The sequence below is a fragment of the Arachis stenosperma genome, chromosome 4 (genome assembly GCF_014773155.1).
Source record: "Arachis stenosperma cultivar V10309 chromosome 4, arast.V10309.gnm1.PFL2, whole genome shotgun sequence".
Taxonomy (NCBI): Eukaryota; Viridiplantae; Streptophyta; class Magnoliopsida; order Fabales; family Fabaceae; genus Arachis; species Arachis stenosperma.
The window spans coordinates 70,591,808-70,663,896 of record NC_080380.1 but is presented as its reverse complement, the minus strand read 5'-3'; the positions used below and the strand labels follow the sequence as shown (position 1 = coordinate 70,663,896).

Genomic DNA, 72,089 nt, shown 5'->3' with positions numbered 1-72,089 from the left:
TTTTTAGTTTCAAAATTTAAAAATAAAAAGTTTTCATCTTTTTTTTGTCTTCCTAATATTGTTGGACTAAATAAAAAATTTAATTTTTAAATTTAAAAATTCATAAAAATAAAAAATTTTATCTTTTCAAATCCTAAATTATTTTCAGGAACAATTTTTTATTTTTTTAATCACCGGATAATGCTATTTTACACAAATAGAGATTAAATTAATTTAAAATTTAAACTTTTTAAATTTTTGTTTATTGGATATTTTTTAAAATCTTTATTTTTCAACATTTTGGTAAAAAGATTATTTTTTTAGTTTCAAAATTTAAAAATAAAAACTTTTCATCTTTTTCTTTGTCTCCTAATATTTCTGGACTTTATTTTATTTTTTAATTTTCAATTAAAAAATTTAATTTTTAAATTTAAAAATTCATAAAAATTAAAAATTTTGTCTTTTCAAATCCTAAATTTTTTTTCAAGAAAATTTTTTTATTTTTTAATCACCGGATAATGCTATTTTTTCACAAATAAAAATAAATTAATTACAAGAATTTAAACTTTTTAAATTTTTGTTTATGGATATTTTTTAAAATCTTTATTTTTCAACTTTTTGGTAAAAAGATTATTTTTTTAGTTTCAAAATTTAAAAATAAAAAGTTTTCATCTTTTTTGTCTTGCTAATCCTAAATTATTTTTAGGAACAATTTCTTATTTTTTTAATCATCGGATAATGCTATTTTTTCACAAATAGAGAATAAATTCATTTTAAAAATTTAAACTTTTTAAATTTTTTGTTTGTTGGATATTTTTAAAATTCTTTATTTTTATACTTTTGGGCATAAAAACTATATTTTTTTGTTTCAAAATTTAAAAATAAAAAGTTTCATCTTTTTCCTTGTCTTTTTAATATTGCTGGACTTTATTTTTTTTATTTTCAATTAAAAAATTTAATTTTCAAATTTAAAAATTTATAAAAATGAAAAATTTTGTCTTTTCAAATCCTAAATTTCTTTTTCAAGAACATTTTTTATTTTTTTAATTACCGGATAATGCTATTTTTTCACAAATAAAGAATAAATTAATTACAAGAATTTAAACTTTTTAAATATTTGTTTATTGGATATTTTTTAAAATCTTTATTTTTCAACTTTTTGTTAAAAAGATTATTTTTTTTAGTTTCAAAATTTAAAAATAAAAAGTTTTCATCTTTTTTTTGTCTTTCTAATATTGTTGGACTAAATAAAAAATTGAATTTTTAAATTAAGAAATTCATAAAAATGAAAAATTTTATCTTTTCAAATCCTAAATTATTTTTAGGAAAAATTTTTTATTTTTTTATCACCGGATAATGCTATTTTTTCACAAATAGAGAATAAATTTATTTTAAAAATTTAAACTTTTTAAATTTTTGGTTATTGGATATTTTTAAAAAACTTTATTTTTTAAATTTTTGGTAAAAAGATTATTTTTTTAGTTTCAAAATTTAAAAATAAAAAGTTTTCATCTTTTTCTTTGTCTTCCTAATATTTCTGGACTTTATTTTATTTTTTTTTTCAATTAAGAAATTTAATTTTCAAATTTTAAAATTCATAAAAATGAAAAATTTTGTCTTTTCAATTCTTAAATTTCTTTTTCAAGAACATTTTTTTATTTTTTTAATTACCGGATAATGCTATTTTTTCACAAATAAAGAATAAATTAATTACAAGAATTTAAACTTTTTAAATATTTGTTTATTGGATATTTTTTAAAATCTGTATTTTTCAAATTTTTCGTAAAAAGATTATTTTTTTTAGTTTCAAAATTTAAAAAAAAAGTTTTCATCTTTTTTTGTCTTCCTAATATTGATGGACTAAATAAAAAAATTTAACTTTTAAATTTAAAAATTCATAAAAATGAAAATTTTATCTTTTCAAATCCTAAATTATTTTTAGGAACAGTTTTTTATTTTTTTAATCACCGGATAATGCTATTTTTTCACAAATAGAGAATAAATTAATTTTAAAAATTTAAACTTTTTAAATTTTTGGTTATTGGATATTCTTAAAAATCTTTATTTTTCAATGTTTTGGTAAAAAGATTATATTTTTAGTTTCAAAATTTAAAAATAAAAAGTTTTCATCTTTTTCTTTGTCTTTCTAATATTTCTGGACTTTATTTTATTTTTTATTTTCAATTAAAAAATTTAATTTTCAAATTTAAAAATTTATAAAAATGAAAATTTTTGTCTTTTCAAATCCTAAATTTCTTTTTCAAGAACATTTTTTATTTTTTTAATTACCGGATAATGCTATTTTTTCACAAATAAAGAATAAATTAATTACAAGAATTTAAACTTTTTAAATATTTGTTTATTGGATATTTTTTAAAATCTTTATTTTTCAACTTTTTGGTAAAAAAATTATTTTTTTAGTTTCAAAATTAAAAAAAAAGTTTTCAACTTTTTTTGTCTTCCTAATATTGATGGACGAAATAAAAAAAATTTAATTTTTAAATTTAAAAATTCATAAAATTGAAAAATTTTATCTTTTCAAATCCTAAATTATTTTTAGGAACAATTTTTTATTTTTTTAATCACCGGATAATGCTATTTTTTCACAAATAGAGAATAAATTAATTTTTAAAAATTTAAACTTTTTAAATTTTTGTTTATTGGATATTTTTAAAAATCTTTATTTTTCAACTTTTTGGTAAAAAGATTATTTTTTAGTTTTAAAATTTAAAAATAAAAAGTTTTCATCTTTTTCTTTGTCTTTCTAATATTTCTGGACTTTATTTTATTTTTTTATTTTCAATTAAAAAATTTAATTTTCAAATTTAAAAATTCATAAAAATGAAAAATTTTGTCTTTTCAAATCCTAAATTTCTTTTTCAAGAATATTTTTTTATTTTTTTAATTACCGGATAATGCTATTTTTTCACAAATAAAGAATAAATTAATTACAAGAATTTAAACTTTTTAAATATTTGTTTATTGGATATTTTTTAATATCTTTATTTTTCAATTTTTTGTTAAAAAGATTATTTTTTTTAGTTTCAAAATTTAAAAATAAAAAGTTTTCATCTTTTTTTTGTCTTTCTAATATTGTTGGACTAAATAAAAAATTCAATTTTTAAATTAAAAAATTCATAAAATTAAAAAATTTTATCTTTTCAAATCCTAAATTATTTTTAGGAACAATATTTTATTTTTTTAATCACCGGATAATGCTATTTTTTCACAAATAGAGAATAAATTAATTTTAAAAATTTAAACTTTTTAAATTTCTGGTTATTGGATATTTTTTAAAATCTTTATTTTTCAAATTTTTGGTAAAAAGATTATTTTTTAGTTTCAAAATTTAAAAATAAAAACTTTTCATCTTTTTCTTTGTCTTCCTAATATTTCTGGACATTATTTTATTTTTTTTCAATTAAAAAATTTAATTTTCAAATTTAAAAATTCATAAAAATTAAAAATTTTGTCTTTTCAAATCCTAAATTTCTTTTTCAAGAAAATTTTTTAATTTTTTTAATTACCGGGTAATGCTATTTTTTCACAAATAAAGAATAAATTAATTACAAGAATTTAGACTTTTTAAATATTTGTTTATTGGATATTTTTTAAAATCTTTATTTTTCAACTTTTTGGTAAAAAGATTATTTTTTTTAGTTTCAAAATTTAAAAATAAAAAGTTTTCATCTTTTTTGTCTTGCTAATCCTAAATTATTTTTAGGAACAATTTCTTATTTTTTTAATCATCGGATAATGCTATTTTTTCACAAATAGAGAATAAATTCATTTTAAAAATTTAAACTTTTTAAATTTTTGGTTATTGGAAATTTTTAAAAATCTTTATTTTTCAACTTTTTGATAAAAAGATTATTTTTTTAGTTTCAAAATTTAAAAATAAAAAGTTTTCATCTTTTTCTTTGTCTTTCTAATATTTCTGGACTTTATTTTATTTTTTATTTTCAATTAAAAAATTTAATTTTCAAATTTAAAAATTTATAAAAATGAAAAATTTTGTCTTTTCAAATCCTAAATTTCTTTTTCAAGAACATTTTTTATTTTTTTAATTACCGGATAATGCTATTTTTTCACAAATAAAGAATAAATTAATTACAAGAATTTAAACTTTTTAAATATTTGTTTATTGGATATTTTTTAAAATCTTTATTTTTCAACTTTTTGTTAAAAAGATTATTTTTTTTAGTTTCAAAATTTAAAAATAAAAAGTTTTCATCTTTTTTTTGTCTTTCTAATATTGTTGGACTAAATAAAAAATTGAATTTTTAAATTAAGAAATTCATAAAAATGAAAAATTTTATCTTTTCAAATCCTAAATTATTTTTAGGAAAAATTTTTTATTTTTTTATCACCGGATAATGCTATTTTTTCACAAATAGAGAATAAATTTATTTTAAAAATTTAAACTTTTTAAATTTTTGGTTATTGGATATTTTTAAAAAACTTTATTTTTTAAATTTTTGGTAAAAAGATTATTTTTTTAGTTTCAAAATTTAAAAATAAAAAGTTTTCATCTTTTTCTTTGTCTTCCTAATATTTCTGGACTTTATTTTATTTTTTTTTTTCAATTAAGAAATTTAATTTTCAAATTTTAAAATTCATAAAAATGAAAAATTTTGTCTTTTCAATTCTTAAATTTCTTTTTCAAGAACATTTTTTTATTTTTTAATTACCGGATAATGCTATTTTTTCACAAATAAAGAATAAATTAATTACAAGAATTTAAACTTTTTAAATATTTGTTTATTGGATATTTTTTAAAATCTGTATTTTTCAAATTTTTCGTAAAAAGATTATTTTTTTAGTTTCAAAATTTAAAAAAAAGTTTTCATCTTTTTTTGTCTTCCTAATATTGATGGACTAAATAAAAAAATTTAACTTTTAAATTTAAAAATTCATAAAAATGAAAATTTTATCTTTTCAAATCCTAAATTATTTTTAGGAACAGTTTTTTATTTTTTAATCACCGGATAATGCTATTTTTTCACAAATACAAAATAAATTAATTTTAAAAATTTAAACTTTTTAAATTTTTGGTTATTGGATATTCTTAAAAATCTTTATTTTTCAATGTTTTGGTAAAAAGATTATTTTTTTAGTTTCAAATTTAAAAATAAAAAGTTTTCATCTTTTTCTTTGTCTTTCTAATATTTCTGGACTTTATTTTATTTTTTATTTTCAATTAAAAAATTTAATTTTCAAATTTAAAAATTTATAAAAATGAAAAATTTTGTCTTTTCAAATCCTAAATTTCTTTTTCAAGAACATTTTTTATTTTTTTAATTACCGGATAATGCTATTTTTTCACAAATAAAGAATAAATTAATTACAAGAATTTAAACTTTTAAATATTTGTTTATTGGATATTTTTTAAAATCTTTATTTTTCAACTTTTTGGTAAAAAAATTATTTTTTTAGTTTCAAAATTAAAAAAAAAGTTTTCAACTTTTTTTGTCTTCCTAATATTGATGGACGAAATAAAAAAAATTTAATTTTTAAATTTAAAAATTCATAAAATTGAAAAATTTTATCTTTTCAAATCCTAAATTATTTTTAGGAACAATTTTTTATTTTTTTAATCACCGGATAATGCTATTTTTTCACAAATAGAGAATAAATTAATTTTTAAAAATTTAAACTTTTTAAATTTTTGGTTATTGGATATTTTTAAAAATCTTTATTTTTCAACTTTTTGGTAAAAAGATTATTTTTTTAGTTTTAAAATTTAAAAATAAAAAGTTTTCATCTTTTTCTTTGTCTTCCTAATATTTCTGGACTTTATTTTATTTTTTTATTTTCAATTAAAAATTTAATTTTCAAATTTAAAAATTCATAAAAATGAAAAATTTTGTCTTTTCAAATCCTAAATTTCTTTTCAAGAATATTTTTTTTATTTTTTTAATTACCGGATAATGCTATTTTTTCACAAATAAAGAATAAATTAATTACAAGAATTTAAACTTTTTAAATATTTGTTTATTGGATATTTTTTAAAATCTTTATTTTTCAACTTTTTGGTAAAAAGATTATTTTTTTTAGTTTCAAAATTTAAAAATAAAAAGTTTTCATCTTTTTTTTGTCTTCCTAATATTGTTGGACTAAATAAAAAATTTAATTTTTAAATTAAAAAATTCATAAAAATAAAAAATTTTATCTTTTCAAATCCTAAATTATTTTTAGGAACAATATTTTATTTTTTTAATCACCGGATAATGCTATTTTTTCACAAATAGAGAATAAATTAATTTTAAAAATTTAAACTTTTTAAATTTCTGGTTATTGGATATTTTTAAAATCTTTATTTTTCAAATTTTTGGTAAAAAGATTATTTTTTATGTTTCAAAATTTAAAAATAAAAACTTTTCATCTTTTTCTTTGTCTTCCTAATATTTCTGGACATTATTTTATTTTTTTTCAATTAAAAAATTTAATTTTCAAATTTAAAAATTCATAAAAATTAAAAATTTTGTCTTTTCAAATCCTAAATTTCTTTTTCAAGAAAATTTTTTAATTTTTTTAATTACCGGGTAATGCTATTTTTTCACAAATAAAGAATAAATTAATTACAAGAATTTAGACTTTTTAAATATTTGTTTATTGGATATTTTTTAAAATCTTTATTTTTCAACTTTTTGGTAAAAAGATTATTTTTTTTAGTTTCAAAATTTAAAAATAAAAAGTTTTCATCTTTTTTGTCTTGCTAATCCTAAATTATTTTTAGGAACAATTTCTTATTTTTTTAATCATCGGATAATGCTATTTTTTCACAAATAGAGAATAAATTCATTTTAAAAATTTAAACTTTTTAAATTTTTGGTTATTGGAAATTTTTAAATTCTTTATTTTTCAACTTTTTGGTAAAAAGATTATTTTTTTAGTTTCAAAATTTAAAAATGAAAAATTTTCATCTTTTTCTTTGTCTTCCTAATATTTTTGGACTTTATTTTATTTTTTATTTTCAATTAAAACTTTAATTTTCAAATTTAAAAATTCATAAAAATAAAAAATTTTGTCTTTTCAAATCCTAAATTTCTTTTTCAAGAACATTTTTTAATATTTTTAATTACCGAATAATGCTATTTTTTCACAAATAAAGAATAAATTAATTACAAGAATTTAAAATTTTTAAATATTTGTTTATTGGATATTTTTTAATATCTTTATTTTTCAACTTTTTGGTAAAAAGATTATTTTTTTAGTTTCAAAATTTAAAAATAAAAAGTTTTCATCTTTTTTTGTCTTCCTAATATTGTTGGACTAAATAAAAAAATTTAAAATAATAAATTTTATCTTTTCAAATCCTAAATTATTTTTAGGAACAATATTTTATTTTTTTAATCACCGGATAATGCTATTTTTTCACAAATAGAGAATAAATTAATTTTAAAAATTTAAACTTTTTAAATTTCTAGTTATTGGATATTTTTAAAAATCTTTATTTTTCAACTTTTTGGTAAAAAGATTATTTTTTTAGTTTCAAAATTTAAAAATAAAAAGTTTTCATCTTTTTCTTTGTCTTCCTAATATTTCTGAACTTTATTTTATTTTTTATTTTCAATTAAAAATTTAATTTTCGAATTTAAAAATTCATAAAAATAAAAAATTTTGTCTTTTCAAATCCTAAATTTCTTTTTCAAGAATATTTTTTTATTTTTTTAATCACCGGATAATGCTATTTTTTCACAAATAAAGATTAAATTAATTTTAAGAATTTAAACTTTTTAAATTTTTGTTTATTGGATATTTTTTAAAATCTTTATTTTCAACTTTTTAGCTCAACTAGAGAATTCTTCCAATTAAAATTGCTTGACCAATCAATCCCTGTGGGATTCGACCTCACTCTATTGTGAGTTTTTACTTGACGACAATTCGGTATACTTGTCGAAGGAAATTTGTTGAGAGACAAATTCCCATGCATCAATGGCCACGTTAACCTAGTTAACGTGAACTCTAACGTGGAGAGGATGGGCGTTTAGAGCATTAGTGACAAAGGTAAGTGTCACTAACACTCTCGAAGCTTAGGCATGCCCACGTTAAGAGCCACGTTAACCTAGTTAACGTGAACTCTAACGTGGGGAAAGGGGAGCACATTGCAACGTTATTGGAAAAGGTGATTCCCAATAACGTTTGCGAAGGATCATGAGGCAACATTAGTAGTCATGTTAGTACCACTAACGTTGAAGTTAACGTGGACCATTTTGGGGTTGAAACGTTAGTGAGAAAGGTGATCGCCACTAACGTTCTCGAACCCACATTTTCACTTAGCGTTAACGCCATTAACGTCCTAACTAACGCCCATGCCTAACTCACACTTTTCTGCAAGCTGAGCCCACTGAAGAGTGTACTTGCTTCAACTCAAGATCTAAGGCCCACATCCAAGACTTGAAGAACTCACTAGAAGGTCAAGAAGAGTAGTATATATAGGAGTAGTTTTGAACTATAGAGGAGCTTGGCACTTTGGGAACTACCCTCTGTATATTTACTTTTCTGCACTTTTTAGCTAAGCATGTATTCTTTTCTGCCATTTTCCACTTCCAGAGCCATGAACAACTAAACCCCTTTCATTGGGTTAGAGAGCTCTGTTTTAATTTGATGGATCAATTATAGTTTTCATTCTTCTTCCTCTTTCTTTTCTCTTGATTTGCTAGAAAGCTTTCAATCTTAATTCAATTGGTTAGTTGTCTTGGAAAATAAACTCTCCATAATTGGATCTCCCTTCGAGCCTTGGAAAAGGGATGAGGAGATCATGCTAGAAATGCTTTCTCATGTTGGACCAAATTGGGGTCTGGGTGGATATAGTGACATGTAATCCTCCCAACACTTTGATTTGGAAATACATGTGGTATAATCAGTGACCACACTTCATCTCTTCCCATGAGAAATTAAATCAAGGAATTGGGTAATTGTTCAAGCTTAGAGAGATTGGATTGCCAAGGAATTGGGGTCCAATCACTTAAGATTGCCAAGGAGATCAATGAATGCATTGATTGAGGAAGAGATGAGAATGAACTTGATCCGGAGAATTCAACATCTCCTAAGCCCAATGAATTCCCCATTTCTGATCTTACCCATTCTCTTTATTTTCTGCCATTTATTTCCATGTTCATCTCCCCAAATCCCCATTTAAGATTCTACACTTTATTTTCTGCCATTTACTTTCTCACCATTTACTTTCCTGCAATACCAACTACCTTCTGTTTAGCTCAACTAGCATACTCTTCCAACTAAAATTGCTTGACCAATCAATCCCTGTGGGATTCGACCTCACTCTATTGTGAGTTTTTACTTGACGACAATTCGGTATACTTGCCGAAGGGAAATTTGTTGAGAGACAAGTTTTCGTGCATCAAGTTTATGGCGCCATTGCCGGGGATTGATTTTGTATCAACAATGATTAAGTTGGAAGTTCACTAGATTGAGCATTTTTCTTTTATTTGTTTATTTTATCTAGTCATTTATCTTCAGTTTCTTTAGTTTCTCCCTCACCCCTCGTTGTTTTCTTTGTTATTATCTACAATTTTGCTCACTAACCCACTAACTATTTGATAATTTACACCACTCACACTAACAATCACTCTAACAAGAATAATCTCTTCATTTTATTTCTTGCTATGTGCTCTGTTAGTTGTATGATAGGGAGAAGAAGCGAAGCTTAAACTTCCTTCGATTCAGAACCTGAGAGGACCCTCTGGAGATTAAGGAGGGAAGCAAGAGGGAAATGAGTTGTTGGTGCTGAGAAAGAGGAAGAGTACTTTGAAACAAACATGGAGGAAAACTTTCATGAAGGAGAAGCTCACAACCATGCCAGAGAAGGCCCTGTGAATCATGCTGGACAAGAAAGGAGAGTTCTAGGCTCTTACATCAATCCAAACCCAGGAAATTGTGGAAGTAGTATCCAAAAGCCCACCATACATGCCAACAACTTTGAATTAAAACCCCAGCTCATCACCCTTGTTCAGAACAATTGCTCATTCGGAGGAAGTGCCCAAGAAGACCCCAATCAACATCTAACCACCTTCCTGAGAATATGTGACACTGTGAAGTCTAATGGAGTCCATCCGGATGTCTATAGACTGCTCTTGTTCCCTTTTTCACTTAGGGACAAAGCATCTAAGTGGCTAGAATCTTTCCCGAAGGAGAGCTTAACAAATTGGGAAGATGTGGTGAACAAGTTTTTGGCAAGATTCTACCCTCCTCAAAGAATCAACAGGCTGAGGGCTGAGGTGCAAACTTTCAGGTAACAAGATGGCAAAACTCTCTATGAGGCATGGGAGAGGTTTAAGGACTTAACAAGAAGATGCCCACCGGACCTGTTCAATGAATGGGTTCAACTTCACATTTTCTATGAAGATCTTTCTTATGAGTCAAAGAAGGCTGTAGACAATTCATCAGGGGGCTCTCTAAACAAGAAGAAAACCATTGAAGAAGCCATAGATGTCATTGAGACGGTAGCTGAGAATGACTACTCCTATACTTCTGAAAGAAGCAACACTCGAGGAGTAATGGAGCTGAACCACATGGATGCATTGCTGGCTCAAAATAAGATGATCACCAAGAAACTAGCAGATCTCACCAAGAAGGTAGAAGAAAATCAAGTTGCAGTAGTCATCACTTCATCACCAACTCAAGAAGGAGTGAATATAGGAGAAGAATGTGACTGGGAACAAGCCAACTATGTTGGAAACTCACCCTGACAGATCCATGATCCATACTCCAAAACTTACAATTCTGGATGAAGAAATCACGCTAACTTTGGGTGGAGAAATCAGCAAGACCAAGGCCAAGACCAGAGACGCCACAACCATAATCCCAATAATAATGCAACTCACCAACATACCTCACAGAGATCCTATCAACCACCTAATCTCAACCCACCATCACTAACCAAAGATAGACTTTCCAAAATCGAAACTCTACTTGAAAGCATATGTAAGGAAATTCAAGATAGTAATATTTTCCGAGAGGAAGTACGATCCAATATGCAGAATCAAGATGCTGCCATCAAGAAACTTGAAACACAAATTGGCTACTTATTCAAGCAAGGCCCTGGCCACAATGTTCACAGCAACACTAATTTGACCCCAAGGGAGGGGTGTCAGGCTATCACCCTCAGAAGTAGGAATGAATTGAGGGAAACCCACAAGAAACCACCAGAGAAGAACTCGGATAAAGAAGGAAAGGGACAAGAGGAAACTCAAGTCACCACTCCTAAGCCACACCAAGAAGGAGAAGTGCTAAAACCATGTGTTTCAAAGGCCCCATACCCCCAGCAATTAAAGAAGAAGGGAGAGGACAATTAATTCTCAAGATTCTTGGAAATCTTCAAGAAACTACAAATCAACATACCCTTTGCTGAAGCAATAGAGCAAATGCCACTTTATGCCAAGTTTTTGAAGGAGTTTGGTGCACGAAATTGTGATCATCAATGGCACCATCAACATGGTACGCTCAATTGCAATCTCAACTTTTTATCACAACTTCGCACAACTAACCAGCAAGTGCACTGGGTCGTCCAAGTAATAAACCTTACGCGAGTAAGGGTCGATCCCACGGAGATTGTTGGTATGAAGCAAGCTATAGTCATCTTGTAAATCTCAGTCAGGCGGATTCAAATGGTTATGGAGGATTGATAATTAAAAGATGAATAAAACATAAAATAATTGAAGTCAATAATACAAAGAATTGAAGATTCAGAACATACTGCAGAGGAATTATACAGAAAAAGCTGGGCGTTCAAAACGCCCAGTGAAGAAGGACAGACTGGCGTTTAACGCCAGCCAGGGTACCTGGTTGGGCGTTTAACGCCCAAAAAGGGTGCATTTTGGGCGTTAAACGCCAGAATGTATACCATTCTGGGCGTTTAACGCCAGGATGGTGCTAGGGGGAAGATTTTGTTTTCAAATCAATTTTTTTTCAAGTTTTCAAAGTTTTTCCAAATCAAATCTTTTTCAAATCATATCTTTTCAATCAAATGTTTTCAAAATCAATTTCTTTCTTTTTTCAAAGATACTTACTAACAATTAATGATTTGATTGAACATCTCAAATTTGTTGCCTTTTCTGTTGAGAAAGGTTTAATGTTTGAATCATATCTTTTCTTGTTAGGCAAGTCACTAATTTTCAAAATCAAATCTTTTAAAATTGTTTTCAAAACATATCTTTTAAAATTGTTTTCAAATCATATCTTCTCAATCACATCTTTTTAAAACCATAACTTTTCAATCAAATCTTTTTAATCACATCTTTTTCAAAATAGTTTTCAATCAAATCTTTCTAATTTCTAATTTCAAAATCTTTTTCAAAAGTCACTTGATTTCTTTTCCACTTTCAATTTTCGAAAATTATCAACATCTTTTTAATTGAATTTTCGAAAATTCTCTTCCCTCCTTCTCACATCCTTCTATTTATGGAGTACCACTCCTTCTCAATGCACAATTCGAACCTTATCTAATTAAAGTTCGAATTCTTCTTCTCCTTCTTCTTTCTATTTTTCTTTTTCCTCTGACACCTCAAGGAATCTCTATACTGTGACATAGAGGATTCCATATTTTCTTGTTCTCTTCTCTTTCATATGAGCAGGAGCAGAGACAAAGGCATTCTTGTTGAAGCTGATCCTGAACCTGAAAGGACCTTGAAGAGAAAGCTAAGAGAAGCCAAAGCACAACTCTCTTTAGAGGACCTGACCGAATTCTTCAAAGAGGAAGAAGACATGGCAGCCGAAAACAACAACAATGCCAACAATGCAAGGAAGGTGCTGGGTGACTTTACTGCACCTACTCCCGACTTCTATGGGAGAAGCATCTCTATCCCTGCCATTGGAGCAAACAACTTTGAGCTTAAGCCTCAATTAGTTTCTCTAATGCAACAGAATTGCAAGTTCCATGGACTTCCAATGGAAGATCCTCATCAGTTCTTAGCTGAATTCTTGCAAATCTGTGACACAGTCAAGACTAATGGGGTAGACCCTGAGGTCTATAGACTGATGCTATTCCCTTTTGCTGTAAGAGACAGAGCTAGAATATGGTTGGACTCTCAACCTAAAGAAAGCCTGGACTCTTGGGAAAAGCTAGTCAATGCCTTCTTGGCAAAGTTCTTTCCACCACAAAGATGGAGTAAGCTTAGAGTGGAAGTCCAAACCTTCAGACAGAAGGATGGAGAATCCCTCTATGAAGCTTGGGAAAGATACAAACAACTAATCAGAAGATGTCCCTAAGACATACTTTCTGAATGGAGCATCATAGGTATCTTCTATGATGGTCTCTCTGAACTATCCAAGATGTCTTTGGATAGCTCTGCTGGAGGATCTCTTCATCTGAAGAAGACGCCTACAGAGGCTCAAGAGCTAATTGAAATGGTTGCAAATAACCAATTCATGTACACTTCTGAAAGGAATCCTGTGAATAATGGGACTAGTCAGAAGAAAGGAGTTCTTGAGATTGACACTCTGAATGCCATACTGGCTCAGAATAAGATATTGACTCAACAAGTCAATTTGATTTCTCAAAGTCTGTCTGGAATGCAAAATGCACCAAACAGTACTAAGGATGCTTCATCTGAGGAAGAAGCTTATGATCCTGAGAACCCTTCAATGGAAGAGGTGAATTACCTAGGAGAACCCTATGGAAACACCTACAATTCTTCATGGAGAAATCACCCAAATCTCTCATGGAAGAATCAAGAGAGACCTCAACAAGGTTTCAATAACAATGGTGGAAGAAACAGGTTTAACAATAGCAAGCCTTTTCCATCATCTTCTCAGCAACAGACAGAGAGTTCTAAGCAGAATACCTCTGACTTAGCAACAATGGTCTCTGATCTAATCAAAACCACTCAAAGTTTCATGAATGAAACAAGGTCCTCCATCAGAAATTTGGAAGGACAAGTGGGACAGCTGAGCAAGAAAGTTACTGAACTCCCTCCTAGTACTCTCCCAAGCAATACAGAAGAAAATCCAAAAGGAGAGTGCAAAGCCATAAACATGGCCGAATTTGTAGAGGAAAGAGAGGAAGTGGACGCCACTGAGGAAGGCCTCAATGGGCGTGCACTAACCTCCACTGAGTTCCCCAATGAGGAACCATGGGAATCTGAGGCTCAAAATGAGACCATAGAGATTCCATTGGACTTACTTCTGCCTTTCATGAGCTCTGATGAGTATTCTTCCTCTGAAGAGGATGAGTATGTCACTGAAGATCAAGTTGCTAAATATCTTGGAGCAATCATGAAGCTAAATGACAAGTTATTCGGAAATGAGACTTGGGAAGATGAATCTCCCTTGCTCACCAAAGAACTGGATGACTTGTCTAGGCAAAAATTACCTCAAAAGAGACAAGATCCTGGGAAGTTCTCAATACCTTGTACCATAGGCACCATGACCTTCAAGAAGGCCTTGTGTGACTTAGGGTCAAGTGTGAACCTCATGCCTCTCTCTGTAATGGAGAAGTTAGGGATCTTTGAGGTACAAGCTGCAAGAATCTCATTGGAGATGGCAGACAACTCAAGAAAACAAGCTCATGGACTTGTAGAGAATGTTTTGGTAAAAGTTGAAGACCATTACATCCCTACTGATTTCATAGTCCTAGAGACTGGGAAGTGCATGGATGAATCCATCATCCTTGGCAGACCCTTCCTAGCCACAGCAAAGGCTGTGATTGATGTTGATAGAGGTGAACTGATCATTCAAGTGAATGAAGAATTCTTTGTGTTTAAGGCTCAAGGATATCCCTCTGTCACCATGGAGATGAAGCTTGAAGAGCTTCCCTCAAATCAGAGACAAATAGAGCCCCCAAAGTCAAACTCTAAGTTTGGTGTTGGGAGGCCACAACCAAACTCTAAGTTTGGTGTTGAACCCCCACATTCAAACTCTAAGTTTGGTGTTGGGAGGTTCCCACATTGCTCTGATCATTTGTAAGGCTCATTGAGAGCCCTCTGTCAAGCTACTGACATTAAAGAAGCGCTTGTTGGGAGGCAACCCAATGATTATATTTTATATATTTTCTTTTGTTATTTTATGTTATTTTGTAGGTTGATGATCATGAGAAGTCACAAAATTAATTGAAAAAGCAAAAACAAAATGGAAAACAGGAAGAAAAATAGCACACCCTGGAGGAAGATGCTGCTGGCGTTCAAACGCCAGTAAGCCTAGCAGATGGGCGTTTAACGCCCAGTCTGACACCATTCTGGGCGTTTAACGCCAGAAAGGGGCACCAGACTGGCGTTAAACGCCAGAAAAGGGCTAGAACCTGGCGTTAAACGCCAGGAATGGGCACCAGCCCGGCGTTTAACGCCAGAAATGGCTCAAAACGTGAATTTTGATGCCATTTGGTGCAGGGATGACTTTTCCTTGACACCACAGGATCTGTGGACCCCACAGGACCCCACCACCACTCTCTCTCTTCTTCCCCCATTCACCAATCACCTCAATACCTCTTTGGCCGAATACACCACCATCTCCCTCTCCATCATTTCTTCTTCTTCTACTCTCTTCTTTCTTCTTTTGCTCGAGGACGAGCAAACATTTTAAGTTTGGTGTGGTAAAAGCGTTGCTTTTTCGTTTTTCCATAACCATTATGGCATCCAAGGCCGGAGAAACCTCTAAAAAGAGGAAAGGGAAGGCAAAAGCTTCCACCTCCGAGTCATGGGAGATGGACAGATTCATCTCAAGGGTGCATCAAGACCACTTCTATGAAGTTGTGGCCTTGAAGAAGGTGATCCCCGAGGTCCCCTTTTCACTCAAAAAGGGTGAATATCCGGAGATCCGCCATGAGATCCGAAGAAGAGGTTGGGAAGTACTTACCAACCCCATTCAACAAGTCAGAATCTTGATGGTTCAAGAGTTCTATGCCAATGCATGGATCACCAAGAACCATGATCAAAGTGTGAACCCGGATCCAAAGAATTATCTTACTATGGTTCGGGGGAAATACTTGGATTTTAGTCCGGAAAGTGTGAGGGTAGCGTTCAACTTGCCTATGATGCAAGGAAATGAACACCCTTACACAAGAAGGGTCAACTTTGATCAAAGGTTGGACCAAGTCCTCACAGTTATATGTGAAGAGGGCGCACAATGGAAGAGAGATTCAAGAGGCAAGCCGGTCCAATTGAGAAGGCATGACCTCAAGCCCGTGGCTAGAGGATGGTTAGAGTTCATTCAACGCTCAATCATTCCCACTAGCAACCGGTCCGAAGTTACTCTAGACCGGGCCATCATGATTCATAGCATCATGATTGGAGAAGAAGTGGAAGTTCATGAGGTTATAGCCCAAGAACTCTATAAAGTGGCGGACAAGTCTTCCACCTTAGCAAGGCTAGCCTTTCCTCATCTCATTTGTCACCTCTGTTATTCAGTTGGAATTGACATAGAAGGAGATACCCCCATTGATGAGGACAAGCCCATCACCAAGAAAAGGATGGAACACACAAGAGACCCCTCTCATCAAGAGATCCCTGAGATGCCTCAAGGGATGCACTTTCCTCCACAAGACTATTGGGAGCAAGTAAACACCTCCCTAGGAGAATTGAGTTCCAACATGGGACAACTAAGGGTGGAGCATCAAGAACACTCCATTCTCCTCCATGAAATTAGAGAAGATCAAAGAATCATGAGAGAGGAGCAACAAAGACAAGGAAGAGACATTGAGGAGCTCAAGCACTCCATAGGATCTTCAAGAGGAAGGAAGAGCCACCATCACTAAGGTGGACCCGTTCCTTGATTTCCTTGTTCTTTATTCTTCTGTTTTTCGAATTTTATGCTTATGTTTATCCATGTTTATGTCTTGTGATCATTAGTGTCTTAGTGTCTAGGCCTTAAAGTTATGAATGTCCTATGAATCCATCACCTTTCTTGAATAAAAACGTGCTTAATTGAAAAGGAAAGAATCGAATGAATTCTGAATTTTATAATAGTTTAATTATTTTGATGTGGTGGCATTACTTTTGTCTTCTGAATGTATGCTTAAACAGTGCATATGTCTTTTGAATTTGTGGTTCATGAATGTTGGCTCTTGAAAGAATGATGAAAAAGGAGACATGTTACTGAGGATCTGAAAAATCATAAAAATGATTCTTGAAGCAAGAAAAAGCAGTGAATACAAAAAAAAAAAAGAAAGAAAGCAAGCGAAAAAGAAAAAAAAAAAGAGAGAAAAAGAAAGAAAAAGAAAAGAATAAGAGTTGTGATCCAAGGCAAATAAGAGTGTGCTTAAGAACCCTGGACACCTCTAATTGGGGACTCTAGCAAAGCTGAGTCACAATCTGAAAAGGTTCACCCAATTATGTGTCTGTGGCATGTATGTATCCGGTGGTAATACTGGAAGACAGAGTGCTTTGGGTCACGGCCAAGACTCATAAAGTAGCTGTGTTCAAGAATCATCATACTTAACTAGGAGAATCAATAACACTACCCGGATTCTGAGTTCCTAAAGAAGCCAATCATTCTGAATTCCAAAGGATAAAGTGAGATGCCAAAACTATTCAGAGGCAAAAAGCTAAAAGCCCCGCTTATCTAATTAATACTGATCTTCATAGATGTTTTTGGAGTTCATTGCATATTCTCTTCTTTTTATCTTATTTGATTTTCAGTTGCTTGGGGACAAGCAACAATTTAAGTTTGGTGTTGTGATGAGCGGATAATTTATACGCTTTTTGGCATTGTTTTTAGTATGTTTTTGATATCTTTTAGTTAGTTTTTAGTATATTTCTATTAGTTTTTAGTTAAAATTCACTTTTCTGGACTTTACTATGAGTTTGTGTGTTTTTCTGTGATTTCAGGTATTTTCTGGCTGAAATTGAGGGATCTGAGCAAAAATCTGATCCAGAGACTCAAAAGAACTGCAGATGCTGTTGGATTCTGACCTCCCTGCACTCGAAGTGGATTTTCTGGAGCTACAGAAGCCCAATTGGCGCGCTCTCAACGGCGTTGGAAAGTAGACATCCTGGGCTTTCCAGCAATATATGATAGTCCATACTTTGCCCAAGATTTGATGGCCCAAACCGGCGTTCAAAGTCACCTCAAGAAATTCCAGCGTTAAACGCCGGAACTGGCACCTAATTGGGAGTTAAACGCCCAAACTGGCACTAAAGCTGGCGTTTAACTCCAAGGAGAGTCTCTACACGAAAATGCTTCATTGCTCAGCCCAAGCACACACCAAGTGGGCCCGGAAGTGGATTTTTATGTCATTTACTCATCTATGTACACCCTAGGCTACTAGTTATCTATAAGTAGGACCTTTTACTATTGTATTTGTATCGGGACTTTGGTAGCTATCTTCGTTTTATGCTATCTTAGATCATTGGGAGGCTGGCCATTCGGCCATGCCTAGACCTTGTTCTTATGTATTTTCAACGGTGGAGTTTCTACACACCATAGATTAAGGTGTGGAGCTCTGCTGTACCTCGAGTATTAATGCAATTACTATTGTTCTTCTATTCAATTCCGCTTGTTCTTTGTCCAAGATATCACTTGTTCTTCAACTTGATGAATGTGATGATTGACGCCCATCATCATTCTCACCCATGAACAAAGTGACTGACAACCACTCTTGTTCTACAAGCATCTGAGGCTTAGTGAATATCTCTTGGATTTCTGATTGCACGATGCATGGTTGATCGCCTGACAACCGAGTGCTCGCCTGACAAACGAGCCAGCCATTTCGTGAGATCAGAGTCTTCGTGGTATAGGCGAGAACTGATGGCGGCATTCAAGAGAATCCGGAAGGTCTAACCTTGTCTGTGGTATTCTGAGTAGGATTCAATGATTGAATGACTGTGACGTGCTTCAAACTCCTAGTAGGCTAGGGCGTTAGTGACAGACGCAAAAGTATCAATGGATATTATTCCGGCCTGAACGAGAACCGACAGATGATTAGCCTATGCTGTGACAGAGCATCAGGGACGTATTTTCACTGAGAGGATGGGAGGTAGCTGCTGACAACAGTGAAACCCTACATGAGCTTGCCATGGAAAGGAGTAAGAAGGATTGGATGAAGGCAGTAGGAAAGCAGAGAGACGGAAGGGAAGGCATCTTCATACGCTTGTCTGAAGCTCTTACACCAATGATATACATAAGTATCTCTATCTTTATCTTATTGCTTTATTCGTTTATCACTATACCCATTTGAGTCTGCCTGACTGAGATTTACAAGATGACCATAGCTTGCTTCATACCACCAATCTCCGTGGGATCGACCCTTACTCGCGTAAGGTTTATTACTTGGACGACCCAGTGCACTTGCTGGTTAGTTGTGCGAAGTTGTGTTTATGCCATGGTATTGAGCACCAAGTCTTTGGAGCCATTACTAGGGATTGTTTATGTTTTGAAAAGTATTGATCACAATTTCGTGCACCACCTTCCCTTCCGTCTCTCTGCTTTCCTACTGCCTTCATCCAATCCTTCTTACTCCTTTCCATGGCAAGCTCATGTAGGGTTTCACTGTTGTCAGCAGCTACCTCCCATCCTCTCAGTGAAAATACGTCCCTGATGCTCTGTCACAGCATAGGCTAATCATCTGTCGGTTCTCGTTCAGGCCGGAATAGAATCCATTGATACTTTTGCGTCTGTCACTAACGCCCTAGCCTACTAGGAGTTTGAAGTACGTCACAGTCATTCAATCATTGAATCCTACTCAGAATACCACAGACAAGGTTAGACCTTCCGGATTCTCTTGAATGCCGCCATCAGTTCTCGCCTATACCACGAAGACTCTGATCTCACGGAATGGCTGGCTCGTTTGTCAGGCGAGCACTCGGTTGTCAGGCGATCAACCATGCATCGTGCAATCAGAAATCCAAGAGATATTCACTAAGCCTCGAATGCTTGTAGAACAAGAATGGTTGTCAGTCACCTCATTCATAGGTGAGAATGATGATGAGTGTCACGGATCATCACATTCATCAAGTTGAAGAACAAGTGATATCTTGGAACAAGAACAAGCGGAATTGAATAGAAGAACAATAGTAATTGCATTAATACTCGAGGTACAGCAGAGCTCCACACCTTAATCTATGGTGTGTAGAGGCTCCACCGTTGAAAATACATAAGCATAAGATCTAGGCATGGCCGAATGGCCAGCCTCCCAATGATCTAAGAACTAGATGTCCAAAGATGAAAATACAATAGTAAAAGGTCCTATATATAGAGAACTAGTAGCCTAGGGTGTACAGAGATGAGTAAATGACATAAAAATCCACTTCCGGGCCCACTTGGTGTGTGCTTGGGCTGAGCATTGAAGCATTTTCGTGTAGAGACTCTTCTTGGAGTTAAACGCCAGCTTTTATGCCAGTTTGGGCGTTTAACTCCCAATTAGGTGCCAGTTCCGGCGTTTAACGCTGGAATTTCTTGAGGTGACTTTGAACGCCGGTTTGGGCCATCAAATCTTGGGCAAAGTATGGACTATCATATATTGCTGGAAAGCCCAGGATGTCTACTTTCCAACGCCGTTGAGAGCGCGCCAATTGGGCTTCTGTAGCTCCAGAAAATCCACTTCGAGTTCAGGGAGGTCAGAATCCAACAGCATCTGCAGTCCTTTTTAGTCTCTGAATCAGATTTTTGCTCAGGTCCCTCAATTTCAGCCAGAAAATACCTGAAATCATAGAAAAACACACAAACTCATAGTAAAGTCCAGAAAAGTGAATTTTGACTAAAAACTAATAAAAATATCAAGAAAAACTCAACTAAAACTACCAAAAACATACTAAAAACAATGCCAAAAAGCGTACAAATTATCCGCTCATCACAACACCAAACTTAAATTGTTGCTTGTCCTCAAGCAACTGAAAATCAAATAAGATAAAAAGAAGAGAATATACTATAGACTCCAAATTATCAATGAAACTAAGCTCCAAATTAGATGAGCGGGACTAGTAGCTTTTTGCCTCCGAACAATTTTGGCATCTCACTTTATCCTTTGAAATTCAGAATGATTGGCTTCTTTAGGAACTCCGAATCCAGATAGTGTTATTGATTCTCCTAGTTAAGTATGATGATTCTTGAACACAGCTACTTATTGAGTCTTGGCCGTGGCCCAAAGCACTCTGTCTTCCAGTATTACCACCGGATACATACATGCCACAGACACATAATTGGGTGAACCTTTTCAGATTGTGACTCAGCTTTGCTAAAGTCCCCAATTAGAGGTGTCCAGGGTTCTTAAGCACACTCTTATTGCCTTGGATCACAACTTTATTTCTTTCTTTTTCTTTCTTTTTCTCTTTCTCCCTTTTTTTTTCGTTTTTCTCCTTCTTTTTCTCTCTTTTTTTTTGTATTCACTGCTTTTTCTTGCTTCAAGAATCATTTTTATGATTTTTCAGATCCTCAGTAACATGTCTCCTTTTTCATCATTCTTTCAAGAGCCAACAATTTTAACATTCATGAACCACAAATTCAAAAGACATATGCACTGTTTAAGCATTCATTCAGAAAACAACAAGTATTGTCACCACATCAAACTAATTAAGCTAGTTTTAAAGATGAATTTGAAATCCTGTACCTCTTGTTCTTTTGTGATAAAAACAGTTTTCATTTAAAAAAGGTGATGGATTCATATTCATAGCTTTAAGGCATAGACACTAAGACACTAATGATCATAAGACACAAACATGGATAAACATAAAGCACTAAAATTCGAAAAACAGAAAAATAAAGAACAAGGAGATTAAAGAACGGGTCCACCTTAGTGATGGCGGCTCTTTCTTTCTCTTGAAGATCCTATGGAGTGCTTGAGCTCCTCAATGTCTCTTCCTTGTCTTTGTTGCTCCTCTCTCATGATCCTTTGATCTTCTCCAATTTCATGGAGGAGGATGGCATGTTCTTGGTGCTCCACCCTTAGTTGTCCCATGTTGGAACTTAATTTTCCTAGGAAGGTGTTAATTTGCTCCCAGTAGTCTTGTGGAGGAAAGTGCATCCCTTGAGGTATCTCAGGGATTTCTTGATGAGAGGGGTCTCTTGTTTGCTCCATCTTCTTCTTAGTGATGGGCTTGAGGTCATGCCTTCTCAGTTGAACCGGCTTTGGATGCCATAAATGGTTATGGAAAAACAAAAAGCAATGCTTTTACCACACCAAACTTAAAAGGTTTGCTCGTCCTCGAGCAAAAGAAGAAAGAAGAGTAGAAGAAGAAGAAATGGAGGAGAGGGAGATGGTTTTGTGGTTAGGCCAAAGGTGAAGAAGTAGTGGTTTGATTTTGGATGGTGAGGTAAGTGGGGTTTTATGGAGGTGAGTGGTGAAGAGAGAGATGGGATTTGATAGGTGAAGGGTTTGTGGGGATCCTGTGGGGTCCACAGATCCTTAGGTGTCAAGGAAGAGTCATCCCTGCACCAAATGGCATCAAAAATCACGTTTTGAGCCAATTCTGGCGTTAAACGCCGGGCTGGTGCCCATTCCTGGCGTTTAACGCCAGGTTCTTGCCCTTTCCTGGCGTTTAACGCCAGTCTGGTGCCCCTTTCTGGCGTTAAACGCCCAGAAAGGTGCCAGACTGGGCGTTAAACGCCCAACTGCTAGCCTCACTGGCGTTTAAACGCCAGTGAGTTCTTCCTCCAGGGTGTGCTGTTTTTCTTCCTGTTTTTCATTCTGTTTTTGCTTTTTTCATTGATTTTGTGACTTCTTATGATCATCAACCTACAAAAAAGATAAAATAACAAAAGGAAATAGTTAATTATAAAACATTGGGTTGCCTCCCAACAAGCGCTTCTTTAATGTCAGTAGCTTGACAGATGGCTCTCATGGAGCCTCACAAATGATCAGAGCAATGTTGGAACCTCCCAACACCAAACTTAGAGTTTGAATGTGGGGGTTCAACACCAAACTTAGAGTTTGGTTGTGGCCTCCCAACACCAAACTTAGAGTTTGACTGTGGGGGCTCTGTTTGACTCTGATTTGAGAGAAGCTCTTCATGCTTCCTCTCCATGGTGACAGAGGGATATCCTTGAGCCTTAAACACAAAGGATTCTTCATTCACTTGAATGATCAGTTCACCTCCATCAACATCAATCACAGCCTTCGCTGTGGCTAGGAAGGGTCTGCCAAGGATGATGGATTCATCCATGCACTTCCCAGTCTCTAGGACTATGAAATCAGTAGGGATGTAATGGTCTTCAACTTTTACCAGAACATTCTCTACAAGTCCATGAGCTTGTTTTCTTGAGTTGTCTGCCATCTCCAATGAGATTCTTGCAGCTTGTACCTCAAAGATCCCTAGCTTCTCCATTACAGAGAGAGGCATGAGGTTCACACTTGACCCTAAGTCACACAGGGCCTTCTTGAAGGTCATGGTGCCTATGGTACAAGGTATGGAAAACTTCCCAGGATCTTGTCTCTTTTGAGGTAATTTTTGCCTAGACAAGTCATCCAGTTCTTTGGTGAGCAAGGGAGGTTCATCTTCCCAAGTCTCATTTCCAAATAACTTGTCATTTAGCTTCATGATTGCTCCAAGATATTTAGCAACTTGCTCTTCAGTGACATACTCATCCTCTTCAGAGGAAGAATACTCATCAGAGCTCATGAAAGGCAGAAGTAAATCCAATGGAATCTCTATGGTCTCATTTTGAGCCTTAGATTCCCATGGTTCCTCATTGGGGAACTCAGAGGAGGTTGGTGCACGCCCATTGAGGTCTTCCTCAGTGGCGTCCACCTCCTCTCTTTCCTCTCCATATTCGGCCATGGTTATGGCTTTGCACTCTCCTTTTGGATTTTCTTCTGTATTACTTGGGAGAGTACTAGGAGGGAGTTCAGTAATTTTCTTGCTCAGCTGTCCCACTTGTCCTTCCAAATTTCTGATGGAGGACCTTGTTTCATTCATGAAACTTTGAGTGGTTTTGATTAGATCAGAAACCATTGTTGCTAAGTCAGAGGTATTCTGCTTAGAACTCTCTGTCTGTTGCTGAGAAGATGATGGAAAAGGCTTGTCATTGCTAAACCTGTTTCTTCCACCATTATTATTATTGAAACCTTGTTGAGGTCTCTCTTGTTTCTTCCATGAGAAATTTGGGTGATTTCTCCATGAAGAATTATAGGTGTTTCCATAGGGTTCTCCTAGGTAATTCACCTCTTCCATTGAAGGGTTCTCAGGATCATAAGCTTCTTCCTCAGATGAAGCATCCTTAGTACTGCTTGGTGCATTTTGCATTCCAGACAGACTTTGAGAAATCAAATTGACTTGTTGAGTCAATATCTTGTTCTGAGCCAGTATGGCATTCAGAGTATCAATCTCAAGAACTCCTTTCTTCTGATTTGTCCCATTGTTCACAGGATTCCTTTCAGAAGTGTACATGAATTGGTTATTTGCAACCATTTCAATCAGTTCCTGAGCTTCTGTAGGCGTCTTCTTCAGATGAAGAGATCCTCCAGCAGAGCTATCCAGAGTCATCTTAGATAGTTCAGAGAGACCATCATAGAAAATACCTATGATGCTCCATTCAGAAAGCATGTCTGAGGGACATTTTCTGATTAATTGTTTGTATCTTTCCCAGGCTTCATAGAGGGATTCTCCATCCTTCTGTCTGAAGGTTTGGACTTCCACTCTAAGCTTACTCAATTTTTGAGGTGGAAAGAACTTTGCCAAGAAGGCATTGACTAGCTTTTCCCAAGAGTCCAGGCTTTCTTTAGGTTGAGAATCCAACCATGTTCTAGCTCTGTCTCTTACAGCAAAAGGGAATAGCATAAGTCCGTAGACCTCAGGGTCAACCCCATTAGTCTTGACTGTGTCACAGATTTGCAAGAATTCAGCTAAGAACTGATGAGGATCTTCCAATGGAAGTCCATGGAAATTGCAATTTTGTTGCATTAGAGAAACCAATTGAGGCTTAAGCTCAAAGTTGTTTGCTCTAATGGCAGGGATAGAGATGCTTCTCCCATAGAAGTCGGGAGTAGGTGCAGTGAAGTCACCCAGCACCTTCCTTGCATTGTTGGCATTGTTGTTGTTTTCGGCTGCCATGTCTTCTTCCTCTTTGAAGAATTCGGTCAGGTCCTCTAAAGAGAGTTGTGTTTTGGCTTCTCTTAGCTTTCTCTTCAAGGTCCTTTCAGGTTCAGGGTCAGCTTCAACAAGAATGCCTTTGTCTTTGTTCCTGCTCATATGAAAGAGAAGAGAACAAGAAAATATGGAATCCTCTATGTCACAGTATAGAGATTCCTTGAGGTGTCAGAGGAAAAGAAAGGTAGAAAACAGAAGTAGAAAATTCGAACTTGTCCAAGAAGATGGAGTTCAAATTTTGCATTAAGGGATAGTGTTAGTCCATAAATAGAAGGATGTGGGAAGGAGGGAAGAGAATTTTCGAAAATTAAATTAAAAAGTTTGAAAACATTTTGAAAAACTGTTTGATAATTTTCGAAAATTCAAAGTGGAAAAGAAATCAAGTGATTTTTGAAAAAGATTTTGAAATTAGAAATTAAAAAGATTTGATTGAAAACTATTTTGAAAAAGATGTGGTTAAGAAGATATGATTGGTTTTAAAAAGATGTAATTGAAAAGATATGATTTGAAAACAATTTTAAAAGATATGAATTGAAAACAATTTGAAAGGATATGATTTTAAAAATTAATGACTTGCCTAACAAGAAAAGGTATGATTCAAACATAAAACCTTCCTTAACAGAAAAGGCAAAAAATGTTCAATCAAATCATTAATTGTTAGTAAGTATCTTTGAAAAAGGAAAGAAATTGATTTTGAAAACATTTGATTGAAAAGATATGATTTGAAAAAGGTTTGATTTTGAAAAACTTTGAAGACTTGAAAAAAAATTGATTTGAAAAACAAAATCTTCCCCCTAGCACCATCCTGGCGTTAAACGCCCAGAATGGTATACATTCTGGCGTTTAACGCCCAAAATGCTACCTCTTTGGGCGTTAAACGCCCAACCTGGTACCCTGGCTGGCGTTTAAACGCCAGTCTGTCTTCTTCACTGGGCATTTTTGAATGCCCAGCTTTTTCTATATAATTCTTCTGCAGTATGTTCTGAACCTTCAATTCTCTGTATTATTGACTTGAAAAGACACAAATTAAAAATATTTTTGGATTTTTAATAATAAGGAATAATCAAAATGCAAATAAAATCAGATAACAATGCATGCAAGACACCAAACTTAGCAGTTTGTATACTACTGACACTAACAAAATGAGAATGCATATGAGAAACAACAAAACACTCAAGTCAATAGAATTCAAAGATCAAAACAAGAAAATCATCAAGAGCAACTTGAAGATTAATTAAGACACATGCATAAAAACGAAAATGCAAGAAGAACAGAAACATGCAATTGACACCAAACTTAAAATGAGACACTAGGTTCAAACATAAAATATTTTTGGTTTTTATGATTTTGTAATTTTTTTTTAATTTTTTTTTGTGCTTTTTTCGAAAATTAAGTGAAAAGGAAAATAAAGGTATCAAAATTCTTAATGAGAATTCCAGGAATCATGCAATGTTAGTCTAAAGCTTTAGTCTAAAGGAATTAGACATGGCCGGCTAAGCTTCAGCAGGACATTGCATTCAAGAGCTAAATTGATGATGATCAATCAGCTTTGGTGATGATAAGAACATCACCTTGAAACACTAGAATTCATTCTTAAGAACTTTGAAGAAAAATAATACCTAATCTAAGCAACAAGATGAACCGTCAGTTGTCCATACACAAGAACAATCCCCGGCAACGGCGCCAAAAACTTGGTGTGCGAAATTGTGATCACTACAACTTCACACAACTAACCAGCAAGTGCACTGGGTCGTCCAAGTAATACCTTACGCGAGTAAGGGTCGATCCCACGGAGATTGTTGGTATGAAGCAAGCTATGGTCATCTTGTAAATCTCAGTCAGGCAGACTCAAATGGGTATGGTGATGAACGAATAAAACATAAAGATAAAGATAGAGATACTTATGTATATCATTGGTGTAAGAGCTTCAGACAAGTGTATGAAGATGCCTTCCCTTCCGTCTCTCTGCTTTCCTACTGCCTTCATCCAATCCTTCTTACTCCTTTCCATGGCAAGCTCATGTAGGGTTTCACTGTTGTCAGCAGCTACCTCCCATCCTCTCAGTGAAAATACGTCCCTGATGCTCTGTCACAGCATAGGCTAATCATCTGTCGGTTCTCGTTCAGGCCGGAATAGAATCCATTGATTCTTTTGCGTCTGTCACTAACGCCCTAGCCTGCTAGGAGTTTGAAGTACGTCACAGTCATTCAATCATTGAATCCTACTCAGAATACCACAGACAAGGTTAGACCTTCCGGATTCTCTTGAATGCCGCCATCAGTTCTCGCCTATACCACGAAGACTCTGATCTCACGGAATGGCTGGCTCGTTTGTCAGGCGAGCACTCGGTTGTCAGGCGATCAACCATGCATCGTGCAATCAGAAATCCAAGAGATATTCACTAAGCCTCGAATGCTTGTAGAACAAGAATGGTTGTCAGTCACCTCATTCATAGGTGAGAATGATGATGAGTGTCACGGATCATCACATTCATCAAGTTGAAGAACAAGTGATATCTTGGAACAAGAACAAGCGGAATTGAATAGAAGAACAATAGTAATTGCATTAATACTCGAGGTACAGCAGAGCTCCACACCTTAATCTATGGTGTGTAGAGGCTCCACCGTTGAAAATACATAAGCATAAGATCTAGGCATGGCCGAATGGCCAGCCTCCCAATGATCTAAGAACTAGATGTCCAAAGATGAAAATACAATAGTAAAAGGTCCTATATATAGAGAACTAGTAGCCTAGGGTGTACAGAGATGAGTAAATGACATAAAAATCCACTTCCGGGCCCACTTGGTGTGTGCTTGGGCTGAGCATTGAAGCATTTTCGTGTAGAGACTCTTCTTGGAGTTAAACGCCAGCTTTTATGCCAGTTTGGGCGTTTAACTCCCAATTAGGTGCCAGTTCCGGCGTTTAACGCTGGAATTTCTTGAGGTGACTTTGAACGCCGGTTTGGGCCATCAAATCTTGGGCAAAGTATGGACTATCATATATTGCTAGAAAGCCCAGGATGTCTACTTTCCAACGCCGTTGAGAGCGCGCCAAATGGGCTTCTGTAGCTCCAGAAAATCCACTTCGAGTGCAGGGAGGTCAGAATCCAACAGCATCTGCAGTCCTTTTTAGTCTCTGAATCAGATTTTTGCTCAGGTCCCTCAATTTCAGCCATAAAATACCTGAAATCACAGAAAAACACACAAACTCATAGTAAAGTCCAGAAAAGTGAATTTTAACTAAAAACTAATAAAAATATCAAGAAAAACTCAACTAAAACTACCAAAAACATACTAAAAACAATGCCAAAAAGCGTACAAATTATCCGCTCATCAGGGTTCAACACCAAACTTAGAAGTTGGTTGTGCCCTCCCAACACCAAACTTAGAGTTTGACCGTGGAGGCTCTGTATGACTCTGTTTAGAGGGAAGCTCTTCATGCTTCCTCTCCATGGTTACAGAGGGGTATCCTTGAGCCTTAAACACAAAGGATTCTTCATTCACTTGAATGATCAATTCTCCTCTAGTGAGATTCTTGCAGCTTGCACCTCAAAGATCCCTAGCTTCTCTATTACAGAGAGAGGCATGAGGTTTATGCTTGACCCTAGGTCACACGGAGCCTTCTCAAAGGTCATGGTGCCTATGGTACAAGGTATTGAGAACTTCCCAGGGTCCTATCTCTTTCGAGGTAATCTCTGCCTAGTCAAGTCATCCAGTTCTTTGGTGAGCAAAGGGGGTTCATCCTCCCAAGTCTCATTACCAAATAACTTGTCATTTAGCTTTATGATTGCTCCAAGGTACTTAGCAACTTGCTCTTCAGTGACATCTTCATCCTCTTTAGAGGAAGAATACTCATCAGAGCTCATGAATGGCAGAAGTAATTCCAATGGAATCTCTATGGTCTCAGTGTGAGCCTCAGATTCCCATGGTTCCTCATTAGGAAACTCATTGGAGGCCAGTGGACGTCCATTGAGGTCTTCCTCAGTGGCGATCACTGCCTCTTCCTCCTCTCCAAATTCGGCCATGTTGATGGCCTTACACTCTTCTTTTGGATTCTCTTCTGTATTGCTTGGAAGAGTAAGGAGGGAGTTCAGTAACTTTCTTACTCAGCTGACCCACTTGTGCCTCCAAGTTTCTAATGGAGGATCTTGTTTCAGTCATGAAACTTTGAGTGGTTTTGATTAGATCAGAGACCATGGTTGCTAAGTCAGAGTGGCTCTGCTTAGAATTCTCTGTCTGTTGCTGAGAAGATGATGGAAAAGGCTTGCCATTGCCAAACCTGTTTCTTCCACCATTATTGTTGTTGAAACCTTGTTGAGGTCTCTGTTGATCCTTCCATGAGAGATTTGGATGATTTCTCCATGAAGGATTATAGGTGTTTCCATAGGGTTCTCCCATGTAATTCACCTCTTCCATTGAAGGGTTCTCAGGATCATAAGCTTCTTCTTCAGATGAAGCGTCCTTAGTACTGCCTGGTGCAGCTTGCATTCCAGACAGACTTTGAGAAATCATATTGACTTGCTGAGTCAATATTTTGTTCTGAGCCACTATGGCATTCAGAGTATCAATCTCAAGAACTCCTTTCTTCTGATTCGTCCCATTGTTCACAGGATTCCTTTCAGAAGTGTACATGAATTGGTTATTTGCAACCATTTCAATGAGTTCTTGAGCTTCTGTAGGCGTCTTCTTCAGATGAAGAGATCCTCCAACAGAGCTATCCAATGACATCTTGGACAGTTCAGACAGACCATCATAGAAGATACCTATGATGCTCCATTTAGAAAGCATGTCAGAAGGACACTTTCTGATTAATTGTTTGTATCTTTCCCAAGCTTCATAGAGGGATTCACCTTCCTTCTGTCTGAAGGTTTGAACTTCCACTCTAAGCTTACTCAATTTTTGAGGTGGAAAGAACTTTGCCAAGAAGGCATTGACTAGCTTTTTCCAAGAGTTCAGGCTTTCTTTAGGTTGTGAGTCCAACCATATCCTAGCTCTGTCTCTTACAGAAAAAGGGAATAGCATAAGTCTGTAGACCTCAGGGTCAACCCCATTGGTCTTGACAGTGTCACAGATTTGTAAGAATTCAGCTAAAAACTGATGAGGATCTTCCAATGGAAGTCCATGGAACTTGCAATTCTGTTGCATTAGAGAAACTAATTGAGGCTTAAGCTCAAAGTTGTTTGCTCCAATGGCAGGGATAGAGATGCTTCTCCCATAGAAGTCGGGAGTAGGTGCAGTAAAGTCACCCAGCACCTTCCTTGCATTGTTGGCATTGTTGTTGTTTTTGGCTGACATGTCTTCTTCTTGTTTGAAGATTTCTGTTAGGTCCTCTACAGAGAGTAGTGCTTTAGCTTCTCTTAACTTTCGCTTCAAGGTCCTTTCAGGTTCAGGGTCAGCCTCAACAAGAATGCTTTTGTCTTTGCTCCTGCTCATATGAAAGAGAAGAGAACAAGAAAATATGGAATCCTCTATGTCACAGTATAGAGATTCCTTGAGGTGTCAGAGGAAAAGAAGAATAGAAGGAGGAGGTAGAAGAATTCAAACTTATCAAGAGGGATAGAGTTTGAATTGTGCATTGAGGAGGAGTGTTAGTCCATAAATAGAAGGATATGAGAAGAGGGGAAGAATTTTTGAAATTAAAGTAAAAGATTTTGAAGAAATTTTGAAAAACTGAAGAATGATTTTCGAAAATTAAAGTTGAGAAAGAAATAAAGTGATTTTTGAAAAAGATTTTGAAATTAGAAATCAAAAAGATCTGATTGAAAATTATTTTGAAAAAGATGTGATTAAGAAGATATGATTGAAAAAATATGATTGAAAAATAGTTTAAAATGATTTGATTTTTAAAATTAATGACTTAGCTAACAAGAAATTTTAAAAGATATGATTCAGACATTAAACCTTTCTCAACAGAAAAGGTAACATACTTGAAATGTTTGAATCAAATCATTAATTGTTAGCAAGTATTTTTGAAAAATGGAAAGAAATTGATTTTGAAAATATATGATTGAAAAGATATGATTTGAAAAAGATTTGATTTTGAAAAATTATGAAAACTTGAAAAAAATTTGAATTAAAAACAAAATCTTCCCTCTTGTGCCATCCTGGCGTTAAACGCCCAGAAATTTTAAACGCCAGTTTTCCTTCCTTACTGGGCGTTTTGAATGCCCAACTTTTTCTGTGTAATTCCTCTGCTGTATGTTCTGAATCTTCAATTCTCTGTATTATTGACTTGAAAAGACACAAATTAAAAATTTTTTTGAATTTTTAATGATGAGGAATAATCAAAATGAAACTAAGATCAAATAAACAATGCATGCAAGACACCAAACTTAGAAGTTTGTATACTATTGACACTAACAAATTGAGAATGCATATGAGAAACAACAAAACACTCAAGACAAGAGAATTTAAAGATCAGAACAAGGAAATCATCAAGAACAACTTGAAGATCAATGAAGAACACAATGCATGCAATTTTTTTGAAAATTAGATGAATGCAATTGACACCAAACTTAAAGTTAGACACTAGACTCAAACAAGAAACATAAAACATTTTTTGATTTTAAGATTTTATAAAATTTTTTTGTATTTTTGAAAAATTTTCGAAAAGTAAAAAGCTTAAACATAAAATAAAATTACCTAATCTAAGCAACAAGATGAACCGTCAGTTGTCCAAACTCAAACAATCCCCGGCAACGGCGCCAAAAACTTGGTGCACGAAATTGTGATCATCAATGGCGCCATCAACATGGTACGCTCAATTGCAATCTCAACTTTTTATCACAACTTCGCACAACTAACCAGCAAGTGCACTGGGTCGTCCAAGTAATAAACCTTACGCGAGTAAGGGTCGATCCCATGGAGATTGTTGGTATGAAGCAAGCTATGGTCATCTTGTAAATCTCAGTCAGGCGGATTCAAATGGTTATGGAGGATTGATAATTAAAAGATGAATAAAACATAAAATAAAGATAGAGATACTTATGTAATTCATTGGTGAGAATTTCAGATAAGCGTATGGAGATGCTTTGTCCCTTCCGTCTCTCTGCTTTCCTACTGTCTTCATCCAATCCTTCACACTCCTTTCCATGGCAAGCTGTATGTTGGGCATCACCGTTTTCAATGGCTACAGTCCCGTCCTCTCAGTGAAAATATTCAACGCGCTCTGTCACAGCACGGCTATTCATCTGTCGGTTCTCGATCATGTCGGAATAGAATCCAATAATTCTTTTGCGTCTGTCACTAACGCCCCACAATCGCGAGTTTGAAGCTCGTCACAGTCATTCAATCCCTGAATCCTACTCAGAATACCATAGACAAGGTTTAGACCTTCCGGATTCTCAAGAATGGCCGCCAATGGATTCTAGCTTATACCACGAAGATTCTGATTAAGGAATTCAAGAGATAAACATTCAAGCCTTATTTGCATGTAGAACGGAGGTGGTTGTCAGGCACGCGTTCACAAGTGAGAATGATGATGAGCGTCACATAATCATCACATTCATCATGTTCTTGGGTGCGAATGAATATCTTAGAACAAGAACAAGCTGAATTGAATAGAAGAACAATAGTAATTGCATTAATACTCGAGGTACAGCAGAGCTCCATACCTTAATCTATGGTGTGTAGAAACTCCACCGTTGAAAATACATAAGTGATAATAGTGATCATTGGCTTCGGCCCCAGAAAGGGAACCAGAAGAACCAAGATGAAAATACAATAGCAAAAGGTCTTATTTATAGAGAACTAGTAGCTTAGGGTTTACAGAAATGAATAAATGACATAAAAATCCACTTCCGGGCCCACTTGGTGTGTGCTTGGGCTGAGCATTGAAGCTTCCATGTGTAGAGACTTTTCTTGGAGTTAAACGCCAGCTTTTGTGCCAGTTTGGGCGTTTAACTTCCACTTTTGTGCCAGTTCCGGCGTTTAACGCCGGGAATTCTGAAGCTGACTTGGAATGCCTGTTTGGGCCATCAAATCTCGGGCAAAGTATGGACTATTATATGTTGCTGGAAAGTCCAGGATGTCTACTTTCCAACGCAATTAAGAGCGCGCCAATTGGGCTTCTGTAGCTCCAGAAAATCTACTTCGAATGCAGGAAGGTCAGAATCCAACAACATCTACAGTCCTTTTTCAGCCTCTGAATAGATTTTTGCTCAGGTCCCTCAATTTCAGCCAAAAAATACCTGAAATCACAGAAAAACACACAAACTCATAGTAAAGTCCAGAAAAGTGAATTTTAAATAAAAACTAATAAAAATATAATAAAAACTAACTAAAACATACTAAAAACATACTAAAAACAATGCCAAAAAGCGTATAAATTATCCGCTCATCAGAGTTGATGACCAAAAAGAGAAGCTGGAAGAACAATGAGACTGTAGTACTCACCGAAGAATGCAGCGCCATCATCCAGCACAAATTGCCCCAGAAATTGAAGAATACCGGGAGCTTCCAAATCCCTTGTATCATATGGGAAATCACAGTAGAGAGGGCTTTATGTGATCTAGGAGCTAGCATAAATCTTATGTCCTTAACAATGATGAGGAAAATGAAGATTGAGAAGGCCAAACCAATAAGAATGGCCCTGCAACTAGCAGATCGATCATTCAAGTTTCCTCACAGAATAGTGGAAGACTTGTTGGTAAAGGTGGGGGACTTCATCTTTCCAGTAGACTTCATAGTATTGGACATGGAGGAAGGAGCTAAGACCTCCATCATCTTGGGAAGGCCATTCTTAGCGACTGCTGGAGCCATCATTGATGTCCAAAAGGGTTTAGACTATATGAGGAGAAAATGATATTCAATGTGTTCAAGGCCATGAGTTACCCACAAGACTCATTGGGAGAATGTATGAGGTTGGACTCGGTGGATGCTGTGGTGCAAGAAACTCTTGAAGAAGAACTTGAGGAATTAACAGAAGAAGAGGAATTAGCATCAGGCAAAGAGGCTGCAACAGCTGAAATGCATGTTCAAGGCACATTAGAAGGGAAGGATGAAAGAAAAGAAGCACCCAAACTTGAGCTAAAGGCACTGCCACCCACTCTCAAGTATGCATACTTAGGAGAGAATAAAAGCTATCCAGTGATTATAAATTCAGCCCTCAGCCAAGAACAAGAGGAAAAGTTGCTTCAAGTTTTACAAAAGCATAAGGATGCCATTGGATGGACACTTACTGACTTGAAGGGAATTAGTTCGGCCATATGCATGCATAAGATACTATTGGAAGATGATGCCAAACCCTCCATTCAGCCCCAAAGGAGGTTGAATCCAGTTATGAAGGAAGTAGTGCAGAAAGAAGTCATGAAGCTGTGGCAGGGAGGAGTAATCTACCTAATTTCAGATAGCCCATAGGTCAGTCCAGTCCAAGTGGTCCCCAAGAAAGGAGGAATCACTGTGGTACCCAACGAAAGAAATAAGCTAATCCCTACAAGAACTATCACAGGATGGAAGATTTGTATTGATTACAGAAAGCTCAATGAAGCCACAAGAAAAGATCATTTCCCACTTCCCTTCATGGATCAGATGCTAGAAAGACTTGCAGAACATGCATATTATTGTTTTCTAGATGGTTATTCAGGATACAACCAAATAGTGGTTGATCCAAGAGACAAAGAGAAAACATCATTCACTTGCCCATATGGAGTGTTCGCCTACAGGCGTATGCCATTTGGGCTATGTAATGCACCTGCAACTTTTCAACGCTGCATGCTTTCCATCTTCTCGGATATGATAGAGAAGTTCATTGAAGTTTTCATGGATGACTTTTCAGCATTCGGAGACTCCTTTCCCAATTGCCTAAACCATCTTGCCTTGGTATTAAAAAGATGTCAAGAGACCAACTTGGTCTTGAATTGGGAAAAATGCCACTTCATGGTGACAGATGGAATAGTCCTTGGCCATAAAATTTCTAACCAAGGCATTGAGGTAGACAGAGCTAAGGTAGAGCTAATTGAAAAATTACCTCCACCAAGTGATGTCAAGACAATTAGGAGCTTTTTGGGGGCATGTTGGCTTCTATAGAAGGTTTATTAAAGATTTTTCAAAGATAGCCAAGCCCTTAAGCAATCTCCTTATGTCTGATACACCATTTATCTTCGATGAGAAGTGCATGCTTGCATTTGAGAACTTGAAAAAAAGGTTATCCTCAGCTCCTATCATCACCCCACCTGATTAGAATCTACCATTCGAACTAATGTGTGATGCATCTGATTTTGCAGTTGGGGCAGTGTTAGGACAGAGAAAAGAAAATTTGGTACATGTCATATACTATGCCAGCAAGGTCCTTAATGACACTCAACGAAACTATACCACTACCGAAAAGGAGTTGCTGGCAATAGTTTTTGCATTTGACAAATTTAGATCATACCTCATTGGCTCTAAAGTTATTGTTTTCACTGATCATACAACACTCAAATATTTATTTGCCAAACAGGAGTCAAAACTAAGACTAATCAGATGGATCTTATTGTTGCAGGAATTCAACATTGAGATTAGAGACAAAAAAGGTGTGGAGAACAAGGTAGCAGATCATCTATCCAGAATCCCTTGTGAGAAAGATGCTACACATGATACAAGTGTATTAAGTTCTTCCTAGATGAGCAATTAATGTTGGTTCACAAAGCACCCTGGTTTGCAGATATTGCCAATTTTAAAGCAGCCGGTGACCTACCCCCTGGGATCAACAAACATCAAAGAAGAAAACTCATTAATGATGCTAAATATTTCATTTGGGATGAACCCTATCTCTTCAAGAAATGCTCAGATGGAATCCTTAGGAGGTGCATTTCAGAAGAAGAAGGACGAGAGGTCCTGTGGAGTTGTCATAGTGCTAGCTCTGGAGGTCATTTTGGAGGAGAAAAAACCGTAGCAAAAGTATTCCAATGTGGGTTCTTCTGGCCCACTATCTTCAAGGATGCTAAGGAACTGGTGAGGAGCTGCAATGAGTGCCAAAGGGCTGGAAATCTGCTCAAGAAAAATGAGATGCCATAGCAATACATTCTAGAACTTGAACTGTTCGATGTATGAGGGATCGACTTCATGGGACCATTCCCAACCTCATATTCGAACAAGTATATCTTGGTGGCAGTGGACTATGTATCTAAATAGGTGGAGGCCATGGCAACCCCAACAAATGACAACAAGGTAGTCATAAACTTTCTTAGAAAAAATATCTTCACCAGATTTGGAGTCCCACGAGCCCTCATCAGTGATGGAGGAAGTCATTTCTGCAATAGACCATTGGAGACCCTACTCCTAAGATATGGGGTGAAACATAAGGTTGCCACACCTTATCATCCCCAAACAAGTGGGCAAACCGAGATATCCAATAGAGAGTTAAAAAGGATCTTGGAAAAGATTGTGGGAATATCAAGAAAGGACTGGGCGAAGAAGCTAGATGATGCTCTTTAGACATATAGGATAGCCTTCAAAACACCAATTGGCATGTCCCCATATCAACTGGTGTACGAAAAGGCCTGTCACTTACCATTAGAGCTGGAGCACAAAGCCTTTTGGGCTCTTAAGATACTAAACCTGGACAGCACCGCCGCTAGTGAAAAGAGGATCTTGCAGCTGCAAGAACTGGAAGAGTTTAGGTCTCAAGCCTATGAAAACACCAAGATCTATAAGGAAAAAGCAAAAAAAAAGACATGATCTCAACCTGGCACCAAGAAGTTTCGAAGAAGGACAACATGTGCTTCTCTACAACTCCAAACTGAGACTATTTCCTGGGAAACTCAAATCAAGATGGTTGGGGTCCTTTCTAGTTATGAAAGTCTCACCTTATGGACACATAGAAATCATGAAAGAAAGCTCAAAGAGGACATTCACTGTGAATGGGCAAAGACTCAAGCATTACTTGGGCAGCATGGGGGAAGCCCCCAAACAGAAGTATCACCTCAACTAGAGAAGCAATCATCGAGCTAGCGACGCTAAAAAAGCGCTTTGTTGGGAGGACCTGAGGTAATTCTCTTTTCATAATAGTCTCAATAAAAACTCCAAGTTGAGTTCTTGTATTGTGAGGAGCTAAGTTTGGTGTTGCACATCAAAACATTTCAAGGGTGAATGTGGAGCCCTATGTTTGGTGTTCCACCAAAAACTCCAGCTAAAGAGTGCATTGCAACCCTTCAGTGATAAAGCATTGCTCTAACAACCAGAGAACTCACTTGACAGAGGTTTAATATCTAATGCATAGTTTACCTTTTTTTTAGCTCATAGTTGTTTTCTTAATAAAAGTACATGAGGTTTTTGCATGTATTTAATTTGCTGAAGTAAGCAAGGAACTAAGTTTGGTGTTCACACACCAAATTAAGTTCAGAAATTCACAAGCATACATGCATGCTAACTATTTTCCAAGTGCTTGGGAAACAAGCAACTTCCAATAGTGTTACAGGAATTCAATCAATCTCAGGGAATAATCATACCTCATCATCCAAGGAAACATAAATGGATGCAAAATGCTAGGATGATAATGCCAAGGAAGACATCATGAGGTTGTATTGAATTGTCTCAGAGTTGCAGTACTTTAACTGAAAAATGATTGAATATTATCCTAGAAACCTGTATATTCTGCTTGTTCCTCTTTATTCACATCGAAGTATACTAGCCTAATGTCCCTTTTGCATTTTCACCTTGCTTACTTGTATGCTTGTCTTTTAAGTCAATCAAAAAGAAGATGTTATGAAAAGAACAAGAGTGGAGTTATCCTGTGAAGTAAATCCTGAATGTTTGTGGTAGGGTGATTGATTAGCTAAGTTGGTTCACCAACAAGGTAGGAAGGCAACTATTTACCCTGACTCATATGCTTGAAACACACCCTATGAGACTAACTAATTAATAAGATCCTAATAAGAAAAGAGAAAAAGCAATAAAAGTCAAAAAGGAAAGAAAAACAATAAGAAATAATGCTAGGCACCAAGAGTTTGAAGATTGAGGCATGTGTCTATGGTGTTCATGTGCAAAGGATATGCTTGGATGAATAAGCTCTTTGGGGTGCCTTATTACTTGGTAACTTGGATTAACTAATCTAGGATTATCAGCTGAAAATTCACTATCAAGAGTAACCTTTGCTACAGAACACTTAGCAACCCAAAGAGGTGTTGTACACCAAGGTCTCAAGAAAGAAAAATAACAAACCATATGCCTGTGGTGTGTATGTATGGGGGAAAGAGACTTGAGGGAGTAAGTCCTTAGCAGTCCCTTAACACCTAGCACCTTGAACCAACTGGTTCAGGAGTGTTGGCTGAAAGCTTATCTTAAAGAGTCGCCCTCTTACAGAGCACTTAGCCTAAAAAGGAATGCAATAAACCCTGGAAGGGAAGGAAGGATCAATAATTAAGAAGTCTCAAAGGATGCAATCAAGCAAGCATTCAAGGGCATGATAAAGGTCTGGAAGCCAGTGAAGGAATGAACCTAAGTTGCTATGCATGAAACCCCATAAACCAGGGATTTAACATCTATTATAATTGTTTGTTCATCTTGTTCTTTCATTCATTCTTCCTATGTTTCAGTACTTGCTTAGGGACAAGTAAGCTTTAAGTTTAGTGTTGTAATGCCAGGGCATCTAGGCCAGTTTTACTGACCTTTTCTTTACTGTTTTAGGGTAGTTTCATGCATTTTCTTAGGAAATAAGCAAGTTTTGGATGAAATTTCATTTACACCTTGATTCAAGCAACTATTGTGAATTTTACATGATTTCATAAGGATTATGCAAGGATTGAATGACAAATTGATGATGCATAATCTCATGACTTGGGCTAGAGCTTTGATACACTTTATTTGCTTGATTTCAGGACAAAGGAAGCAAGAAGAAGCCACGTTAGCTGTCACGTTAACCTAATTAACATGACCACTAACGTGGAATAGGGACAAGCTTGTAGCGTTAATGGAAAAGATGACCACCAATAATGCTTGCGAAGCCATCATAAGCCCACGTTAACTATATTAACGTGGTAGTTAACGTAGAGAAAAAGGAATCTCCAGCGTTAGTGGTAAAAGTGAACACCACTAACGCTCCAAATTGGCAATTGGCCACGTTAAGAGTCACGTTAACTTAGTTAACGTGAACTCTAATGTGGAAGGGGAAGACAATGCCAACGTTAGTGACACTCATCTTTGTCACTAACATTGGATCAAGCCAACATTGCCCACGTTAGTGGTCACGTTAAGACCACTAACGTGAAAGCTAACGTGGAGCTAAGCATGATAAACCAACATTAGTGACACTCACCTTTGTCACTAACGTTGGAGATGGCATTCACTACCACGTTAGTGGCCACATTAACCTAGTTAACGTGAACTCTAACGTGGAGAGGAGAGGAGTTTGGAGCATTAGTGACAAAGGTAAGTGTCACTAACGCTCTCGAAGCTTACGCATGCCCACGTTAAGAGCCACGTTAACCTAGTTAACGTGAACTCTAACGTGGGAAAAGGGGGTACATTGCAACATTATTGGAAAAGGTGATTCCCAATAACGTTTGCGAAAGATCATGAGGCAACGTTAGTAGTCACATTAGTGCCACTAACGTTGAAGTTAACGTGGACCATTTTGGGGTTGAAACGTCAATGAGAAAGGTGATTGCCACTAACGTTCTCGAACCCACATTTTCACTTAGTGTTAACGCCACGAACGTCCTAACTAACGCCCATGCCTAACTCACACTTTTCTGCAAGCTGAGCCCACCGAAGAGTGTACTTGCTTCAACTTAAGATCTAAGGCCCACATCCAAGACTTGAAGAACTCACTAGAAGGTCAAGAAGAGTAGTATATATAGGAGTAGTTTTGAACTATAGAGGAGCTTGGCACTTTGGGAACTACCCTCTGTATATTTACTTTTCTGCACTTTTTAGCTAAGCATGTATTCTTTTTTGCCATTTTCCATTTCCAGAGCCATGAACAACTAAACCCCTTTCATTGGGTTAGGGAGCTCTGTTGTAATTTGATGGATCAATTATAGTTTTCATTCTTCTTCCTCTTTCTTTTCTCTTGATTTGCTAGAAAGCTTTCAATCTTAATTCAATTGGTTAGTTGTCTTGGAAAAGAAACTCTCCATAATTGGATCTCCTCTGAGCCTTGGAAAAGGGATGAGGAGATCATGCTAGAAATGTTTTTTCATGTTGGACCAAATTGGGGTCTGGGCGGATATAGTGACATGTAATCCTCCCAACACTTTGATTTGGAAATACATGTGGTATAATCAGTGATCACACTTCATCTCTTTCCATGAGCAATTAAATCAAGGAATTGGGCAATTGTTCAAGCTTAGAGAGATTAGATTGCCAAGGAATTGGGGTCCAATCACTTAAGATTGCCAAGGAGATCAATGAATGCATTGATTGAGGAAGAGATGAGAATGAACTTGATCTGGAGAATTCAACATCTCCTAAGCCTAATGAATTCCCCATTTCTGATCTTACCCATTCTCTTTACTTTCTGCCATTTATTTCCATGTTCATCTCCCCAAATCCCCATTTAAGATTCTGTACTTTATTTTCTACCATTTACTTTCTCGCCATTTAATTTCATGCAATACCAACTACCTTCTGTTTAGCTCAACTAGCATACTCTTCCAACTAAAATTGCTTGACCAATCAATCCCTGTGGGATTCGACCTCACTCTATTGTGAGTTTTTACTTGACGATAATTCGGTATACTTACCGAAGGAAAATTTGTTGAGAGACAAGTTTTTTGCATCACCTTACTGGCATTTAACGCCAGCCAGACACCCTTTTCTGGCATTAAACGCCAGTCTGGCAGCCAACTCTGGCGTTTAATGCCCAGAATGCTTCCAGCTTGGTGTTAAACGCTCATTCTGCTATCCTTACCTGTTCTCCAGGGTGTGCTATTTTTTATGCTATTTTGATTCAGCTTTAATTCTGCAGCTGTTTTTGTGACTCCACATGATCATCAATCTAAAGAAAATATAAATTAACAATGGAAAATAAAATGAAAAAGTAATTAACATAGATAAATAAGATTGGGTTGCCTCCTAATAAGCACTTCTTTAATGTCAATAGCTTGACAGGAAGCTCTTACAGAGCTTCACAGGTGCTCAGAGCATGATTGTGGCCTCCCAGCATGAAACTTAGAGTTTGAATGTGGGGGCTCTGCTTGACTCTGTAGTCCTCATTCAATTGAAGGACTAACTCTCCTCTGTCCACATCAATTACAGCCCTTGCTGTGGCTAGGAAGGATCTTCCAAGGATGATAGATTCATCCTCATCCTTTCCAGTGTCTAGGATTATGAAGTCAGCAGGGATGTAAAGGCCTTCAATCTTCACTAAGACATCCTCTACAAGTCCATAAGCCTGTTTCATTGTTTTGTCTGCCATCTCTAGTGAGATTCTTGTAGCTTGTACCTCAAAGATCCTTAGTTTCTCTATTACAGAGAGTGGCATGAGATTTATACCTGACCCAGGTCACACAGAGCCCTCTCAAAGGTCATGGTGCCAATGGTACAAGGTATTAAGAACCTTCTAGGATTCGGTTTCTTCTGAGGTCATTTCTGCTGAACGAAGGCATTCAGTTCATTAATGAGCAATGGAGGTTCATCCTCCCAAGTCTCATTACCAAATAACTTGGCATACAGCTTCATGATTGCTTCTAGATATTGAGCAACTTGCTCTTCAACAATATCTTCATCCTCTTCAGAGGAAGAATACTCATCAGAGCTCATGAATGGCAATAGTAAGTTCAGTAGAATCTCTATGGTCTCTGTATGAGCCTCAGATTCCTTTGGTTCTTTATTAGGGAACTCCTTAGTGGTTAGTGGACGTCCATTGAGGTCTTTCTCACTGGAAATCACTGCCTCTTCCTCCTCTATAGGTTCGAACACTTTGGATATATTGATGGCCTTGCATTCTCTCTTTGGATTCTCTTATGTATTGCTTGAGAGAGTACTGTGAGGGATTTCAGTAACTCTTTTACTCAGCTGACCCACTTGTGTCTCCAAATTTCTGATGGAGGACCTTGTTTCAGTTATGAAAATGAGAGTGGTCTTAGATAGATCAGAGACTATGGTTGCTAAGTCGTCAGAAAGGCTCTGCTCAGAATTCTCTGTCTGTTGCTGAGAAGATGATGGAAAAGGCTTGCCATTGCCAAACCTATTTCTCCCACCATTATTATTATTGAAGCCTTGTTGAGGCATCTGTTGATCCTTCTAGGAGAAATTTAGATGATTTCTCCATGAAGGATTATAAGTGTTTCCATAGGATTCTCCCATGTAATTCACCTCTTCCATTGTAAGATTCTCAAGGTCATAAGATTCTCCTTTAGAGGAGGCTTCTTTAGTACTGCTGCCGGATGCAGCTTGCAATCCATTCAGATTCTGAGAAATCATATTGACTTGCTGGGTCAATATTTTGTTCTGAACCAATATGGCATTCAAAGTATCAATCTCAAGAAATCCTTTCTTCTGAGTCATCCCATTATTCACAGGATTTCTTTTAGAAGTGTACATGAACTGGTTATTTACAACCATCTCAATGAGTTCCTGGGCTTCTGTAGGGTTTTTCTTCAGATAAAGAGATCCACCAGCAGAGTAGTCCAATGACATCTTGGACAATTCAGACAGACTATCATAAAATATACATAAGATGCTTCATTTTGAAAGCATGTCAGAAGGACACCTTCTGATCAATTACTTGTATCTTTCCCAAGCTTCATATAGGGATTCACCTTCCTTCTGTCTAAAGGTTTGGACTTCAACTCTAAGCTTGCTCCCAAGAGTTCAAGCTTTCGCTAGGTTGTGAGTCCAACCATATCCTAGCTCTGTCTCTTACGGCAAAGGGGAAAAGCATAAGTCTATAGACCTCGGGATCAACCCCATTGGTCTTAACAGTGTCACAGATTTGCAAGAATTCAGCTAAGAACTGAGGAGGATCTTCCAATAGAAGTCCATGAAACTTTCAATTCTGCTGCATTAGAGAAACTAATTGAGGCTTAAGCTCAAAGTTGTGTGCTCCAATTGCAGGAATTGAGATGCTTCTTCCATAGAAGTTGGAAGTTGGTGCAGTAAAGTCACCAAGCATCTTTCTTGCATCTCCACCATTGTTCTCAGGTTCGGCGACCATGTCTGCCTCTTTTTCGAAATTTGCTGTAAGGTCCTCTCCGAAGTGTTGTGCTTTAGCTTCTCTTAGCTTCCTCTTTAGAGTCCTTTTAGGTTCAGGATCAGCTTCAACAAGAATGTCTTTATCCATGTTCCTGCTCATATGAAAAATAAGAGAACAAAGAGAGTAGTGGAATCCTCTATGTCACAGTATATAGATTTCTTTATTTGTCAGAGGAAAAGAAGAATAGAAGAATGAGGTAGAGAGAGAATAAGAAGAATTCAAACACAGAGAGAGGGAGATGGTTCGAATTATTAGATGAGTAAAAGAGAAATGTTAGTAAATAAATAAAATAAATAGAAAGAGATGAGAGAGAGTATTCAAATTTTAAGAAGAAGAAAAAGAAAAATATTTTTATTTTTATTTAATTAATTAAGTTAGTTTCGAAAATTTGAAAAAAGAAATACAAGAAAATTAAAAACTAAAACAGTTAGTTAATTAAAAAGATTTTTGAAAAAGTGGTTAGTGATTTTCAAAAATTAGAAGTGGAAAAGTAGTTAGGTGGTTTTGAAAAAGATAAAAAATAGTAAACTTTTTTAAAATTAAAACAAACAAGTCAAGTAGTTAGTTAAAAAATATTTGAAAATAAATTTTGAAAAGATAAGAAGTTAGAAAAATATTTTGAAATTAAAATTTTAAAAAGATATGATTGAAATTTATATTGAAAAAAATTGAAAAAGAAATGAAAAAGATTTGATTTTTAAAATTAAAGTTGATGACTTGACTAACAAGAAACTAAAAGATATAATTCTAGAATTTAAAGATTGAACCTTTCTTAACAAGAAAGTAACAAACTTGAAATTTTTGAATGAAAACATTAATTGTTAGCAAGGATTTTCGAAAATATGAAATAAAATTAAGAAAAATATTTTGAAATATTTTAAGAATGAAATTCAAAAATCATAAAAAAAATGAAAAAGAATTGATTTTGAAAAAGATTTGAAAAGATAAAGTTTTTAAATTAAAATTTTGACTTGACTAACAAGAAACAACTAAATTTTAAAAATTTTTGACCAAGTCAACTCAAAATTTCGAAAATTATGAGAGGAATAAGGAAAAGATATTTTTTGACTTTTGAATTTTTAATGAAGAGAGAGAAAAACAACAAAATGAAACAAAACATAAAAATTTAAGATCAAAACAAATAATGCATGCAAGAACACTTTGAATGTCAAGATGAACACCAAGAACACTTTGAAGATCATGATGAACATCAAGAACATATTTTTGAAAATTTTTAAGAAGAGAAAGACATGCAAGACACCAAACTTAAGAACTTTTGTACTAGGGAGACTAACAATTCGAAAATGCACCAGAAAAACAAGAAAAAGACACAAAATAAGAAAAATTAAAGATCAAACGAGGAAAATCATCAAGAAAAACTTGAAGATCAATGAGGAACACAATGCATGAATTTTTGAAAATCTAAGAAAAATTAAAAACATGTAGTTGACACCAAACTTAAAATTTGACACTAGACTCAAACAAGAAACACAAATTTTTTTTGGTTTTATGATTTTGTTAACTTTTTTTCGTATTATTTTATTTTATTTTATTTTTTTAAAAATTTTTGAAAGGAAAATAAAGATTGAAACAAGAAAGAAGGTTACCTAATCTAAGCAACAAGATGAACCGTCAGTTGTCCAAACTCAAACAATCTCCGACAACGGCGCCAAAAACTTGGTGCATGGAATTGTGATCACACTTTTCACAACTCTGGTACAACTAACCAGCAAGTGTACTGGGTCGTCCAAGTAATAAAACCTTACGGGAGTAAGGGTCGATCCCACGAAGATTGCCGGCTTGAAGCGAGCTATGGTCATCCTGTAAATCTTAGTCAGGCGGATTCAATTGGTTATGAGTTTTGATAATTGAAAGATAAATAAAACGTAAATTAAAATAAAGATACTTATGTAATTCATTGGTGGGAATTTCAGATAAGCATTTGGAGATGCTTTGTTGCTTCTGAACATCTGCTTTCCTATTGTCTTCATCCAATCATGCGTGCTCCCTTCCATGGCAAGCTGTATGTTGGTGGATCACTATTGTCAATGGCTACCATCTATCCTCTCAGTGAAAATGGTCCAGGTACGGTTTCTGTACGGCTAATCAACTGTCGGATCTCTCGTCTCGGATGAAAAATACCAGGCACAGCTACCACACAGCTAATCATCTGTCGGTTCTCACTTATGTCTGAATAGTATCTCTTTATCCTTTTGCACACTATCACTGTGCCCAACATTCATGAGTTTGAAGCTTGTCACAGTTATCACAGACAAGGTTTAGACGTTCCGAATCTCAGGAATGCTGCCAATTGGTTCTAGCCTCTACCACGAAGGTTCTAATCTTACGGATTCGAATGCTCTGTTGTCAGGAGAGGCAAGTCAAATCTGTGGATCAGAGACCCAAGAGACTATACTCTGACTGTCATCCAATGACTACTTTGAACATCGTGTAGACCGCTTGTGGTTGTCAGGCACGCAGATCTTGGCTAAGTGAGTAACGAAGATAGTGGGTGATTGTCACGGGTCACAACTTCATTCTGACTTAACTGAATTAAGTACGAGAGTATATCTTTGAAAAGAAGTAAGCATGAATTGAAAGAGAAACAATAGTACTTGCATTAATTCATGAAGAACAGTAGAGCTCCGCACCTTAATCTATGAGGTGTAGAAACTCCACCGTTGGAAAATACATAAGAGAAAAAGGTCTAGGCATGGCCGAATGGCCAGCCTCCCAAATGTGAAAAATGGCATAAACCCCAATACAATAGTAAAAAGTGCTATTTATACTAAACTAGTTACTAAGGATTACAGAAAAAATAAGTAACTAAGTGCAGATAGTGCAGAAATCCACTTTCGAGGCCCACTTGGTGTGTGCTTGGGCTGAGCATTGAGCTTTACAATTGCATAGGCCTTTTCTAGAGTTAAACACCAGCTTGGATGCCAGTTTGGGTGTTTAACTCCAGTTCTGGTGCCAATTCTGGCGTTTTACGCCAGAAAAGGGTCTCTAGCTGGCATTGAATACTAGTTTGGGCCATCAAATCCCGAGCAAAGTATGAACTATTATACATTTCTGGGAAGCCCAAGATGTTAGCTTTCTAGCCCAATTGAGAACGCGCCAGTTGGACTTTTATAGCTCCCGAAAAATGCGTTTGAGTGCAGGGAGGTTAGAATCCAACAACATCTGCAGTCCTTTCTCAGCCTCTAAATCAGATTTTTGCTCAGGTCCCTCAACTTCAGCCAGAAATACCTGAAATTACAAAAAAACACGCAAACTCATAGTAAAGTTCAAAAATGTGATTTTTTCATAAAAAATAATAAAAATATAATAAAAAATAACTAAAACATACTAAAAACTACCTAAGAACAATGCCAAAAAGCGTATAAATTATCCGCTCATCAGAAGCCAGGATCTCAACTATTGAAGCAACCTTGCAAGCTCTTAACCAAACCTCATAAACACTTGCTCAGTCCACACAAAGTCTAGCCAAAGGACAAGAGAGCCTCGTTAAAGGACAAGAACGACAATATGCCAATATGGCCAGACAAGATGCCACAATGAAAAATCTTAAAAGACAAGTGGGGCAATTGGCCAGACAACTAGCTAAACGACCAACTAATACTTTTCCAAGTGATACAATCCCTAACCCAAGGGAGGAATGTAAAGCTGTGCAGTTGAGAAGTGGCAAGATAGTTGGAGAATACATTAAGGACATCAATAAGGAGGCAACAAAGCCAAGAGAAGATGACAAAATAGACTACAAGAATGATAAAGAGACACAACCCTTTAAGAAAGGCAAGGAAGTCATGAAGTCACAACCAGAGGAAAGGAAGGGAGGAGTGAAGCCTTATGTACCCAAACTCCCCTACCCACAGAGGCTACACAAAGAAATAAGGGACCAACGGTTCCCTAAATTCCTGAAAATCTTTAGGAAACTTGAAATCAACATTCCACTGGCTGAAGCTTTGGAGCAGATGCCATTGTATGCAAAATTTCTTAAAGAGCTGATTTCCAAGAAGAGAAGCTGGCAGGAGAAAGAAACTGTGGTCTTTACCCAAGAGGGTAGTGCAATTATTCAAAAGGGACATCCACCAAAACTCAAAGATCCAGGAAGCTTCCTTATACCATGCACTATTGGAAACATGGCTATTGATAAAGCACTCTGTGACCTGGGAGCAAGTATTAATCTAATGCCTCTTGCTATGATGAAAAAATTAATGATAGAAGAGGTTAAGCCTATAAGAATGTCATTACAACTTGCTGACAGATCTCTCAAGATACCAAATGGAGTAGTGGAGAACCTATTAGTGAAAGTTGGAAAATTCATTTTCCCATCTGATTTTGTGATCCTGAACATGGATGAGGAAGGAAACAACTCAATTATTCTTGGAAGACCTTTTCTGGCTACTGCTAGGGCAATCATTGATGTTGAGAAGGGAAAAATGGTTCTCAGGGTGCATGAGGAACAAATGGTTATCAATGTTTTCAAAGCAATGCAATATCCTACTGAGAAAGAAAATTGCATGAGGATTGACATGGTAGACACTCTGGTTGAAGAAGAACTTGAAGTGGAGTAATATGAAGACCATGATGAAGAAGCTCAAGACATACAAGAGGAAGATTCAAAAGAGACATAATTACTGGAAAATTCAAATGAAGTTAAGGAGGAAGGGGCACCAAAATAAGAGTTGAAACCTCTCCATCCTCACCTCGAGTATGTGTTCCTTGATGGAGAGGATAACCTTCCAGTCATCATTAATTCATCCTTGAGAACACAAGATGAAGCCAAACTGATTGAGGTGTTGAAAACCCACAAGACAGCTTTAGGGTGGACAATTAATGACATCAAGGGTATAAGCCCTGCTATTTGCATGCACAAGATCTTGCTAGAGGAAAACTCAAGACCAGTGGTACAACCTCAAAGGAGGCTTAACCCAACCATGAAAGAAGTAGTTCAGAAGGAGGTGATGAAGTTATGGAATGCTGGAATCATTTATCCAATTTTTGACAGCTCTTGGGTGAGTCCAGTTCAAGTGGTGCCAAAGAAGGGAGGCATGATTGTCATCTTTAATGAGAAGAATGAACTCATCCCTACAAGGACAGTGACAGGGTGGAGGATGTGTATTAATTATAGAAGGCTGAATGATGCCACAAGGAAGGACCACTTCTCTCTCCCCTTCATTGATCAAATGCTAGAAAGATTGGCTAGCCATGCTTACTACTGCTTCTTGGATGGATACTCTAGATACAATCAAATAGTAGTGGATCCCAAGGACCAAGAAAATACCTCTTTCACCTGCCCATTCAGAGTCTTTGCCTACAAAAGGATGCCCTTTGGGTTGTGCAACGCCCCTACAACTTTTCAAAGGTGTATGCTCTCCATATTTTCTGACATGGTAGAAAAAATTTTAGAAGTTTTCATGGATGATTTTTCTGTCTTTGGCAATTCCTTTGATACTTGCTTGCATTATCTAACCCTTGTCATGAAAAGAAGCCAAGAAACAAATTTGGTTTTAAATTGGGAAAAGTGCCATTTCATGGTATCTGAGGGAATTGTTCTTGGGCATAAGGTTTCAAACAAGGGTATAGAAGTTGACAAAGCTAATATAGAGATTATAGAAAAGCTTCCTATACCAGTTAATGTGAAAGCAGTGAGAAGCTTCTTGGGGCATGCTGGTTTTTATAGGAGATTCATCAAAGAATTTTCAAAAATAGCTAAACCACTAAGCAACTTGTTGGTGGTTGACAATCCTTTTGTCTTGGATGATAGCTGTAAGCATGCTTTTGAAACTTTAAAAAATAAACTCACTACAGCACCAATCATCACACCCCCAAATTGGGGCCTTTTGAACTCATGTGTGATGCAAGTGATTTTGCAATTGGTGCTGTATTGGGACAAAAAAAAGGATAAGCTTCATCATGTCATATACTATGCAAGCAAGGTGTTAAATGAAGCATAGAAAAATTACACCACCACAGAAAAAGAACTCTTGGCAATTGTATATGCATTTGATAAATTTAGACAATACTTGATTGGTTCAAAAGTTATAATGTATACTGATCATGCTGCTCTTAAGTATCTCATGTCTAAACAGGATGCCAAGCGAAGGCTTATTAGGTGGGTGTTATTACTACAAGAGTTTGATATTGAAGTAAGGGGTAGGAAAGAAAGTGAGAACCAAGTTGCAGACTATTTGTCAAGACTACCACAAGGGACTAACCAAGAATCTCCACAACCAGTGAATGAGAAATTTCAAGATAAACACCTCTTGCAAGTCCAACAAGCTCTTTGGTTTGCAGATCTGGCAAACTACAAGGCAGGAAGAACTATCCCACAAGATTTCACAAGGCAGCAAGTGAAGAAGTTGCTCACTGAAGCCAAGTTATTCTTGTGGGATGAGCCATTTCTGTTTAAAAGGTGCCCAAATGGAATGATTAGGAGATATGTACCAGAGGAGAAAATGAGGAATGTTTTATGGCACTGTCACAATTCAAGCTATAGTGACCACTTTGGGGCTGAGAGGACAGCTGCAAAAGTCCTCCAAAGTGGATTTTATTGGCCATCTATCTTCAAGGATGCCAGAGAGTTTGTAAGCCAATGCAATGAATGCCAAAGGACAGGGGGCTTGACAAGAAATAATGAAATTCCTCAGAAGTACATTTTGGAGGTGGAACTATTTGACATATGGGGAATTGATTTTTTGGGGCCATTTCCCCCATCTTACTCATTCAAATATATATTGGTGGCTATTGAATATGTTTCAAAATGGGTGGAGGCTATAGCCACCACTACATGTGATGCCAATGTGGTCTTGTAATTTCTCAGAAGGAACATTTTCACCAGGTTTGGAGTACCAAAGGGGCTTATAAGTGATGGTGGGAGTCATTTCTGCAACAAACATCTGAACACCCTTCTTCATAGATATGGAGTGACCCATAAGGTACCTATACCTTATCACCCACAAACCAATGGCTAGGCTGAGCTTGCAAACAGAGAGCTAAAGAAGATTCTAGAGAAAACTGTGGGAGCTACAAGAAAAGACTGGGCAAGGAAACTAGATGATGCCCTCTGTGCATACAGAACAGCATTTAAGACTCCTATTGGAAGGTCTCCTTTCCAGTTAGTGTATGGTAAAGCTTGCCATCTCCCTGTGGAGCTTAAGCATAAAGCTTTCTGGGCTACAAAACCCCTCAATCTGGATGCTCAAGTAGCAGGGGAGAAGAGATTGTTGTAGCTCAATGAATTGGAAGAGTTTAGACTTAAAGCATAAGAGAATGCGAAGATATACAAAGAAAAAGCAAAGAAATGACATGACAAGAGGATTGCACCCAGGACATTTGAACCAGCCAAAATGTTTTTCTTTTCAATTCAAGATTGAAAATTTTCCCTGGGAAGCTTAGATCCAAGTGGACTGGTCCTTATACCATCACCAGAGTGTCTCCTCATGTAACAACCCCGATTTTTGAGTACATGAGATCTTTTCTGAAAGTACGGATTCCTCCGAAAGATCAGTAAAGGGAACACCTCTGTTATATCATCAAGCATCTCAATCCTCATTATCATTAAGTCATCCTTAAGCTAGAATCTCTTTTGGGGCAAACTTGACAACACAATCACGAGGAACCTAGTTTTTGAACCGTATCGGTTAGGAGTTTTGATTCTGTTTTTCGTAAATAGTCTCAGTTTGACGAACCAGACTTGATTCATGAGATAAGAGAGATAATAGGATAATATTATCATTATATTAGTATTAGAAGCTTCTTGAATGATATTATAAGGTTACCTGGTCTATTTTAGTTAAAAACAGAAAATCGGTTTAACTGGGTTAACAGTTTACCGGTGCAGCTTAGCACCAGCACTCTCTTATGACTTTAGCAATGCTAAGTTCTCATTATACATGTTTAATTCTCACAATAAATATGTTACTAGTGTCATTTATGCTAGTAGCTCAGAAAATAATTTTTAGAGATGTTTTTACAAGTGTTCTGATACATCTAGTTTTAGTAGTTATACACCTGAGATATTTTAATATTAATTTAATCCACCTCCAAGGCAACCAATCACAAATCACCTTACACCTCCGAGACATCCAAGGCTGTCTCATTTCATCATTTTGGCCGAAAATAACAAGAGAGAAAAGAGAGAAACTTTCATGAACACTTAATCTTCAAAACTTGATTTCTTCTGAACTAAAACTCAAATCAAAATTCTGATTTCACCAAAATGATCCTCTCTTCTTCCTCTCCATAACCATGTAACTTATCAAGGCTGAAAATAAGGTGAGATGGCTGTTTCTTTCCCCTTTCAATTCGGTTTTCAAGGAAACATGCTTAAACATGTGTTTTCTTGATGTTCTTCCTTAGGAATCATGCTTAACTTGACTTGAGGGCCAAGAAATGTTAATTTCCAGCAAGTCTATGGTGAGATATCACTTTATAAGGTGCTGAGAGAGATTTGGTCAGTTGAGGGTTTGTGGATTTAAAGTTGTTCTTGATGTGATTTAGGAGGAAAAAGTGCTTTAAGAACACTTCAAAGAGTAACTGGATTTGGAGCAGCAAATCAAGGTAGGGTTTGACGAATTTAATCTTGATTGATAGTGTTTGAGTTGTGTAATTATGATATGGTTTGGCTGTGCTTGAAATTGATTGTTTATATGAGTGATTCTTGTTGAAAATTTGGTGAAATTTTGATGAAATTTGATGAAATTCAAGCTATGAACTTGTGTTCTTGTGGCTGCTGGAAAACGAAACCCTAACCCTTAAATTGGGGCTCAATTTGTGTTAAAATCATGTAGAAAAATGGGGTTTTAGTAGCTGCTAATTTATTATGAATTATGGTAAAAATCGGTTGCTGAAAAGACTGAAAAATGGGTAAAAACAGAGAAAGAACCTGAAGAATTTACAAAGAACATGAAAAATACTTTGAGCATGGTGAAGAAAAATGAAGAATATCTTTTAGATCTTAAAAAGGGCAAGGTTGTAATTATTTTGGTGTTTGATGGGTTATTTGGTAATTTATGAAAGTTAGGGTAGTTAAATTAGAAATATTAAAAGTTATGGTTGGTAAAAAGTAAATTTTAAAGGTTAAAAGTAAAAGTAAGGTAATTTTCAAAAATTAATGATAAAATAATAAATAATAATAAAATATTAAATAATAATATTTAATTAAAAATAATATTTTAATAAAAATAATAAAATAATGCGAAAAATGCAGTTTTCTATAAAAGCTTTAGAAAGACAACTTTAAGCGCAGAATCTCATAATTACCTTCATAAAATACTTAGGGAGTGGTAAAAACATATTAGTGAGGCAAGGATAAAGGAAAGATAAAAAGTTAAATAAAAGATGAAAACTAAAGAAAAGTCTATAAAGTTTTAATGACAGAAAACAGACAGAGATTAGTAAACAAACTAGGGCAACATAGTTAGTCCTTGAGTTGTGACTAGGGTTAGGTATTATATGAAAAGTTAAACTATTTCAGTATAGACTTAATGAACCTATACTTGGGGCAGAATAACTATTCATACCGAAATTTACATAAGCTTTAAATACATACGTGTTCCGAGGGTTACCTGAAACTATAGGTCGATCTCGGACGAGATCTTTTGTGCTGGTCGGAGCCGACGTGTCCGGCAGGTGTATATTGGCCGGAGCTGGTGTGTTTGACTTGTGGAATTGAGAATGCTGCTGATCCCTTGTCACCGAAGGGTGAGGGGTACCTGCAAGGGACTCTGATGCTTAAGTTAGCAAGGGTATTAAACAGGTATTGAGTAGAATCAGAGTATGAGTTATACCTGGGTGCTCTAGTGTATTTATAATGGTGAGGAGTGACCTTCTGTGGATAAGATAAGTTAGTTATCTTATCTTATCCTTATCTTCAAGTGAGGTCATCTTATCTTCAAGGGAACCACCCTTCTCTCTATAGGCTTGGGCTGCCTTAGGATTTGGGGCGTGTTCCTCTATTTGGGCCCTTCTTTGGGCTTTCCTGGTGACTTGGCTGAGCTCTTAAGAAAGAGGTCGGGTTGTCCTAACCTGAAGAGGTCGGTCGCTTTGTCTGTCGAACATCCCGGTCGAACAGCTCGACCCAGGGTATGAACAGTGCCCCTGCTTGAGCTCGGTCTTCTTTTTTGAGGTTGAGTCCTTGACTTCGGTCCTTCTTTGATGAAGCCGAACTTAAGCATCTTCTCGATTCCTTTGTAGCAGTTTTTGAATGTAGAACGTTTCCTCTAAAAGCGCGCGCTTTTATATCAGCGCTTTGGGAACGTGCGAGGGTTTAATGCTTTCATTAATTTTAGCATTAATTGCCCCGTTTCCCTTTGGCTTTTTACTTTGATTTTGAAAACCCATAAACAGTTTTTCTCCTTTGCCCTTTTCGTAACTTCTTTTCTCCGCTCCCTTCGCTCTCTATTTTTCGTCTGCGCTTCTACTTTCTTGTGTTGCGGCGTCACTTGGCGTTTTTTCTGGAGCTTCTGTTTTCGCCTGGAGTTTTGCAGTTTCACGTTTCTCCCTACGACATTGCTCTTGTTCGCGTTCTTTCTTTTGCTTGTGAGAGGGCGTTTCCAGATTTCGTCTTCCATCTTCAATTTCTTTGAAGCTTGCCGCTCTTTCATGTTGGTACTAGCTTTCTTGCTTCTTTCGTAGCTTCGTCTTCAGTTTTTAGGTGAAGCTTTGATTTTGGATGTTTAAAAGTTTGAATCTTTTCGTGGTCTTGTATTTGCTTGTCACTGTAACATGTTTTTCCTGTCTTTCTTTTATGCATTCTCTTGGCATTTCCGTCGAGGCTTTCTAGGGTTTTATTGTTGCTTCTGGTTGTTTCCTGTCTTTGATGATTTTTACTTGGCGTGCTTTGATTTTTGGGAATGCTTTTTGCTTGGTAGACTGTAATGACTTTTTATGTTTTTCTTTGATGAAAAATGTTTGCTGTTTTGAATTCTTTCTGAGAAATGCTGGGGTGCAAACTGTAGATCATGCCTGGAAACCTTGCTTTGTTACTGCCTCCAAAGGATGCCCCAGGACTTTGGTTTGAGTCTTGAGGTTTTCCTTTTCTTGTTTCTTCGCCTGTATCGTATTGACCGAGTTGTTTTCTCCCTTTGTTCGGGATGTTTTTAGTTACCCTATCTTCTTTTCTTACTTGTAGGATTAGTTGGCCTCATGTCTTCTCGCAATAACATTGTAGAGATGTCTTCCAGAGTTCCCGAGGGGATGTCCGATTGGCTGGACTCCCTTGTTTTGTGTGTGTTTCTCTTGTGGATGCTGAATTTTGCACAGAGCTGAGGAAGCGCCATAGGATTTGTGGTAATAATGCCCGTGAGGAGGATTACGAGCTTGTTGCTCCTGATTCTGATGAGAGAGTTTGTTTTTCGACTTTCATTGAGAGGGAGCGTCCCTTCTTCTATGCCTATGAATACTTCTTCAGTCAGTTGAACGTTACTTTTCCTTTTACTACTTTCGAGACCGACCTGTTGTGGTCGTGTAATATTGCCCCATCCCAGCTTCACCCAGATTCCTGGGGTTTTATTAAAATTTTTCAACTTCTCTGCCGAGAATTAGACGTAACACCCTCTCAGACTCTTTTCCTTTATTTGTTTGTTTCCGCCAAGCCTGGCGGTTCTTCAAAAAAGAAAGCTTCCTGGGTTTCCTTCAGGTCCGCCTAGGGCCATAAAGTTTTTGCTATGTATGATGAGTCCTTTAAGGACTTCAAGAATTACTTCTTTAAGGTTCGTGCTGTCGAGGGGACCCGCCCCTTTTTTCTTGATGAAAATGATGTGCCTTCTTTCCCTCTAGAGTGGCAGAGGGATGTGAGAGTGTCTCGCTATACCTGGGAGATGCTTGATGATGTTGAGTGTGCCTTTGTTGTTGTTCTTGGGGATCTATGGGGGAAACTGATGCCAGGGCATCTAGGCCAGTTTCACTGACCTTTTCTTTACTGTTTTAGGGTAGTTTCATGCATTTTCTTAGTGAATAAGGCAAGTTTTGGGTGAATAAACACTTATACATTGATTCAAGCAACTATTGTAAATTTTGCATGATTTTACAAGATTTTTACCAGAATTGCATGATAACTTGATGATGCATAATCTCATGACTTTGGCTAGAGCTTTGATGCACTTTAATTGCTTGATTTCAGGACAAATGACGTCGGGATTTTTGCTAGTAAAGAATTATTAAAAATATTCACGTTGTAGATACAGCTTCTAAACTAACAGAAATCCCTTCGTGCAAATGTTTTGGTTGTCACAAGTAACAAACCCCTTTAAAATTGATAACCGAGTATTTAAACCTCGGGTCGTCTTCTCAAGGAATTGCAGGGAGGTATGTTCTTATTATTGGTTATGAAGATTGTAAATCGGGGTTTTGAAGTTTGGGCAATGGGCACAGATATATTTAAATGACAAGTAAAATAAATAAACAATAATAAAATCTCTTGGCCAGGTATGAAGAACTGGAAGTCCTATCCTTATCAATTCTGATGAGAATTGGATTTTAATCCCACTTTGTTAACCTTTACTAAAAATTAAGTGGACTGATTAGCTTGATTCTCAAGTCCTAGTCAACTCTTATGGAGAGACTAGCTTTAGAGCAATCCTAGTACAATCAGAATCTGCCCATTTCAATCACTGTTTTATTTGACAGCTCAAGCGTTACCAATTACTTGACCCAAGCCAAAAGGGGAAAATTCTAAATTAAATTGAAGACATCTTAAATAGAATAAAGTAATCATAAATCTGAAAATAACTCAAATAACATTAATTAAGGAGATCAATCTAAACATGGAACAGTTCATAAATTTAATTGGGAAAAATAAATAAAAAGGGACATTGAACCTGAATCGAGAGTCACTCTTAAAAACAAAGAGAAGTCCTAAATCCTAGTTTCTAAAAATCCTAATTTCTAATCCTAATCCTAATCCTAAGAGAGAGGAGAGAACCTCTCTCACTAAAAACTACATCTAAAAATATGAAAAGTGAATTATGAGAGCATGATGAGTCTATGCAAGTTCCCTGACTTTAATCTGTGTTTTTGGGCCGAAAACTGGGTTGAAATGCGGCCCAGAATCTCTTCCAATGACTTTTGTAATTCTGCAGATCGCGCATGTCATGCGTCCGCGTCGTCCACGCGACCACGTCACTCAGCGTTTTTCGTATCACGCGTCCGCATCGTCCACGCATTCGCGTCGTATATGCAGCTTCCAATCCGCGCAGTCGCGTCAGGCACGCGATCGCGTCACTCTGATTTCTTCCATTTCACGCAGTCGCGTGAGCCATGCGACCGTGTGACTTCTCGCTGGTCACCTCTTCGATTCCTTGTGTTCCTCCCATTTTTGCACACTTCCTCTTCATCTTCTAATCCATTCCTGCCCTATGAAGCCTGAAACACTTAACACACAGATCAAGGCATCGAATAGTAATAAGAGAGAATTAAGATTAGCTAAATTAAGACCAAAGAAGCATGTTTTCAATCATGTAATAATTTTAGGAAGGAAATATAAATACATGCTAATTACATGAATAAGTGGGTAAAGATCATGATAAAACCACACAATTAAACACATTGTAAACCATAAAATAGTGGTTTATCAACCTCCCCACACTTAAACATTAGCATGTCCTCATGCTAAACTCAAGGAGACCAAATAAATGAGTAGGGAAAGGCAAGATTCATGCAATGCAACCTATGAATGTGAATGCAACTACATGCAAAGATGATTCTACCTTTTTGGTGAAAAAGCAAATAATTCTTTCAAGAACAAGTATGAACTGGATTTCACTAATTCAAATCACAAAATACAATACGAATAACTTGCAAGAAAAAGATAGCTCATGAAAGCAGGGAACATAGAATTGAGCACTGAACCCTTACTGGTAGTGTATATCATTATAACTCTCAAATGTCTAGGGTCAATTCTCTCAATTCTCTACTAGTCTTGCTTTCTATAGCTTGCTCTTCATCTAACAATCAACAAAATTTTAATGCACTAATACACAAATCAAGAGGTCTTTCAAGGGTTGTAATGGGGGGGTTAGGGTCAAGGTAGGATTGTATTTGGCCAAGTGGACTAAAATTTGAATCCTTAATTAATATAAACTTTCCACCTAACTTAAGACAATCCAAAATCTAACTTCCCATTAACTGTATTGACTACATATTTATGCATTCTAAGTTTTGAGTACAGCTCATATGCATTGATCTCACTATTTATTTTGGGGCATTTTGTCCCATTTTCTTAATTGCTCTTTTTCTTTTCTTTTTCACTTTTTTTTTCAATGCATATGATTAAAGTATTGAATGCAATAACATGTGCTCAACCATTATTTTGCACATTTTCACTAAAATATACAGCACCCAATTATTCAAACCAAATATTTCCAAATCCAACTTCCCCACACTTAAATCATGAGCACTTTTACTAGTCTAAGCTAACTAAGGATTCAAATTAAGGACATTATTATTTTCCGCTCAGAGTTAGTAATGTGCTAAAGTAAAGAACAAATAGGTGTATTAGGCTCAAATTGGTTTGCAAAGGATAATGGAAGGGAAGGCCATATGGGTATGTAAGCTCAGTGAAATAAGGCTTCAATCATATCAGTGCATGTATACATCAAACAATGGAAATATAGAATTAAGCAAGATAAAGATCACAATTTTAGAGAGAAAAACACACTAAAACAAAATTTTGGTTGATAAAATGCAACCAATTCAAATAGGCTCAAAATCTCACAAGTTTTGTGTGTCCGAACTCTAAACCATGTTCCAAAATAATATTTCTTCAAACAAGTGTAACATTAAATTCTATTCGAATTAGTGAAATGCTCTAAAAAGTTTCTTGAAAAAGAAAATATTACTTTAACCAAGTGGTAAAATATGCAAAAATTAAACAAGTATGCAAATGCAACAACTAATCTACAAAGAAAATTTAAACATTGGTGTTTGAGACAAGAAAGTACTAACCCATGGAGATCGGTATCGACCTCCCCACACTTAAAGATTGCACCGTCCTCGGTGCATGCTGAGATGTGCAGGTGGATGGGTTGTTCCAACTGATACTTTTCTTCAAGATTTTGCAGATGGACTTGTCTGTCTCCCTATGTAAACGTCTTCCGGTTCCCCTCCGGGTGGCCATCCTGAAAGAAAAAGGGAAGAAAAGTAACCCAGAAATAAAGATAAGAAAATAAATGAAATATGGGTTGGGTAATGCCAAATGATAATGGTCTCATTTACATGGAAGCTTCAACGTGCACATGAGAAAACAATAGAAGCCATGGCATACCAGTGGTATAAAATTTGTAACATAGGGGAGGAGTGTGGGTAGTGGAAGTATCAATACAAGCTCATGTCAATGCAAATGGAGTGCAAGTATCATAAAAGATTGGCATGGCATATAATTAATATCATCACACAGTGTAAAACAAGTTACCAAAATAAATTAAAGAAAAGAAGCAACAGTTGAATAAGAAAATTTTTTAACACCAATGGAAAAATAAAATATTCAGAAAAGAAAATAAAAATGTGCACAAAATTAAAATGCAATGAATGAAATATGCAAATAAATAAAAATAAAATAAAAAGAAAAATAAGAAGAATGAGAAGGGAAAGAAGGGAAGAAGAAGTAAATAAGAAAGAAGGGAGGAAAAATTAGGATTGGGGAAGAAGAGATAAGATATTTGGCAAATTGGGATATGTTGTGCGGCGCAGGCGACGCGGCCGCGTGGGTCACGCGTTCGCGTGGAGGCGCTTCAAGTATGGGGGCGCGGTCGCGTGACCCATGTTATGCTTCTGGCGCAAGTGCAGCCTCGCGGTCGCACAACTCTCTGTTCGAAACTTGGTATTGCCAAAATCCAGGGTGACGCGGTCGCGTGGTCGACGCGATCGCATGAGTGGCCATCATGGGGATATGACGCGGGCGCGTTGGGCACGCGTTCGCGTGGTGAGGCTTGGGCTTCCAGCACGAGTCCAGCCCAACTCCAGCTCAACTTTCGGCCATGCACCTGGTTGACGTCGATTTTCAGGTCACGCGGCCGCGTGGGTGATGCGGTCGCGTGGGAGGCATGTTTCTCATATGATGCGGATGCGTCAGCGACGCGGTCGCGTGGATCAATTTGTGCCATTAGCGCGCCTCCAGCCACGCTTTCGCGTGACTCTCTGTTCAACCTTATTTTCTTCCAAACGCACATACGACGCGGACGCGTCGGTGACGCTGTCGCGTCGCGTGCGAAAATCCTTTTTTTTATCTGAAAAATGCAGAATGCAGTGTTAATATGAATGTGATGCAAAACTCCAGGTTCAATAAAATAAAATAAAATAAAATAAAACTAGAAAACAAATAAAACTAAATAAAAATGAAAAAGGAACGATCATACCATGGTGGGTTGTCTCCCACCTAGCACTTTTAGTTATAGTCCTTAAGTTGGACATTTGATGAGATTCCTGCTATGGTGGCTTGTGCTTGAACTCATCTAGGAATCTCCACCAATGTTTGTGATTCCAGTGTCCTCCGGGATCCCAAACTAAGCATGTAAAGCCCTTAAAAAGCTTCAAACAGATTCTTAGGCTCCCGGAGTGACAAATGCCAGAACAGATTCTGGGATCCCAAACTTTACTTTTACACCCATTTTTGTCTCGATCTACATTTTTCCAGCCGGGTGAAAGGTGATCTGAATTCTCACTGCAGCGACCAAACAGCTTCCTAGACCCATTCAGTTGAGCTTTATACCAACCTTTGCGTTTGAACTTAAAGCTTCCAACCATGATGAACCTTGCAGGACAATTCTTACCAATGGCCATCTTCCTCTTACTCTTAATGTCACAAAGAGCTCTAAGTTGACCATCCGTCTCCAGTAGCCCATATTCAAGTGGAATTAGAAAGCTAAGGGATATGAATTTTACCCACTTGAATGTTATGAAGGATGATGGCAACTTAGGGGGAGGTATTTTTAATGAAATTGCAAGCTCCACTCCCTTGTGCTCTTTTATGATAATTACCACCTCTTTGCAAGCTTCTTTAATTTTAACCTCTTCCTTTTGGTAGCTTTCTTCCAATTCAATCTCCTCTTCATTGCTTTCCAAGGGCATGGGAGGTTGTGCTTCTCCTTCTTGAATCTCCATCACTTGATCAACCTCTTCCAAGTCTTCAACTGTGATATGCATTGGAGGTTGTACACCTTCCTCAGCATCAATTTCAACCGTCTTGGAAGGAGGCTCGATGTCTTGACTTTCCCATGGAGGTTCTGCATCTCCTAAGTCTTCAACCACTTCTTCTTTTTCTTGAACAATGACAGCTTCTTCTACTTGTTCTAGTACGAATTCATTCTCTGTCTTGTTCATTGGGGTTTCTGGTATCTCCTTCATGCTACGCTCTTCACTAGACTATCCACATGGAGCTGTGGCTGATCCTTGTATATTTGAGCACCGGGAAGCTAATTGACTCATTATTTCTTGCCCCAATTGATGCATGGTTGCCTGACATCGATCCATTATTTCCTTGAGACGATCCTTTGTCTCTTGACGCACTCGGCTTTCATAAATAGAATCATAGTGCTCTTGGATTGATGGATATGGAGATGGTAAATATGGAGGTGGTGGTTTTTGTGAGTAATTGGGTTGGAATTGAGGTGGTTCTATATATGGTTCATATGGCTCATAAGGTGGTTGGTATGGTGGTTGAGGGTTAGGGTCATATGGAGGTGAATGGCGGCAAGGGGCTTGTGAGTTTGGTGGTCCAAAGTTATGTTGGGGAGGGGGTTCACAGGCATATGGTGGTGGTTGTTGATAATCAAAAGAGTGCTCACCATAGCCATTGCCTTGATATGCATCACAGGATGGTTGTTGATAGTCCATTGGAGGCGGTTGTTGCCATGAGGGTTGAGTAAATCCTTGTGGCTCCTCCCATCTTTGATTCTTCCAACCTTGATGCCTGTTCTCATTATAGTTTCCATTCCTAACAACAACATTGGAATCAAACTTGAAACCAGAGGGGTGAGAATTCATAGTAATTAATAAAAATTAAAAACAAAAATAAATAAACAAGCAAAAGAAAAATTCTTTTTTTTAATATTTACAATAACCAATAATAAGGCACACGTTTGCAATTCCCCGGCAACGGCGCCATTTTGACGTCGGGATTTTTTCTAGTAAAGAATTATTAAAAATATTCGCGTTGTAGATACAGCTTCTAAACTAACAGAAATCCCTTCGTGCAAACGTTTTGGTTGTCACAAGTAACAAACCCCTTTAAAATTGATAACCGAGTATTTAAACCTCGGGTCGTCTTCTCAAGGAATTGCAGGGAGGTATGTTCTTATTATTGGTTATGAAGATTGTAAATCGGGGTTTTGAAGTTTGGGCAATGGGCACAGATATATTTAAATGACAAGTAAAATAAATAAACAATAATAAAATCTCTTGGCCAGGTATGAAGAACTGGAAGTCCTATCCTTATCAATTGTGATGAGAATTGGATTTTAATCCCACTTTGTTAACCTTTACTAAACAAAGGAAAATTAAGTGGACTGATTAGCTTGATTCTCAAGTCCTAGTCAACTCTTATGGAGAGACTAGCTTTAGAGCAATCCTAGTGCAATCAGAATCTGCCCATTTCAATCACTGTTTTATTTGACAGCTCAAGCGTTACCAATTACTTGACCCAAGCCAAAAGGGGAAATTCTAAATTAAATTGAAGACATCTTGAATAGAATAAAGTAATCATAAATCTGAAAATATCTCAAATAACATTAATTAAGGAGATCAATCTAAACATGGAACAGTTCATAAATTTAATTGGAAAAAATAAATAAAAAGGGGCATTGAACCTGAATCGAGAGTCACTCTTAAAAATAAAGAGAAGTCCTAAATCCTAGTTTCTAAAAATCCTAATTTCTAATCCTAATCCTAATCCTAAGAGAGAGGAGAGAACCTCTCTCACTAAAAACTACATCTAAAAATATGAAAAGTGAATTATGAAAGCATGTTGAGTCTATGCAAGTTCCCTGACTTTAATCTATGTTTTTGGGCCGAAAACTGGGTTGAAATGCGGCCCAGAATCTCTGCCAATGACTTTTGTAATTCTGCAGATCGCGCATGTCACGCGTCCGCGTCGTCCACGCGACCGCGTCACTCAGCGTTTTTCGTATCACGCGTCTGCGTCGTCCACGCATTCGCGTCGTATATGCAGCTTCCAATCCGTGCGGTCGCGTCAGGCACGCGATCGCGTCACTATGATTTCTTCCATTTCACGTGGTCGCGTGGGCCATGCGACCGCGTGACTTCTCGCTGGTCACCTCCTCGATTCCTTGTGTTCCTTCCATTTTTGCACACTTCTTCTTCATCCTCTAATCCATTCCTGCCCTATGAAGCCTGAAACACTTAACACACAGATCAAAGCATCGAATAATAATAAGAGAGAATTAAGATTAGCTAAATTAAGACCAAAGAAGCATGTTTTCAATCATGTAATAATTTTAGGAAGGAAATATAAATACATGCTAATTACATGAATAAGTGGGTAAAGATCATGATAAAACCACACAATTAAACACATTGTAAACCATAAAATAGTGGTTTATCAACAAATGAAGCATGGAAGAACCACGTTAGCATTCACATTAACTTAGTTAATGTGACTACTAACGTGGGATGGCAAAGAGCTTGCAACGTTAATGAGAAAAGTGATCACCAATAACGCCTGCGAAACCATTCATAGCTTACGTTAAGAGCCACGTTTACTAAGTTAACGTGGTACTTAACATAGAAGAAAAAGAAGACTCCACGTTAACGAGAAACATGAACTCCAATAACGTTTCTCCTCAACGTTAGTGGTAAAAGTGAACACCACTAACGTTGGGAAACTAGGCAATGCTCCACATTAAGAGTCACGTTAACTTAGTTAACGTGAACTCTAACGTAGAAGAGGATCAACAACGCCAACGTTAGTGACGCTCACTTTTGTCACTAAGATTGGATCATTAGCATTGCATACGTTAACTCTCACGTTAAGATTATTAACGTGAAAGTTAACATGGAGTTGAATTCAAAGAACCAACGTTAGTGACACTCCTTTTGTCACTAACGTTGGGAGATGGCTTCATTACTACGTTAAGAGCCACGTTAACGTGGGTTCTAACGTAGGGACTTAAGGCAATTTGAGCGTTAGTGACAAAGGTGTGTGTCACTAACGCTCTCGAAGGTGATAGATACCCACGTTAAGAGCTACGTTAGCCAAGCTAACGTGAGATCTAACATAGGGGCAAAGAGGCAAGCAACGTTAATGGAAAAAGTGATTCCCATTAACGTTTGCGAAAAGGGGGCACAAGCCAACGTTAATGGGAAAAGTGAGTCCCATTAACGTTAGCCAAGAATTGAGTAAGAAACGTTAGTATTCACGTTAAGATTACTAACGTTGGAATTAACATGGGTATATAAGGGTGGAACGTTAGTGGAAAAAGTGAATGCCACTAACGTTCTCGCACCCAAAATGTTACTCAACGTTAATCTCACTAAATGCCCAAGCCTAATTCATATTTCTCTGCAAGCTGGGCCTACTAAAGATGAGAATTACTTCAACTCAAGGTCCAGAGCCCACATCCAAGACTTGAAGAACTCACTAGAAGATCATGAGGAGTAGTATTTACTTTTGGGAACTACTCTCTACATATTTACTTTTGGGAACTACTATCTGCATATTTACTTTTCTGTACTTCTAGCATGGATTCTTCTTTTCTGTCATTTTTCATTCCTAGAGCTATAAACAACTAAACCCTTTTCATTGGGTTAGGGAGCTCTGTTGTAATTTGATGGATCAAGTATAGTTTTCATTCTTCTTCTTCTTTCTTTTCTCTTGATCTTACTAGAAAGCTTTCGATCTTAATTCAATTGGTTAGTTGTCTTGGAAAAGAAACTCTCCATAATTGGATCTTCTTTGAACCTTGGAAAAGGGATGAGGAGATCATGCTAGAAATGCTTTCTCATGTTGGACCAATTTGGGGTTTGGATGGATATTGTGACATTTAATCCTCCCAACACTTTGATTTGGAAATACATGTGGTATAATCAGTGACCACACTTTCATCTCTTCCCATGAGCAATTAAATCAAAGAATTGGGCAATTGTTCAAGCTTAGAGAGTTTGGATTGCCAAGGAGATTAATGAATGCATTGATTGAGGAAGAAATGAGAATGAACTTGATCCGGAGAATGCAACATCTCCTAAACCCAATGATCTCCCCATTTCTGATCTTACCCATTCTATTTACATTATGCCATTTAATTTCCTGCTCATTACCCCAACTCCCCATTTAAGATTCTGTACTTTAATTTCTGTTATTTACTTTCTAGTCATTTAAATTTCTGCATCTCAATCTCAATTCTGTTTAGCTCAACTAGCATATTCTTCTAACTAAAGTTGCTTGACCAATCAATCCCTGTGGGATTCGACCTCACTCTATTGTGAGTTTTACTTGACGACAATTTGGTATACTTGCCGAAGGAAAATTTGTTGAGAGACAAGTTTTCATGCATCAAGTTTATGGCGCCGTTGCCGGGGATTAATTTTGAATCAACAATGATTAAGTTAGAAGATCACTAGATTGAGCATTTTTTTTATTTCGTTATTCATTTTTTTACTATTCAGTCAATTTACCTTAGTTCGTTTTTAATTTCTTCCTCATCCCCTATACCCTCTCTATTTTTTGTTCTCTTTTTCTTAGTTGATCATAATTCAGCTCACTAACCCACTAACTATTTGATAAATTATATCACTCACACTAACAATTACTCTAACAAGAATAGTCTTCACTATACCTCCTATTGTGCAATCTGTTTGTTGTATGACAGGGAGAAGAGAAGGAGTCTCAACATCTTTTGATTCAGAACCTGAAAGAACCCTTTGGAGGCTAAGAAGGGAGGCAAGAGAAAAAAGGATTATTGGTGCTGAGGAAGAAGAAGAATACTTTGAACCCAACATGGAAGAGAATTTGGAGAACAATCATAAAGAAGAAGCTCATAATCATGCCAGAGAAGGCCATGCAAACTGGGCTGGGCAAGAAAGGAGGGTCTTAGGATCCTATATCAATCCTAATCCAGGAAACTGTGGAAGCAGCATTTAGAAGCCCACCATACATGCCAACAATTTCGAGCTAAAACCTCAGCTCATCACCCTTGTGCAGAATAATTGCTCATTTGGAGGAGGTGCTCAAGAAGATCCTAATCAACACTTGACCACCTTCTTGAGGATTTGTGACACAGTGAAGTCCAATGGAGTCCACCCGGATGTCTATAGGCTGCTCTTGTTCCCTTTTTCACTCAGGGACAAGGCATCCAAATGGCTTGAATCCTTTCCAAAGGAAAGCTTAACTAATTGGGAAGAAGTGGTGAACAAGTTTTTAGCAAGATTTTATCCCCCTCAAAGGATCAATAGGCTAAGAACTGAGGTGCAGACTTTTAGACAACAAGATGGTGAGACAATTTATGAAGCATGGGAGAGATTCAAAGATTTAACAAGGAGATGCCCACCAGAGATGTTTAATGAGTGGGTTCAACTTCACATTTTCTATGAAGGTCTTTCCTATGAGTCAAAGAAGGCTGTGGATCATTCATCAGGAGGCTCTTTAAATAAGAAGAAAACCATTGAAGAAGCCATAGATGTCATTGAAACAGTTGCTGAGAATGACTACTTCTATGCCTCCGAAAGAAGTAACACTAGAGGAGTAATGGAGATGAACCACATGGATGTACTGTTAGCCCAAAATAAGATGATCACCAAGCAGCTAGCAGATCTTACCAAGAAGGTGGAAGAGAACCAAGTTGCAGCAGCCATCACCTCATCACCAGCTCAAGAAGGAGTAAACATAGGAGAAGAAGGTGACTGGGAGCAAGCCAACTATGTGGGAAACTCACCTAGACAAGTCCATGATCTATACTCCAAAACTTACAACTCTGGATGGAGAAATCACCCCAACTTTGGATAGGGAAATCAACAAGACCAAGGGCAAGATCAGAGACGCCCCAACTTCAATTCCAACAACAATGCTACTCATCAAAACACCTCACAGAGATACTATCAACATCCATCTAACCAACCTTCTCAACCACCTAATCTCAACCCACCATCATTAATAGATGATAGGCTTTCAAAGATTGAGGCTTTACTTGAAAACATATGCAGAGAAGTCCAGGACAACAAAGTATTTAAGGAAGAAGTGCGAGCTAATATCAAGAACCAAGGAGAAAACATCAAGAGATTGGAGTCCCAAGTAGGGTACCTATCTCAACAAATTCCCAAACCCACTGATGGATTTCCCACTGATACAAAGAAGAATCCAAGAGGAGAAACAAAGAAAGTGAGATGGGAAGAATGCAAAATGATAACCACAAGTAATGAGGGGAGTCTGAATGGAGTAGAACACCTCCAAAATAACCAAAAGGAAAGCCAAGAGGAAGGAAGCTGTGCAACTCAGCTTACATCCAAGGAAGAGCTAAAAAAGAAGGAGGTATTGAACCCATATGCACCTTTTCCCCACAGGCTTAAAGGTGGTGTAGCAGGGAGAATGTACTCAAGGTTTCTTGATATATTTGCATCTCTAGATGTAAATATACCATTCATTAAAGTCCTCCAACATATGCCTTTCTACATCAAGTATATAAAGGAGCTACTAGCTAGAAAAAGTCCATTGAAGGGTGGACAAACAATCAAGATGAACAGAGATTGTAGTGCTCTCATTCAACCAGGGTCACCCACAAAGAAGGAAGATCCAGGGAGTTTCCACATTCCTTGTGCCATAGGAGAAACAATGATTGACAAAGGGCTTTGTGACTTGGGAGCAAGCATCAACCTAATGCCTCTCTCCCTCATGAAGAAGCTTCAAATCGATGAACTAACTCCTACTGATGTAATTATCAGATTGGCTGACAAAACTCAAAAACAAGCAATAGGGGTGGTTGAAAATGTGCTGGTGAAGGTTGGGAGCTACTATCTTCCCACAGATTTTGTTGTTCTGGAAATGGATGAGAATTCTATTTACCCCATCATTTTGGGAAGACCCTTCCTAGCCACTGCTAGAGCACTTATAGATGTAGAACGAGGAGAGTTAGTGTTGAGAATACATGATGAGCAGCTCACTTTCAATGTTTTCAAACCCTCACAAGAATCAGATCATGATAACAGAGAGTTGATGGAGGAGCCAACCAAGGAAGCATTGATGCAAGAAACAAGCAGTGAAGCAGAGACAATACAAATAGAAGCCCCATTAGTTGGGAAGCCATATAGTCAAGAAGAACAACATTCAAAGGTAATCCAAAGGGAACCAGAACCACCAGAGTCATGCAAGATCAATAACAAGAATCCCCTAGAGAAAAAATCCATAGAAAACAAGACAACATCAATGGAAACAAAGAAGAAAGTTCCAAGGGGATGGAGAAATAAGAAAATCCCTACAAAAAATTTCTCACCAGGTGATGAAGTGATTTCTACATACTTTCCATCTATACCACCTCACCTCCCCACTATTCTATCCCAGCTTCCCCCAGTATATACCATCAATAAAATCATGTCCTTAGAACATATGGAGCTTATCAACAAGGCTAATGGACATAGGTTCACTGCAAGAGGGGAGGACTTCAAGCACTATCAACCACCTTGACAAGGGACAATCGTCAAGCTAATGACATTAAAGAAGCGCTTCATGGGAGGCAACCCATGTTCTATAACTCCTTTCTTAAATTTCTAATAACAGTAATAAGGTAATTTCCATGGAAGTTCAAATCAATCTTGACAACTAACATAAAGCCCCTCTACATGTAACTTATAGTACATGATAAGTTTGGTGTTCTAAGCACACCAAGTGTGGTTTGAACACACCTTATGAGGAAAGTTCATTCCCCAAACTTGTTGCACCATGTGATTACAAACAAGTTTGGTGTACCAACGTGCATGCATGGGAAGCTTAATGTGTGATTGATTTGTTTTCATGGAAAGCATTTAGTCATATAGAAACAAAAGAAAAAGAAAAAGAAATATTTTATTAGTTCACACATTTTCCCACAAAATTTTCAATTAATTTTCACATTCTCTCTTTTTCGTGTACAGGGAATCAAAAAGGACATTGATGGTACTTGATAGGACAATTGAGGAAGAAGGATTCGGCCACTACACCAAGGGAATTTCACACCTGTCCTCATAGGGAATGTCCTTGGAAGTGTTGACATGCAACATTGGGAGTGGATGGCTTTGGAGACCGAACCAAGACCCTCATAAAAGAGGTGATCCTTGTGCTAATTTAATCTCAAAACCCCAACCGTCCACTATCAAAACAACACCATCAATCCACACCCTTCAACAATTGCCATCCCTCTATATAAACCCCTTCACACAACCTTTCCGTACACACCCTGTATCTCCATTTTTTTTCTCACTTCTTTCTCTCAGGCTATACATACTTCACATACACCTTATATACTCACCTCTTCTCCTTTTTCTCAAAACACATTCCTTCAAGACTCATTCTACCTCAACCCAACCGAACTCCATCTTCAACCCCCTGACCTTTACTATTCAACTCTCACTCATGGCAGCATCAAGCTTCAAGAGGCGAAGAGGAAAGGAGCCAATGGAGCAGCCCTCCTTCGACACCGGGAGATTCAAAATAGCTTTCCATGAGCTCGAGTTCGAGCGAATAAAGGACAAGAAGATACTGTCTGAATCAACATTCCAGTTCGATGAAGATGAGTGTCCACAAATTCAGGAGAAGATTGAAAAGAGGGGTTGGGAAAAGCTCACTAACCCAGAAGCAAGGGCAAATGCAAACCTCATCAGGGAATTTTATGCAAATATGGTTAGAGAAGATAAGACCACAGCCCCCACCTTCAAGAGCTATGTAAAAGGAATAGAGGTGGATTTTAGCCCCAATGCAATCACTAGAGTTCTCCAATTGAAATCCCCACGTTTTGTTGAGCTTGGTTATCAAGAAAGAATAAATAAAGGCGCCGATAATGATGAATTGGAAGAGATCGTAGGTGACATATTGATGAGCGGATAATTTATACGCTTTTTAGCATTGTTTTTAGGTAGTTTTTAGTAAGTTTAAGCTACTTTTAGGGATGTTTTCCTTAGTTTTTATGTTAAATTCACATTTCTGGACTTTACTATGAGTTTGTGTGTTTTTCTGTGATTTCAGGTAAATTCTGACTGAAATTGAGGGATTTGAGCAAAACTCTGAAAAAGGCTGACAAAAGGACTGCTGATGCTGTTGGATTCTGACCTCCCTGCACTCGAAATGGATTTTCTGGAGCTACAGAACTCCAAATGGCGCGCTCTCAACGGCGTTGGAAAGTAGACATCCAGGGCTTTCCAGCAATATATAATAGTCCATACTTTATTCGGAAATTGATGACGTAACTTGGCGTTGAACGCCAAGTACATGCTGCTGTCTGGAGTTAAACGCCAGAAAAACGTCATGATCCGGAGTTGAACGCCCAAAACACGTCATAACTCGGAGTTCAACTCCAAGAGAAGCTTCAGCTCGTGGATTGATCAAGCTCAGCCCAAACATACACCAAGTGGGCCCCGGAAGTGGATTTATGCATCAATTACTTACTCATGTAAACCCTAGGAGCTAGTTTATTATAAATAGAACATTTAACTAATGTATTGGATATCTTTTGATCACTTTAGATCTGAAGAGCATCTTTGAATGCATAGTTCTTAGACCATGGGGGCTGGCCATTCGGCCATGCCTGGACCTTCTACTTATGTATTTTCAACGGTGGAGTTTCTGCACACCATAGATTAAGGGTGTGGAGCTCTGCTGTACCTCAAGTGTTAATGCAATTCTATTTTCTTTTATTCAATTCTATCTTATTCTTATTCCAAGATATTCATTCGCACCCAAGAACATGATGAATGTGATGATAAGTAACCCTCATTATCATTCTCACTTATGAACGCACGTGATTGACAACCACTTCCGTTCTACATGCAACAGAGCTTGAATGTGTATCTCTTAGATTCCCCAATAGAATCTTCGTGGTATAAGCTAGATGGATGGCGGCATTTATGAGGATCCGGAAAGTCTCACCTTGTCTGTGGTATTCCGAGTAGGATCCTGGGAATCCGGAAAGTTTACCTTGTCTGTGGTGTCCGAGTAGGATTCCGGTAATGAATGACTGTGACGTGCTTCAAACTTGCAAGTGCTGGGCATAGTGACAACGCAAAAGAATCAAGGGATTCTATTCCAGTAGGAGCAGGAACCAACCAGTGATTAGCCGTGCTGTGACAGAGTGCGTGAGCGTAGTTTTCACTGCGAGGATGGGATGTAGCCATCAACCATGGGTGATGCCTCCAGACGATTAGCCATGCGAGTGACAGCCGCAGAGGACCATTTTCCCGAGAGGATTGAAAGTAGCCACCGCTGATGGTGAACCCCTATACACAGCTTGCCATGGAAAGGAGTAAGAAGGATTGAGTTGAAGCAATAGGAGAGCAGGCGTCCTTGAGCCATACAGCATCTTCATATACTTAACTGAAATTCCTACCAATGAATCTGCATAAGTATTCTATCCCTTTTATTATTTATTTTCTTATTTCTATTTTCGAAAACCCATAAACAAATTTAATCTGCCTAACTGAGATTTACAAGGTAACCATAGCTTGCTTCATACCAACAATCTCTGTGGGATCGACCCTTACTCACGTAAGGTTTATTACTTGGACGACCCAGTACACTTGCTGGTTAGTTGAACGGAGTTGTGAATTCAAATAAAGACAATTATTGAATAAATTCATACAAGTACAAAGAGCATGTGATCACAATTTCGTCCACCAAGTTTTTGGCGCCGTTGCCGGGGATTGTTCGAGTATGGACAACTGACGGTTCATCTTGTTGCTCAGATTAGGTAATTTACTTTTCAAAAATCTTTTTCAAAACTTTTCTTTTATTTTTCGTTTTCTTAACATTATTTTCGAAAAAAATAAATAAAAATACAAAAAAATTAGAAAATCATAAAATCCAAAAATATTTTGTGTCTCTTGTTTGAGTCTTGAGTCAATTTTTAAGTTTGGTGTCAATTGCATGCTTTAAAAATTTTCTTGCATTTTTTCGAAAATCCCATGCATTCATAGTGTTCTTCATGATCTTCAAGTTGTTCTTGATAAGTCCTCTTGTTTGATCTTGATGTTTTCTTGTTTTGTGTTGTTTGTTGTTTTTCATGTGCATTTTTGCATTCATATTTTCCATGCATTAAAGATTTCTAAGTTTGGTGTCTTGCATGTTTTCTTTGCATCAAAAATTTTTCAAAATTATGTTCTTGATGTTCATCATGATCTTCAAAGTGTTCTTGGTGTTCATCTTGATATTCATAGCATTCTTGCATGCATTCATTGTTTTGATCTAAAAATTTCATGCATTAAGTATTTTTGTTGTTTTTCTCTCTCATCTTTAAAAATTCAAAAATAAAAAAATATCTTCTCCTTATTTCCCTCCAAAATTTCGAAATTTTGGGTTGACTTGGTCAAAAATTTTTAAAATTAGTTGTTTCTTACAAGTCAAGTCAAAATTTCAATTTTAAAAATCTTATCTTTTCAAAATCTTTTTCAAAAATCATATCTTTTTCATTTTTTTTATTATTTTCGAAAAATTTTAAAAATTATTTTTCAAAAATCTTTTTCTTATCTTTACATCATATTTTCGAAAATTCACTAATAATTAATGTGATTGGTTCAAAAATTTGAAGTTTGTTACTTTCTTGTTAAGAAAGGTTCAATCTTTAAGTTCTAGAATCTTATCTTGTAGTTTCTTGTTAGTGAAGTAAATAATTTCAAAATTTTTGAATTAAATCTTTTTTATCTTTTATTTAATCTTTTTCAAAAATTTTATCTTTTTCAAAATTTGATTTCAAAATATCTTATCTAACTTATTATCTTCTTATCTTTTTCAATTTTGATTTCAAATCTTTTCCAATCAACTAACCAACTTTTTGTTTGTTTCTTATCTTTTTCAAAACCACCTAACTACTTCTCCCTCTTTTATTTTCGAAAATATCT

The 72,089-nt window shown here is 36.5% G+C and overlaps 2 protein-coding genes and 4 non-coding genes across 6 annotated transcripts; 5 read left to right on the top strand and 1 right to left on the bottom strand.

The window, feature by feature from the left end:
• Positions 1-24,401: 24,401 nt before the first annotated feature.
• LOC130977873 (small nucleolar RNA R71) lies at positions 24,402-24,509 on the top strand. The gene has a single exon (XR_009085546.1). It is a non-coding gene; the product is annotated as a small nucleolar RNA R71 (small nucleolar RNA).
• Positions 24,510-29,731: 5,222 nt separating this feature from the next.
• Positions 29,732-29,839, top strand: LOC130977512 (small nucleolar RNA R71). The gene has a single exon (XR_009085201.1). It is a non-coding gene; the product is annotated as a small nucleolar RNA R71 (small nucleolar RNA).
• A 3,457-nt stretch (positions 29,840-33,296) lies between these two features.
• LOC130975066 (uncharacterized) lies at positions 33,297-33,752 on the top strand. Its single transcript, XM_057899899.1, has one exon. It carries the CDS (start codon positions 33,297-33,299, stop codon positions 33,750-33,752), a length of 456 nt encoding a protein of 151 aa, XP_057755882.1.
• Positions 33,753-42,562: 8,810 nt separating this feature from the next.
• Positions 42,563-42,670, top strand: LOC130978875 (small nucleolar RNA R71). Its single transcript, XR_009086483.1, has one exon. It is a non-coding gene; the product is annotated as a small nucleolar RNA R71 (small nucleolar RNA).
• A 3,930-nt stretch (positions 42,671-46,600) lies between these two features.
• LOC130975065 (uncharacterized) lies at positions 46,601-47,641 on the top strand. Its single transcript, XM_057899898.1, has 2 exons — positions 46,601-47,126; positions 47,289-47,641. The coding sequence occupies exons 1-2, from the start codon at positions 46,601-46,603 to the stop codon at positions 47,639-47,641; spliced, it is 879 nt and encodes a 292-aa protein (XP_057755881.1).
• A 17,828-nt stretch (positions 47,642-65,469) lies between these two features.
• On the bottom strand, positions 65,470-65,577 carry LOC130977673 (small nucleolar RNA R71). Its single transcript, XR_009085356.1, has one exon. It is a non-coding gene; the product is annotated as a small nucleolar RNA R71 (small nucleolar RNA).
• Between the last annotated feature and the right edge of the window lie 6,512 nt (positions 65,578-72,089).

Coding starts and splice junctions, on each gene's coding strand:
- LOC130975066 (XM_057899899.1), top strand. CDS start 33,297: ATGACCAAAAAGAGAAGCTGGAAGAACAATGAGACTGTAGTACTCACC.
- LOC130975065 (XM_057899898.1), top strand. CDS start 46,601: ATGGCCAGACAAGATGCCACAATGAAAAATCTTAAAAGACAAGTGGGG. Junction 47,127..47,288: donor TGTGGTCTTTACCCAAGAGG/GTAGTGCAATTA, acceptor AATTAATGATAG/AAGAGGTTAAGCCTATAAGA.